General features: G+C 38.7%; 4 protein-coding genes across 7 annotated transcripts; 2 read left to right on the top strand and 2 right to left on the bottom strand.

The window, feature by feature from the left end:
- Positions 1-11889: 11889 nt before the first annotated feature.
- Positions 11890-12988, bottom strand: hamp (hepcidin antimicrobial peptide). Its single transcript, XM_084727025.1, has 3 exons — positions 12679-12988; positions 12501-12578; positions 11890-12334 (listed from the first exon to the last, which is right to left on the bottom strand). The coding sequence occupies exons 1-3, from the start codon at positions 12763-12765 to the stop codon at positions 12227-12229; spliced, it is 273 nt and encodes a 90-aa protein (XP_084583151.1). The 5' UTR covers positions 12766-12988; the 3' UTR covers positions 11890-12226.
- Positions 12989-24606: 11618 nt separating this feature from the next.
- usf2l (upstream transcription factor 2, c-fos interacting-like) lies at positions 24607-45353 on the bottom strand. 4 transcript variants are annotated; one of them, XM_084727035.1, is made up of 11 exons: positions 44851-45353; positions 43948-43987; positions 42764-42898; positions 41443-41562; positions 38944-39097; positions 33315-33402; positions 30530-30568; positions 27030-27088; positions 26566-26660; positions 26349-26477; positions 24607-25451 (listed from the first exon to the last, which is right to left on the bottom strand). In XM_084727035.1, the coding sequence occupies exons 1-11, from the start codon at positions 44883-44885 to the stop codon at positions 25362-25364; spliced, it is 984 nt and encodes a 327-aa protein (XP_084583161.1). In that variant the 5' UTR covers positions 44886-45353; the 3' UTR covers positions 24607-25361. The 4 variants fall into 4 exon arrangements, with proteins under 4 accessions (XP_084583161.1, XP_084583162.1, XP_084583163.1 ...); XM_084727036.1 differs by having other exon boundaries at positions 42764-42870; positions 43947-43987; positions 44851-45342; XM_084727037.1 differs by lacking the exon at positions 30530-30568 and having other exon boundaries at positions 44851-45345.
- Positions 45354-48505: 3152 nt separating this feature from the next.
- Positions 48506-57596, top strand: etfb (electron transfer flavoprotein subunit beta). The gene is made up of 7 exons (XM_084727024.1): positions 48506-48665; positions 50962-51120; positions 52670-52828; positions 52961-53023; positions 54186-54344; positions 54504-54719; positions 56918-57596. The coding sequence occupies exons 1-6, from the start codon at positions 48612-48614 to the stop codon at positions 54672-54674; spliced, it is 765 nt and encodes a 254-aa protein (XP_084583150.1). The 5' UTR covers positions 48506-48611; the 3' UTR covers positions 54675-54719; positions 56918-57596.
- Positions 57597-60619: 3023 nt separating this feature from the next.
- On the top strand, positions 60620-70669 carry vsig10l (V-set and immunoglobulin domain containing 10 like). The gene is made up of 12 exons (XM_084725731.1): positions 60620-60870; positions 62275-62604; positions 63954-64226; positions 64351-64617; positions 65535-65777; positions 65880-66158; positions 67949-68041; positions 68466-68690; positions 69637-69756; positions 70003-70043; positions 70236-70322; positions 70407-70669. Exons 1-12 carry the CDS (start codon positions 60798-60800, stop codon positions 70482-70484), a joined length of 2109 nt encoding a protein of 702 aa, XP_084581857.1. The 5' UTR covers positions 60620-60797; the 3' UTR covers positions 70485-70669.
- The last annotated feature ends 1053 nt before the right edge of the window (positions 70670-71722 follow it).

The following is a 71722-nucleotide window of genomic DNA, read 5'->3' as shown; positions in this document are numbered from 1 at the left end:
CAGGGAGTCACTGGACAGGGGCAAAAGAGCAGCATGAGGCTCCGGAGGTTCATGGTTGCAGACCCTTGAATAGGGGTTTCCAGTAGACTACTTTGATTTCAAACCACGGGAACTTTAAAGTTACCCCCACTCTGCTCCTTTACCTGTATCTGAACCTGCCTGTCTGTGATAAAACTCCACATTTGAAATAAATCATTGAACTGCCTGTCACGATCATCTGCATCCCTGTTCCCTGTATTCACTACTTTGTGACAACTTTGACTACAGTCACTGGGAGTTCAGATGATCTCTGACTTCAGACTGTTTTATTTTGTTTTTTTAACTTGTACCAGTACTTTTCTGCAAGTAAAGTTAGCATGTGTTGTGTGAATGTGTGTACACATGAGATCAGCAAAGTGAACAGCTGTGGGAAAATACTCTACTGTATTTAAAATATATTGAAATTTTTTTATGGCAATTAAATTGTGGGAAATGTGTTTTTGTTTTTGTCTGATTAATACCAGTGCAGACACAGAGTACAGATTTCACCTGAGAGTTTTCTGCCCACCAGAAAGCTGTTCTTGTGTCGACTCACTCACTGTGGTAGTACGTGCAGAGGCACAAAACTTTTCAGTAAAAATTCACATGTAGAAAAACAGACCACGTTGCTCACCTGCTGCATGTCTTACCGGACTGTCTTCCTACGAATTCACCGCTGCTCTATGACGATTTTCAGTGTGACTGAAATGAATGAATTTCTTTTAGATCCCTGTCACACAAAGGGTAAAGAGGTCACACTGGTCATGGGCCTTTCATGACATCCACGCACCCATGATGATGTCTGCGGCAATCTAATACAGCTGGTGTGATTCTGATGTTGATCTGGCCTGTTGTAAATATACAGAGCTGTAACCAGACTGTCATCAGTAATAAATGACTGCAGGCATGAAGGGTTTTTTAATGAGGATGTTTTTTTTTGTTTCAGCATCTTTGTTTGTAGACACTGTTGGAATTTTGTTGACTGACTCTTTTGTTATGGTGTTTGTCTAATTTATTCTCAAAACTCAGAAATCAAAATCTGAATGACGGAGGGAAAACTGCGGTAAAGTGGCAGCAGCTTTTACAGTTGGTTTTGACAGAAAAGAAGGCAAACACTGTTACTGTACGGCCTGAATTTAAAGAGGGACGCTGTTAACAGAGCAAATCAGAGAAATAAAACATTTATTATTTGACTGCTTCACGGTGGTTACATTCTAAAGAACAAATAAACATGCCCAGACATTTTGGCTTCGGGATTTTGAGTGAGTACATCTGAAGCAAACACTCCTCTGTCTCGTCTGCCTGTGTGTGTGTGTGTGTGTGTGTGTGTGTGTGTGTGTGTGTGTGTGTGTGTGTGTATCTCATATCCACCCTCGGACACACAAGACCATCAATGTGGATGAAGTAAAAGCCTGGCTTATTTTGATAAGTCTTTAGCCCACTCTTTTCTGTTTTCAGTTCAGTTCCACTGCAGGCTGTGGACCTCCTGCATCGGGTACATTTTTAAAACAAAATGTAAAAAGGATTTTTGCTTTTATATTATGAATAAAAATGTTTGTTTGTTTTTTTTTGTTGTTGTTGTTGTTTTGTCAAGCATACTAGAAATGCTGGTTGAGGCTGTGTTATTGCTGATCCATTATTGGTTATGTAGGAAAGTGTGTAAGAGAGTGTGTACGAGTAAGATTTTTTTCTGTGTAGTCTGCTGTGAAGAAAACATTAAACAGGATGCTTTGTGACTTGAACTGAATAGGACTTTTTATTTCTGTATTGACACACAACCCATACTGGTGTAATATGAAAAGGTGAAAAAGAGATTTATTGAAAAAAAAAGTATTTCACCATAGGTTTTTATGTGTGTGTATGTTAAAATGCAGGCACGTCCATTTAAAACCTGCACTACAGTATGAAAGAGTCTTAGATACAATTGGAGCAGCATGGCGGTGCAGCGGTTAACACTGTCCTCTCACATCGAGGTGGTTCTGGGTTTAAACCCGCCTGCCAGCTGAGGCCTCTCTATGTGAACTTTGCATATTCTCTCTGTGTCTGGGTGGTTTGTGCTCCGGCTTCCTCTCGCAGTCCAGATACATGCAGGTTAATTAGTAACTCTAGATCGCCTGTAGCTATGATTGTGAGCATGAAGGGTTGTTTGTCTGTATGTCAACGCCGTGATGAGCTGGCGACCCGGGCTCTACCTCGCATCTTGCCCAGTGTCGTCTGGGATCGGCTCTAACATCCAGAGTTACAGATAATGATTGGATGGACATTTAAATTGGAGAATGATACAGTGTCAGAGGATTTTACTGACATTTGGTGTTTACTAAATGTATAAGGATATCATGTAGGAAATTAAAATACTTGTACTTTTATTTTTATACATTGTGAGTGATGAATTAACGGACCAGTGTGAAGGATTTAGTTGGCATCTGAACCTACAGTGGTACTGAAAATCACTCAAAATGCAAAAGGCCATATCTAGATTGTGCTTCGTATGTTGGTTCTTGGCAGCTGAAACATGGAGGTGCAAAATGGCGGACTCTGTGGAGGAGGACCCGCACCCCAGATATAAACAGCTCATTCTAAAGTAACAGAAACACAATAATTCTTATTTTGAGGTGATTATACACTGTTGAATACATACTTATGAATATCATATTCCATATCTGCCATATTCTGCCAATAAATCTTTCACACTGAACCTTTAAAGGAGAAGCCTGGAAAGTGAGTAGAAAAACTGAATGGTTTAAGTATGGAAATTATATGAATCATCTGCTGTGGTTCTCACAGTAATCAGATCTCAGCACCTATGGGAAATTTTGGGCTAACATTTTAAGGTCACATTAGCTTTACATTCAATAAAGTTGCCCGGAATTCAGCTCCCCGAAAATGTCACAGCTCCGGTGTGGGTGAGAAGTAAATAAAGAGTAAATAAAGAGCAGAGTGATCACAAATAAAAGTGTTCACAGTCTGTGAGAGGAATGCTGCGGTTTGTAGTCTGGTAGTGTGATATTGGATTAAGATGGCACAGATGGCACACGCTGGAAAAACAACTTACCCATTTCCAAGCACAGTGCATCAGCGTCTCTGTTGGCTGTCCCTGCACATCGGCACAGTCAAAGTTAACCACTAACCTGTGAATCTGCCATTACAGGCTGGAGATCACACCGAAACAGGGAACGCATGATTCAATTTATCCCACATGTGGGCTTCAATTGAAGTAAATGGAAGACAGACTAAATATTGCTAGGACAGAACTGTAAAAAGTGTACAGTACAAGAGGCTTGAAGAATCTGGTCCAGGGCTGCTGTTCTGACGGTTGATAGTGGCACAACATCTTACTGAGATACTCTCTGTTCGTTTTTGCTTTAAGATGTCACCCATTTGTACCCAATTATAACAACCCTGTCGCCCAGAAATTAAGTTTCTATATTATTAAATGGTTTTCATAATTATGTTGTGGTGGCTACGTGTCTGCAGATGTTCAAAGTGCATGACCTTAAAGGGATGGTTCACCCCAAAATCAAATCTACATATATTTCCTCTGACCGGTAGTGTCATTTTGAGGTTTTTTGGTGTGAGTTGCTTAGTTTTGAAGATATCATCCATAGAGATGTCTGCCTTCTCTTGAATATAATGAAAGTTGATGCCATTCAGCTTGTGGTGCCCAAAGCACCAAAAAATACATTTGAAAAATTCAAAACCTGTATCTCTTTCCAAAAATCATGACACGGTTACTCAAAATAATGCACGGACCTTGTCGTGAGCAGTTTCATGTAGGAACTACTTTCTTTCTGCAGTAGAACATACAAAGACTAGACTAGAAGTGATTGGCTGAGGTTTGAGGGAAAAAATGACTTTGGCAACAAAAGCACTTTGGTTAGGCTTCGGGAAAGATCCTCATTTCAGTTAAATATTAATAGAAGAAATCTCGCAGACACTGATGACGTTTGAATAATGCTGTAGTCACTACGAGTAAACAGAAAACACGCAGCTGCCAGGTGCGTTAATTGACTAATTATTTCTTCATATGTTAATATAAGTGTATTTCAGTCAGCATTCTGTTCTGTAAAACTTATGAGTTGTTGCGAATGATTTGTAAATTATTATTATTAGTAGTAGTAGTAGTAGTAGTAGTAGTAGTAGTAGTAGTAGTAGTAGTAGTAGTAGTAGTAGTAGTATCAGATTATATTTGCTGGAAATTCTTCCTTTCTACCAGAAAGAAAATAGTTCCTACTGAAACTGCTCACAACAAAGTCTGGATTATCTTGACTGACCGGGTCATGCCCTCTGGAAAGAGACACTAATTTTGAATTTTTCACGTTTTTTGTTTTAGTGCTTTGAGCCCCACAAACCGAGTGGCTTTTTATTCCCATTGTATTGGAAAGGAGGCAGACATCTCTACAGCTGATATCTCCAGAACTCTGCAAGTCACACCAGAAGGATAAAGGGCAAAATGTGTATTTTTGATTTTGTCCTTCTGTTTTTGTGGATTATAAAGGTTTGATGGAGTGTTGAAAGCTGTTTCATTGTCGCAGCTCCACAGTGAGTGTTCTCACTCACTGTGTCTTGTTCTTGGTTTTTAACCCCTGACAGACACACACACACACACACACACACACACACACACACACACACACACACACACACAGACACAGACACAGACACAGACACAGACACAGACACACACACACATACACTACATGGAAAATTTCTTTGGCAATTGCAATAGCTGTAAGGAATGAATCAAAAAGGGACAAAAAGAAGAAAAGTGCCAACTTACAGAAGAACTCAGGCCATGCAGGCGTAACAGGATAGAAATGAAAGAAAAGCTCTTTTATTTTGTATTTCAAGTCGAAAGTCAAAATGTTGAGAATAAAGTCAGATTTACAGTATTAGTGCCAGGCATGAGAAAAATAGATCGGAGAAAAAATATATTTTTTTTTTTTGTATTTTGTGAATAAAGTCGAAATGTTGCCAAAAAATGTTGATATGCTGAAAATAAAGATGAAAAATCATTTTAAAGACAACTTTATCCAAAAACAACAAAAGAATATATTCCTCCTCCTCTTTAGTTTTTCTAATGCTGAATTTACTAACTAATACTGAAACTTTGATTTTATTCTCGACATTTCAACTTTACATTCTTGACATTTTCACTTTATCGTCAAAATCCAAATTAAAAAATGTACTATTTTTTTCCTGTGAAGCCTGACACTAATTCTCAGCTAGTTCTCTTTCAATTTTTATTGTGTGCATGATTTTTCTTTGAGTTTGAGTTTTTGTTTTTGTGTCTTCACACACACACACACACACACACACACACACACACACACACACACACACAGTACATTCTCTCTGTCTAATATACAAGGAATGACACTATGACAATAAGGAGTATCACTGTTAAATGTTTATTGGCAAAATAACTGTAATTTACTGGTAACAGTTATCCTGTAGTTGGTGTATTTTTTGAATGACATTTGTATGAACATGAATTAATCTTTATCACAAACAACTTGTCAAAAATACACAGAATCTACATTTACATTCTGCACTGTACAGTTTATACAGTAAGGAACTGTTGAAAATAAAATACAACATATAAAGACCCAACCAGACCAAAACGACATAAAAGACAACACAAGACGAAAATGATAAAACGAGACGTAACAAGAAAAAAATGATGTAACAAAACATAACAAGATGAAACTTACATAACAAGACAAAATCAGTGTAAAAGACGCAACAAGGCAAAAACAACATAAAACACCGAATGAGACGCAAATGACAAGATGAAAACAACATAAAAGACGTATCAAGACAGACTGTCGTAACAAGATGTAGAGGACATAGCAAGATGAAAACAATGTAAAAATGCTAACGACAAAAACAAAATAACAGACGTAACAGAACATAACAAGACATAACAAGACAAAATGACATAAAAGACGTAACAACACGTAAACAACGTAAAAGACATTACAAGATGAAAACAACGTAACAAGATGAAAACAAGAAAAAATGGCGTAACAGGATGTAACAAGATAAGAATGACTTTTAAAAAACAGCAAGATGACAAGAACGATGTGAAAGATTTAATGTGACAAAATAAATTCAGTTAACTCTGGACAGAAACAGCATGTAGAAATGTCCTTCAGAGGGCTACTTTTGACTTTTTACTAAGAGCCCGTACTTTTTTCACTTTTACTCGAGTGAAAAAGTTGAATCAGCGCTTCTTCTTTTTTTTACACAATTATCTGTACCTCTACTTGAGTACAGAATGTGTGGACTTTTGCCACCCGGTCTGAAATTCACTTATCAACAATATTTGGATGTAACAGTGTATCTTCATACACCAGCACGACAGTTTAAACTAGTTGTTGCCTTCAGCAGTTAGTTAATAAAAGCTCAATAGCAGGAATGTAACCCAAACAATAAGACACACACACAACCCATAATAATCTGCAACAAAAAAAAATATTGATTCACTGAGGATCACATCTTTGAAAAGGAAGGTTACATGCCAGTCATTCATGTGAGCAACCCTCTCGCTGTTAAATCTGACAGTCCGTGAATGAAATAATTTTCCATTGATAATCCAGAGAGGGAATTCAATCTTTGCCACCCGTTGCTTTGGTGAAAGCACCATGGGAACTCCTACAACACAATCATATTTCTTTTCTCTGGCTTTCAAATGATTTGCCAGGGTTCGCTGGTAGATATCACGCTCACTGAGGTGGAATAGTGAGGGCTACATCTCTGAGTTAACTGATTATTTTCTCACCAGCAGCAGCGGCTGCAATAACTGGCTGAGCAAGCAGAGGGCACACTGTCAATACTGGTGATCTGACCTGGAGTTTACACTCACATGTTTGACACAGATACTGTGTCTCTGGTCTTACAGATCAGACAAAAGCCATGGAAGTATGTTGCTTAACCTCCATTATTTTTGCTCTTCCCTTCGTGTGACGGTGCTGATACCAGAGGCCGTTGTAAAAAATAATGAAGTTAAGCTGATCACAATATGCTTTTTATGTAGGAAAATCATCATAGTCATGATAGTTGAACCCACTTGCATTGACAGAAAAAAGTGTCAACATAAGCAATTTTTCAGTTATTGTGACCGCACCTTAATTCCAGGAAAGATGAAATGAATCACTTCCTGTTAGCCAGAAGATGTTTCAAGATACTGAGAATAACACTCACAATATAATACTTGGATTCAAGACAGCCAAAAAACTGACGAGAATTATGTATTTTTATCTAACCTGGAAAAATTAGACAACATAGAGTAATCTCAATAAACAGATATCTACATATGAATGCAGAATCAGTAAAGGGACAAGATTTTGGTTATCGGAAGTGTTCCAACTCCTGTTTGTAAATTGAGTATTATTAACCAGTCTTATCTGTGTGGGTTACGATTGCATGCATGTAAATATTTCAATAGGGGGTCCATGACCCCCAGGGGGTTCTCAGAGTTACTTGATGCCAAATGATTGTTTGATCTTTTTGTGATCATCAGGACATCAAATACCAACATTCTGGGTTGGTGAAAAGACCTGAGCACAACAAAACAATGCATAGTTTTCTTTGGGAAAATATTGCAAATTATTCCTTTTAAGTTTTTTGTTTTTATTTCAGAAATTAAAATGTCTAAAAGTTGACATTAATATGAAGCCACCATATTATTAATCATATTATCTTACAAATCCTACTTGTAAAAAACAAATCAATAAAAAAATATCTAAAAAGGCCACCCTTAAATCCACAGGCAATCATGTGAGTTAGCTAACCCACTAAAACAATACGTAGCACCTAACCACAAATTAGTTTGCTGCCTATTATTTAAACATTTACCAATTAGGTGTGTGACTATCCCAAGTGTACAGACACTCTGTGAGAATGCAGAATCAGTAAAGGGACAAGATTTTGGTGTCAGAAGTGTTCCAACTCCTGCTTGTAAATTGAGTATTATTAACCAGTCATATCTGTGTGTGCTAGCATCACATGCATGTAAATATTTCAATAGGGGGTCCACGACCCCCAGGGGGTTCTCAGAGTTACTTGATGCCAAATGATTGTTTGATCTTTTTGTGATCATCAGGACATCAAATACCAACATTTTGGGTTGGTGAAAAAACCTGAGTACAACAAAACTATGAATGAGGGTCTTTGCAGATACCACCACATACTTCTAGTGGGTCATAAGTAATGATTATGTCACATAAGTCTATGCATAGTTTTCTTTGGGAAAATAATCCAAATTATACCTTTAAGTTTTTTGTTTTTATTTCAGAAATTAAAATGTCTAAAAGTAGACATTAATATGAAGCCACCATATTATTAATCATATTATCTTGCAAATCCTACTTGTAAAAAAACAAATCAATAAAAAAAATCTAAAAATAATAATAATGATAAACATTTGATTTATACAACAATGGCAAAAGGCCACCCTTAAATCCACAGGCAATCATGTGAGCTAACTAACCCACTAAAACAATATGTAGCACCTAACCACAAATTAGTTTGCTGCCTATTGTTTAAACATTTACCAATTAGGTGTGTGACTATCCCAAGTGTACAGACACTCTGTGAGAATGCAGTATATCATATTGTAACTTCATGAGCAAGAGATTTTGACAAACCCTTGACCTCAGAAACCACCAGAGAAACTGCAGAGGGTGAATCTAACACAGCTAACATCACCCAGGCTATTAGTGCTGCTAACTCAGCAGCTACTGGTGAGCTCAAACAAGACAAGACCCAAAAATATCCAGTGAAAGATGTAGTAGGGGGTTCCTGTGTGAAATGGTAAAAAAAAAAAGACTGTGATTACTTTGAGTGATATTGTGATCTGATTCACGATTAGTGGAAATGATCGTTTTTGCTGTTCTTATTTTCAGTGAAAAAAAAACAGACAAAATGATATGACATTTGTTGGAGTCTGTACCAAACAAACACGTTCTTACATTTGGAGAACAGGATTTGTAGGCCAGGACATCGCTGCAGCACGGCAGTATTTCATTATAATGCTGTTTGTCTCCCCATTCCTCTATTAAAAACTGGACCTTCTGGGATTTGGATATTGCATTCAGTCATATTCTGATTCTGATAACAATTCAATTAAATTTGCCGCCCTGGTTTATGCATATTGATTAAAAACTATGCATATTGATTGTTAGACACTTGATATGTATTGTGTCAACTATTACAAATTATATTAAATTTGACTGTGGTAATACATCTGAAGCAGGTTTGGACTGGGATAATAACACAGGCCACGAATCTAATACAACAGACCATGTTTAATGTAAACATGTATATACCAGTGAAATATCTTTACTTTTAGGTCAAAATAGTTGAACAATGGGTAAACATAGGATGAAAATGCAGAGCAACAAAACTCCAGCACACTGTCTTCAGCAGGTTATTTAAAGATCTCTGATAGTGACGACAGAAGGCAGTGTGCTAGACATTTGTTGCTCTGCATTTTCATCCTGTGGTCTTCTCCTACACATCTGTCAATCTACAACTGCGCAGAGGTTTTGCTCTTTGAGTTTAAAAATAGTTAAAAACAGTACAAAGTGTCTTCAGTTTCAATTGCACTTTCACAGTGAAAGTAGCAGAGACAAATATCACCATACTTGCCAACTGTGAGATGTCAAAAGTAAGAGTTTTGAAACCAAAGCAGTGATCAAATTTTTCCTCAGACTTTATTATCTGCATTCTGGAGACTTTTAAAGAATGAATATAACAAAGTAAGTGCACAGCGACAGCAGTTTTATGATAAATACTTTTAATTTTAATTTTGATTCTCAATTAAGAGTATGGAATAATTCACCCTCCAAGCATGAACATGTGTGAATCTCTGGCATAAACTAATATTAATCAGTTTTTATTCATGCATGCATTTTTGCCCCTTCCCCTCTGCATTCTCCTTTCCTTTGAAACTTTTTGTAAGAAATGGGAATTCTTATTTCAAGGGTGCAGCTCTCCTCTGCATCACATGCATGTCAGGAAACAACATTTAATGCAGCTGTATTGTTTTCCAGGTGGAAACAGTACAGCGTCAAAAACAGACAAATGGAAGTCTCCTGGTAAAAACAGGAGGGTTGGCAAGTATATCACTTATTCTAAAGATGTAAAAGTAGTGGTGGTTGCTGATGCTGTTGACGTTCCATTCACATCACTGAGCACATTTGGGTCTGGATCATCCTCCTCAGGATTTTCAGCCTCTCCTCTTCTCTCCCTAGTTTGCATACTATCATGTCTCCTCTCCCTCTGTGTGTTTGTCTGTCTCTGCTATCTGTGCGAATGCTGTGCTGCCTCCTCTGTGTGTGTGTGTGGCCTGTCCTCATTCCAGGTCTCCACGGTTGAGAGGAGGCCATGTGCCTCAGGTCTATCTGGTAACGCCTGAAGCTACATAGTGTCCTCCTGGATACACATTCTGTCTTCACTTTGTTTTACTATCTACATATATCTGTATTTTTGCCATCAAAATTTGTTGTGATTTTTTTCATTATCTAATCTGTAAATCATCCTTCTTCTGTTGCTTTTCCTGAGGTTTCTCTCCTTTTTTCTCCATAACGACAGAGGGTGTTGTATGTTGTACAGATTGTAAAGTGATTTGTGATTCTGAGCTGTATAAATAAAACTAACATGATTTGACCTGAGCACACGTAACTAGCCTACAGCAAGACCAAATCCAACCACTGTTTGACATGAGCTGTTTAATTCTCTTTTGTCACTTTATATACCAGAGGTGGGCATAAGGTGCACTAGTGCAAGTCACAAGCAAGTTACAGTGGTGAAAATCAAGCGAGACAAGTCATTGCTAGTAACTAGTAACAAGTCCACATAGTTTAACTGGGTATATGGTTCAGAATCAATCCCCCAATTGTCTTTTACAATCAAGAAAATGCATAATTGATTTGAAGCCACGTCCATCACCTTAAACTGCATCCCACTGTATTTGTTCCCAGGCTAAGACAGTTGCAGCCAGGCTTAGAAAGCTTTCACACTGGCACAATCCTGGCACATCCCAAAGTGGGCTAACCCCAACTTAAGCCTAAGGCTTGGTGGCCCTGCTTTGGAGTGGGGTTAGCCTCAGGTCTGTGGGGTTATCCCCTGAAAATTGACTAAACCCAGGACTAAAACTTGTCACTGTGAAAGGGGGGGGGGGATTAAAGCAGTAGTCAGAATATGTCCAAACTTCCAGTTGCAGCAACAATGAGCATTTAACCCACAGCTAGACGAAGTGTGGCGTGAGTGAGCTTTGCTTAACCCTGGGTTAACAATGTGTGTGTGAAAGAGAGCTAAGTTGTCCAAGGATAAACTCTTAGCCCAGGACTAAGGATAGCAGTAAGAATATGGTGTGGGTGGGTTTTGTAGTGACAGATGAAATTGGGTGTTGTAGTGGTCAGGTCAGTGATTGTTGAGCTGCATGCCTCTGCCGTCCTCTTTTACTGTTACCTGCAATATAATCTGTGTATCCAAAATTTATTATTTTTTGATGAACCCCCTCCATAATAGCTGCCTTGTGCAGTGGCCTTTGCTGGTCTGTAGTAATGTAACTTCTTTTGATATCTTGAAAAATGTAAACATTTAATCCAAAAAGTCAACTCCTTTTAACTCCTTTTTTTAGTCAAAGTCAAGTATTTTATCAATGTCTCAAGTCTTCAAATTAGCAACTTGAGCAAGTCAAATCATGTGCATCAAGTCCCCCACCTCTGACACACACTGCTGTACAGCAAGTATAATATTTAACATGTACCCAGATGATTGTGATGCTTACTGGTTATTCAGTTTAGACTGACTCAGCACAGGTCTGTTTCTATTAAATAGTTCCTTATTAATAACACCAAAACATTTTTGCAGTTGTTTGGAATGTTCATTATTTATTCAGCATGAAATATTAACTTATTAAACTTCATTTAGAAGAAGAAAAAGTCGCATCTGGATCATTTTCAGAAACAAATTTATACATCATTACAAAAAGACTGAAAGTATTAAAACATACAAAATAAATACCAAAAAAATTTCTAGTGCTCTTCCATGAATCATACCTCATAAAAATGATACAAAACAGTGTAGCACAAGCAATGCATTGGCGAGAGAAGTCAAAAAACAGGTCATTTGTTGGGGTAAGTAAGATAAAAAAAAGCGTAATAAATTAATATTGCTGCTGTCATTGTGGTGGGAATCCTCAGAATCTGCAGCAGTAGCCACAGGACTTCTGGTACTTGCAGCAGTTGCAGCAATAGCGGCACAAGGAGAGGTGGCTCTGACGCTTCTGCCTGATGCGACTCGGCATCTGTGCGGAAGACAAGAGACATGAGCTTGGTGGTGTTCATCTCCAGCGTTTCATTCTCTCCTTGTGTGGAGAGAGCACCGGGGGTACTCCACGGGGAAAACACATCCACTTAAATTTTAATTTGCTCACGGTAATTGGCTTAATTCATTCAGTCAATTGAACATACCATCCACGATTCCATTGACATTTCTTGATGTGCCGCAACTGGAGTGTCATTGCTCCCTGCCTCCTCCAGCTCCTGCACCTGTTAATGAATTATGCACATTTAGGAGCCACATCTTAGCATCCTGACAAAACATTTATAGTTAATAAGCAAATGAAGTGAGTTTAAGTCGAATTCTTACCCCAGTGAATGGGACGGCGGAGCTCTCCAGAATGCAAATAAAGGCGAGCACGAGTGTCACTGCAACTGCAATGCTGAATGCCTTCATTTTAGAGGGTTTAAACGGTTTAGTTATTAAATCCTGTGAAGATTAGACCTGATAGGTCTTTTTTCTCATGGGTGTCAGGCCACCGAAGAGCACCACAAGATCTTCAATTTATTCTTCAGCTCCAGTGATGGATGGTGATTGTCTAGGCAAGTGGATTTCTTCAGATCTTTCAGTGACCCTTGTCAGCTCTTTAGAGTCCTTCCGCTGTCTGATGGCTGAGTGTGCAGAGCGTTCTGGTATTTATACACACTTGTGCTCAGTGTTGCCTCATCGCTCCGGGGACGCCCAGCCCATTCCTGGCAGCAGTTACCTAACTCCAGTGGGGAAGTTTTGACCTCCTTGTTTCTCCTCTCTTCATGGTGCTGCAACACTGGAAAAATTGGAAATTCTCTGATCTATTTTTGATTGTGGGCCCTGCTGTCTTTTCAACAACATCAAATCAACTATGAACTTTTAAATTAAATTACTTTCCGCAGACAGAACATATAATTCCACACATGAACAAGCAGCTGCTGCTGCTGGAGAGACCATCATTTTTACAATAAATGAGAGCAATATGTTTTCTGTATTGAGGCAGTGCTTAAAGCCGCTGGAAACTCAAATTCACAGTCGCCTTCAAACCATGTAATTTAGGGTCTGTACATAATGGTAAACATATAAAAACTATTACAAATAAGTTTTTAATATGTAGCAATTTCCCGTCCAAAAATGAGTACAGCAGTCCACATACCAACTTGGAAATGGCATATTAAATAAGTTGAATATTATTTATATATATTTAAAATACAGTCTATTTTTGAAGCCACTTGTTTCCCCCCAAGCCTCCTCCCCAGATTCAAGGAAGCTCAGGCAGGTTGAAGTAGCACAGCAGGAGTGTAAGACGAGTGCGAGATTGTTTTTTGACATTGACATTCGACGATGAGTCTTACACTATAAGATGATTGACTGTTTATAACTGTCAGTTGTCATGGTCATTTTATGATTCAGTACAGATTTATCCTTGAATCCACATTCAAAATATTGTCAGTTAGGTTTTTGTGCACTTTCCTGGACATGACAAAAGTCACACAATAACACAAATAAACTAAACTACTGAGGCAGAACTTCTATGAGGTAAAAATTCTGTTTTTGTCAAAGGAGTCTGGATTGTGGCTTCAGTCACCTACTGGAAAACACTGTCTGATGGGAAAGTAAAGTTTTTGGTGGCTAAAATACATTTTGGTGCTGTCCCCATCTACAGTGACCCACACCAGTAGCTAAATTACTTTCTGTGGGAGATGTCAAACAAAACATGATCTAACACGTCCACACAGTCTTGGGAAATGGTCTAAACAGCAAACTGTGCTGTTTGTTTGTTTTTTTTTAACTAAGTTTAGTTCTGAATGTTTATTTAGACTCATATCTTTGTTGATGCTTAAACTTAAATATCATATATTATATGCATTTGTACTATTTGAAGCCACATTTCCAGAGACTTTAGTACTTGTAGAAATTTGTCTTCAAAAATGTGGCTTTTCCTGGAACAAACTTGAAGCTGGAGGTTCCCGCAGCAAAGGCCAAGACTGCACGGGTCAATCTATCGCACGGCTGACTGAGCCACACTTGCTTCGACCCAGGAAATCCTTCACTAAGGAGAGGGAGCCACTTTGGAATATCCATTGCTCAGTCTAAAGGATGTAATTACAACCTCTCAAATGGAATAATTAGCCCCTCATTTTCAACACATTCAGTTTTTGCATAATACACAGGAACCTGCAGTTGAACCAAATTAAATCCCTTTGAGAGCCGTGGAATAGTAGCCAGGATTAAAACCCTCCATTTGAGAGTCAAGGTGTTTCAATATGCATTAGATAAAGATGAATATAATGTAATCTGATGAGGTTTATTCTGTCTGGACAACCAAGAGTTGCATTGTTTTACACTGCGATAAAACAAATATACTGTATATCATTATATATCTTTAGATATATGTATGCCGTTTTTTATACCTTATATTTTCCATGTTAGGTTCCTCATTATGTAAGAATGGTATACTGAAAAACAGACAAAGGACAGCTGCTTATTTCATTAAAATGTTTTGCATGTTAATAGTTTTTGACAGGTTCATAAATGAAATTGCAGCCATGTGCATTTATAATAAAAATGGCATAATGATAATAATCCAGACTGTTTATAATTGCATAGAAAAACCACAAGTCTAAAATCTTAAGATTTTTTTTCCCCCTTATCACTGAAGCAGCTATAAACACCTTAAGATTAATTAACCTGTCAGTGTAAAAAAAAAACTATTCCAGACCAACATCAGGCTGTGAATAAACACAAAAATCAATAATGGTGGAAATGAAATAACAGAAAGGTAAAATAAAGGTACAAACTGATAAACGGTGGACTGAGCACGCTGATAAAATCAGGGGCCATTTGAATTCTCATTATACCTTCAAAGTCTTTCCAAATTGCCCGTGCTGACTCAATTAGTGAAACAACATGCGGCGGGACCCCTGCGTCAGTCTGTCTCGTTCACTGATAACCCCACCGGCCCGCCTGCTTGCTTTGGGTGACCACAACATCAGAGTCAACAAATACAGCCATGAATGGCTCCACATCTGCTGGAATCCACCCATACGCAGGAGCAAGAGTGGAGTCAACAAATCACAGCTACTCAGTTTTACTGTCATTAAGTCGTTTTTTGGGGTACTTGTACTTCTATGAGTAATTTTTCAAGTCTGTAATTTTACTGATACTGAAGTAGCGGAAACACAACGAATGTACACACTTGACCCACACTTCTTTATGCTTTGAGTTTCCAAAGTATTTCAAGCAGAAAATTAAACTAGAAAAACTGCTACTTTAGGTTATGTACTTCAAACTATTGAACAATGCAATACAATGAATGCTAGACAAAAATAGTAAAAAAAAAAATCACACTTTCTTACCAAAAATCGTTTTTGTTGTTGTTATTGTTCATAAAACCCACAGACAACTGACAGTGTCACAACTAACCTGGTGTTATTACACACTCCACTATCGCATTACACTATCTAATCTACTTAGTTACTTTTAAAGTTATAAATACAACAATTTGAATTAATATCTAAACCCTTTGTCTGCATTTTTGTAGCTAGAAGGCTCACCAATTTCAAATATGCGCCAATGAAAACCATGGTATGCGTAAATAAACAAGCAAAAAAAAATGTCTGCTATTGATGATGCATTAAACACAAAGTGATAACAAGTGATAAATTCTGCCATTAAGGGTCTCTTTTACATTAAAACAATAACAAAAGACGCAGTTTGATGATGTTTTCAAATAGTGTGGCATCATCAGAGTTGCCTTCTTCACTGTTAAGCAATCACCTGATGATGAAAATCTTTCTGGCATGACTCAGGCAGAAATCACGTTGACAGACGAGGTAAGATCAAGTTTTATTCATGTCAGGTTTGTCAAGTTTGCTGACTTTATTCCTGACCCTCTGACATATCCCATGTTCTCACAGAATTACTGTATAGCAACTAACATCCGGTTAGCAACAGCTACCAGGAAACACACCATTACTTTGAATGAATTATGAATTTCTCTACGTTTGAACATTGTTGGAAATATTAGATAGTCCCTCCAGGATTTTACGGGCTGCTTTTGGGATTGTTGCAGTCTGAAAGGCCTGATTTGAGCAGCTTTTCTAAAAAAAAATTTGATGCATGCTGCAATATTTTGGGCATTTTTTTGCAGTGAATTTGTGGGAACAAACAAAAGAAAGCCAGCCTTTTTTATATATTTCAATTTAAAATCAACATGCAACTTGTTCCAGTTAGAATAAAATCATGAAATACAAATAATAAAACACTGAGTCAGTTGTATGTACATATGATGTTTGTACAGGGATTGCAACAGTTAGTTGAACTCACAGGAAGCTACGATGATCGGTCAGATTTCCGGAAAAGTTTTGGTGACTGGACAAAATTGCCCGCCTGACCAGAATTTACGGAGACTGGTAGATTGGCTGAATTTGAGATAAATGTTGCAGTCACAACTTTGTAACTTCCTGGACTGACTGGAATAATGGGATGATGTACACAACTCAACAAAATATACACTATATGTCTGGCGTTTTTAGACATATTAATGCTTTAAGTATTCTCAACACTAGTAGTTTTATGTCTGTATCTCTGTATTTTGTGTGTGTGTGTGTGTGTGTGTGTTGGTGTGCATGTGTGTATGACTGAGGGACAGAAAGGGGCTTCTTGAACCAGCACATCATGTCCACTCACGATGAACACATGTCATGTTGTTTGTCATGTTTCACTAAGCATGACTCAGCTCAAGAGAAATCTGAATATGACACTGGTTGACTGAGCCAGGACAAAAGTGTGACACTGTGAGTGTGTGTGCATGTTAGAGAGGAAGAAAGAGACAAATGCACATAGAAAAAAGCTGAAAAAAAAGAAAAAGAAAAAGAAGAAGTTATAGATCTGGATTTTCCAAGCATGCGTGTTGTGGCTTGTGTTTCCTGAGCATGCGTGTCTCTTGACAGCCTCTGAGGCTATCAGTAGGAATCTTCTGGCCAAACAAAGGCAGGCACCAGCCCGGCGGACAGTTTCACCTCTGCAGGCGCCACTCTACCTTTTTCCCCTGGTCGAGGGCATTGCCCCTGTCTGTCACTATTTCATCATCGTCCTCTGTTCCTGTCCCTATCCGTTTCTCACCCCATTTTCACCTCCTCCCCTCTGTGCCTACCTGCTTTATATGGAGCTGCAAGACATTCCACATATTTATCCTCTGTCAGCTTGTCTGCTACCGAACCCACCACACGCCCCCCAAAAACACTGGCCCTCGACGCAGCCAGACTGTCGCCCCGACTGTTTACATCTTCCCTCAAAACTAGGGCACGGAAGAGCCGGTGTTGGTACATCATAAACAAATCAATTTGTAAATAAACACGAGAACATTTTATAGCGATGAACTCTGATCATGTACTGCTCCTGCCTGTGACAGTGTTGAACAAATGCATTGTCACATTTCAAACTCAAGGGGCAGTGTGGAGCTCAGGTCAGAGGGTTTGTGCACTCTGAGAGAGCGGTGAGGAATTCCCCATTTGTGTGGCTTTAGTGGCATGTCACAAAATATTACCGGAATTTCCAGTGTCAGTCTATAACATTTATGAATGAGCCAAATTGCCTTAAAAATTACAGGAAAAAGAGGATTACACCATATTTATATGGTATATTTAAAAAAAACATCTCAAAGAAGAGTTGTTGCAACACCAGAATTTTACTGGTATAAAAACTGAACAGGGGTATCAACCATTTAATGCACTGACCAGGCCTCAATCAACGAAATAAATGCATCGTCTGCATAATTCAAATGTGTCTAATGTAGCTGCTTGTGGTTAGGAAATCTTAAAAAAATATATAATAATGATTGGTAACAGTGACATCAGACACAGTGACATTTTCAATGTGTGTTTCCTGAAATGTTAAATAAACATTTTTCAGGCACTACCGCCGGTCCCCACTGTTTCTTCAGTTTCATCGGTGCTCATTATACTGTAAAATCTGAGGCCGTGGATCTTCCGGTCCAGTGATGCTCCTTTTGATTTCACCTGATTGAAATGAGGCTTTTATGGCTTTTATGGGTCTCTGCAGGTCCTTAAAAAGTCTGAAATCCAATAATCTGAATTATAGGCCTTAAATTTCTTAAAATGTCTTAAATACAATTTTGAGCTCTTTAAAATGGTTGAATTGTGTAGTTAAGTTGTTGTGAAGTTGGGTTTAACTTCTGCATTTAATGTGTTTTTGGGATAGAACTGCACTGATCACACTGCAACAGCTACAAAATGAAAAACCAAACTCTGTATGTGTTTTTTTTTGTTTGTTTGTTTTTTTTTTTTGCCAGGATGGACATGAAAAAGGTCTTAAATTGCATTCATAATGGTCTGCAGAAACCCTAAAATAAAGATTGCCACAACCCTTTTTTGATCATTGTTTAATGCTAATCTGGTTGTTGCATGAACCATTTAATGTACCGAACACCGAGAGACTTAAAAGAGTTGACATAAATAAATACGGATTTCAGAGAGCATAACTTTTGTTGTGGCATCCAACATCTGATTCTGACATCTAACGTACTGTTTGTGGTCAGAAGATCTAAAATGATGCACAATAATGATCAGAAACAGCGACATTGTTTGTGTCCGTCCTCTCCGATGTTATATCAAACATATTTTCTGTAACTACGCTCCCCACTGTTTTTGTCTTATTTGTGGAGACTAAAATGTCTTTCAACATATGCTAACAGAATTTGCCTGCCAGTTTGATCAAAATACTGTAGAATGCAAGACCATGGATGCTAAAGAAAAGAAAAAAAAAATCCGAGCTCATTCCAATCCCCGTCTCCTGACAGCAGCAGAATACATACCTTTGTGCTGATACTACTATTATGAGTGAGACAGGGGCTGTGTAGTTATTAATGTAGGCCCAAGAAAGATGAGAGTCAGTGTGGTATACAAGGTATGAGGAGCATTGTATGTCAGATGGAATAAGACTCTTTCTGTCAGCCATTTTCGACAAATAACAACCTCGGAGAGAGAGGGGATGTGAAACAGGCTGAGGCGGTGGACAATAGCTCCTGACAGTGTGCTCCTGTAGCTCAAAAAGCACAAAGGTAAGACTGGCCTGCAGGACATGAAACTGTGGCTTTCCAGCAGAATGCGTTGGCCAGCACGAGTTCAATGAAAATCAGTCAACCGTGCACTTTGGTAGACGTGCCTAAACACAAATTAAAAAAGGAGTTTTCCAATTCACATAAAGGATTTTACAGCAGGTGGCTTTGTCCTACCCTCCAGGCAAACGTGGAAACAGACATTTGTTCCGTACTGACCAGACATAAACCACTGTTTCAAATCCATTAAGTATAATTTCCGCAATAACAATTTATGGCTCAAAGCGGAGACACTTCCCTCTTCCAATTAATACGTCAATTAATTGTGAGTGAATTATCTGCACCGAGAGGTAACAGTGACATTGGCTGGTAAACGCTTCATATTGGATTTGCTACAGAAGAAATTCAAATGTCTATCTGTCGTCTCTTTTCCAAACTCACTTCATGTCAACTCTGCTCAGTTTTCTCCGGAGAACTTTCACACACTCTTAGAAAGAAGGGTTCCAAAAGGGTTCTTCCATAGGGGCTGAGGTTCTACATTTGCTCCTAAAGAAGCCTTTTCTGAGGAAAGGGTTTGTCAAGGGTTCTTTGTAAGACTAAGGGTTCCATTAAGAACCATTTTCATCCAAATAACCCTTTTTGGAAGAAAGAGTTGTTCCAGGAATGCTGAAATCTTTAGTCAGGGTTTCTTTGTGCCGTAAAATGAAAGGGTTCTTGGTAGACCCACTGAGTGGGTTCTAAATGAAACGATTGGAATATACAAAGGTTCTTGGCAGAACCTCCTCTTCAGGGAATATTCTAGATAGAACCCCCAGAGAGGGTTCTGCCTCTCACAGGGGGTTCTGAGTGAAACCTTTCACAGATGGTTCTAGTTATAATCCTGTATGTTGGGTTTAAGATAAAACTCCCTGAAAGTGGAACTTTTAAAAAAGGTTCTACCAGGAACCAAAGAGGGTTCTAATTAGCACAGTCTGCTTGGATGATTTTTAAATAAAACCCTTGGAATATAAAAGGGTTCCTGGTAGAACTTCCTGGGTGGGTTCTAGATAAGACCGTTGAAATATAAAAGGGTTCTTGTTCGCACCCTCGGAAAGTAGATTAGATTCTGTGTAGAACCCCCCGGAAAGTGTTCTGGATGGTTCTCCGTTGGAGCCTCTCATTGGGGGTTCTGGGTATAAACCTTTCTCTGAACTCTGAAGAGACAGACAGGCAGGCAGGCAGACAGACAGACAGGCAGACAGACAGGCAGAGTACGTATGTCCTAATCAGAGAGGTACGTAGGATCAGAGATCAACCACTTCAAACACAGACAGGGACACACAGACGCCTGCCTGGCGAGCTGCGTGTGCGCTTGAATGGCAGCTGACAAGCCTGGAGACACTGGAGGGGGGCGGCAAGACAAAACTGAGGCAAATTTAACATAGTGTCAGTCTAATGAACACTGATAGATAACGAGTCCGTAAGTTATAAATAGCCTTACTGTTTGGACGTGTGCAGCATCACGGTCTGCACTTAACATCATCCGAATCATGGCTGCTCGCTCTTTAAGAACAGCAGGATGATGTTTAAATGTGTTGACCTGCAGACTCAAACTCAATCTCACTGAGGGCTTAGCTGCGCCTTTTATCAACCATTGATCTTTCTCACCCAAGGTGCCCTCTGTGTGTTCCAGCTACTTACTGGTTTTAATTTTACCAGCATGCTGATCAATCAATAGTATGAACTAAAGAGAACACAGAGGGTGAAACACTTTCTTCAAGGTTATATAATCCTCCACATTAGTTGTTTTAATAACAGAGGTCTAAAAATGTTAAACCTACTACGAGGAATTGATCAGTTAAGAAAAAGGAGCATATTATATAAGGATATACAGTATAAACTGGAACTATATTAGTCCCCAGTATATGTTCTATCTTGTAAGGAGTCCCTGGCTTAGAAAAAAATGAGAACCTACCATGTTCAGGAATATTAGATCTTTATACAGTGGGGTGATTGTGCAAATTGTCAGAGGAGTCAGACTCGTGTGGCCATTTGAATTTATCGTGCTGCTGTAGAGCCATCTATAGGTGAAAACCCCTTAGATGCGTAAATCTAAATTTTAAGCATGGCAGGGATTTTGTCAGATTTTTTTTAGGCTCATCTTAAATGCCCTAAAACAAACACTAATTTCTTCAGTCAGTCCTACATAAAAACATTTTTTTTGGTTGTTTTGACAGATTTTTGTATGGTTTGAAAGGCTGCAGCTCCACTAGAAAAAGGTCATGTCCGATACTTCTGTGTACCAGTCAGGATCTGGTATTATTTTTAAAAAAACTTTTAAACTTTTGATTGTTGCACATTCAGTCACAAATATTAAAATTCAAACTATTGCAGGGTCTTCCTCCCAAACACTGCATAAACCCCTGAAAAAATAATCCCTCTCAATCTCAAGTCTACCAGTTGTGCGTTTAAGCAAAGAGCGATTGTTTTCCTTATTTTGTTTTAAAATTGGTGCACAGAAGTACCTGACATCACCCTTTTCCAATGGAGTAGGACCTTATCAAACCTCACGGAAATCTGCTAGAACAACCAAAATAGTGTTAACATTTGCAACAAAAGATTTTTTAAGAAATGTTGTGTTCACGTTTAGAATAAGCCTAAAACTTCAAATTTGATTGTTACAAATTCAGTCAGTGGAAATGGGTGAAGCCTGCTGAAAAATCTGATTGTTATATGAATTTTATACACCATAGTTCAGGAGTTGTGGGCAAAAACAGAGGCTCAAATTTCACTCATAAGTATTTTAGTTTTTAAGATGTGCTTCTGACTAACAGATGGACAAAAAACACAATTTGACAAAAGTAATGAAGTATGGATGTCCAGCATCTGCTGAAGGATGAGCCACAACCACAAAGTCCACAAAAGGTTATTAGCTAGTGAAAGTTTTATTTTCCACCATTTTACTTAGAAAAGATGTCTTACAATCTAACCTGAGAACAGTGAGGCTGCTACAGAGAGAAAAGGAGTCTTTTTTTCTTTCTTTTGCCATTTCAAAAAAGAAACGCGAGAAGAAAAAAAAAAGAATTAGCCACGAGTGACCTTTCATTTGTGAACATCCATCTTCCAAAGCATTATTCATGTCTTCACATTCACATTTTCTGCTCTCCCCTCACTGAGGTGTAAAAAAAATTCTACTGCAAAACATCTATCATTCAACTTTGGCTAGGAGCCGCGTTTGATAGATCAGACACTTGCACTATCAGGTTTGAATCTAGCAGTAGAAGCAGAATAGCACTTTCAAAGCACAAGCTGTTAACTTGCACAGTCTGAGATATTAAAATGTGATAGTCTGCCTGATTTTGCCAGGGGTCTGAGTGTTGGTTTTGCTTTGCTGGATCCTGAGCTGTTGACACAGGGAGAAGCAATCGTGCTCTAATAATTGGCTCCAAAGCTTGATATCTCTCTTCCACTTTCACTCACATCGCCCAAAGCGGAACAAAAATACATCATGTATATTCATTCACAAAATCATCAACAATGTTAATATTGGCTTCTGCTGTTTGTATAACCAATTACAGTTTACTTATTGTTCGCCTGAGTGGGTGGAGAAATGTGAGATAATTTCCAAGTTTCCCACTTTCCAACTATTCCGTCTTTTCAATGAGAACGCGTCGTGCTCGACTAAGAAGTGCAACACAGGATTTCTGTGTACTCCTTTTCCATAGTGAGCCGAGAGTCTTTGAGTGCCACTCTCCAGGGTGCCTCCCCCCCTTGTGCGTTGAGCTCCATTTGAAGTGTTGCAATACCAAAATAGAGCAAACAGCTTGAAATGAAACATGTGGGGATTATTCTTACACGTATTGAGACACCGGTAAATCACACATGAACAAAAGATGAAAATGAAACCCACAGTACCCAAATATAGTTTGGCAAAAGTTTGGAATTTGCACCGCTCTCCTCTGCAGTCCACAATCCAGCGTGGTGGGTTTGTCAATCATCCACATGTTCACCACTTTCACTTTGAAATTATGGGGACGGTTCACTCAAAAATCCAGAATACATATTTTTCCTATTACCTGTAGTGCTATTTATTAATGTAGATAGTTTTGGTGTGTTGAGTTTTGGAGATATTGGCCGTAGAGATGTCTGTCTTCTCACAAATATAATGGAACTAGACGACACTTGGCTTGTGGTGCCCAAACCAACCAAAAAAACCTAAGAAATTAATAAATCACAACCTGGTTATTCAAGATAATGTGGTGTTTCTGGAGGGAGGACATTGGGGGGGGGGACTGGCTACTACTGAAACCTGACTGGTCACCCCAACATCCACCCCATTATGCTTCAATGTGATTGGTTATCTGTCCAGTGAGAGGCAGAACAAGGGTAATTAGCTTAAATAATCAATCATATAAAAATCAATCAAGTATAAAAAATTGATTGGTGATTGGTAGAACTATTTATCTCTTATATTCAGTTTTTAACATAGAAAGATATTAGTAATTAAATATCAAACATCAGAAATGGTACATAATGTGGAGGTGCATGCGCCCGTGCATATGTGCATGAACGAATTTGTCTACGTGAATAGTTGCATCTGTATGCACATAATCCATGCCACCCCTTCATAAGTCAGTGCCCTCTTTGGGCCATCCCAGTCAAAAAAGTCTGGAAAAACCCCTAATCCACAGACCGTGTTGTGAGCAATTTCATGTAACTTTGAAATCTACTTTTCCAGCAGATTTCGCGGCAGGAAGAAAGGAGCTCCTACATGAAACTGCTCTCAACAAGGTCTGTAGATCATCTTGAGTAACCGGGTCATGATTTTTGAAAAGAGACTTTGCTGCTGAATTTTTCAAGTGCATTTTTTTGGCTCTCTGAGCACCGCAGGCCAAGTCCATTTAGTCACATTACATTGGAGAGAAGGCAGACATCTCTGCAGCTGATACCTCCAAAACTCTGCAACTCACACCAAAGCAATCCAGATGGATAAACAGCACTACAGTTAAGAGGAAAAACTTAACTGACTTGGGGTGCACTGTCTTTAAACATGCCTTTAAATAGCATTTGAACAGTTGGTTCTTAACAAGTGATTTTGTTGACTTTTGAGTTTTTTCCTGATTAAGCAAATGCCCAACAATTCAAGTATACCATTTTCAAATCAAGCTCCAAGATTGCACATGTCATGATGACAAAGAGCCAGCATATAGTTAATGAGTTATTGATTGTTTACTCCCAGAGATGATCTGATCTAACATTCTGTAACATCTGTATTAAAACATGATATTTACATAAATCAACCCAGAAGCACAGGCCAGCACAGCTTGTTGTTTGTCTTTGGGTCTAGGTAAGCTATGTGTGTCAAATTATTTCTGTTTGTGGAATCATAATATTTTGCGTACTTTGATGTTTTTCTCACTTAAAATTCAATGTGCTTCTCTGGGGTGCGTGAGCTTCAGTGTAACTGGTCTCCATCAAGGCTTCTGTCAGCAAGCGGACTAATAAATTAAAGCAGCTAAAAACAACATATTAATACCAAACTCAAAAACACAAACAGAATAAAAGCATGAACTAAGTCAAAATTAATAATTTGAGGGGAAAAACACTGACGGGGAACAAAATTAAATGACAAACATCATAGTCCATGAGTGAGGCTACATAAATACAAAACAAGGAAGGAGTTCAGAAAAGCTTCTCTTTCGTAGCTAGTGCTAGTGAAGCACTCTGATGGTGGTGATCTTTTCTTGGAGCACATTTCTACTGAGTTGTAACGGGTGGTTATCTCAATAGGATTGGAACAGTCAAGTACAGCTGCAATTGGCCAGTGAAGGGATCACGACCTGGGAGCCCAGGGGAGGATGCATTCACTAAAAAGAAAGTGATTCTTCACAAGTCCTTGTTTTTTCATCATCTTTTCCACCATGTCGTGGTTGTACGTCTGGGTGGGGTCGCCCCTCCCAGTTCACTGCGGTGGCGTCTCTCCGACCATCTCGATGCCGTGCTGTTGGAGTTGTGCTCGGAGCAAGGCATTCTCATTCTTCAGCTCTTCAATCTTTAAGAACAAAGAACAAGAAAAAAAAATCTCATTATCAACGTCTTCATCCCCGTGACAGCTTAATATAGCTCTACGTTTACACACCAAACTTTTTCGTTTGAAGACTGAGAGCGCTGGCTGTGTGTAATGTACACACAGGCCCATTCAATCCCTGGGATTAAAGAGTAGTATGTGCAGCCCTTTTCAAAGACACCCCTGTACACAACCAACTGGATTATCAAATCTTGAGGTATGTCATCTCCGCTACATTTCCCTCGGGTGAATCCCCAATTCCCTGCCTCCCCACTGAGGGACCTGGAAGAGGATATTGAGCTTTGAGCATCAGAATGAGAATATATTGCAGAGTGCCTCGCAGGCCCGGGATTCAATGGGGAGATGTGGCAGCTTCAGAGCTGCAGGATTTCACAATACTTTTGAGTGCATTAGCATGCAGTTAGCTCTCACATAACCCCTGTGTATATTATTCCCACAGTCTCTCAAAGCGCTGATTTCAGGTAACACTTTTCATTATGAGTACAAACTCTTTGATCCTCTTCGTCAGGCTGTGGTGATCAGCCATACAGGCTGAAGTCTCCGGGGTGGTTTTGTTTTTGAGAAATGAAGATGCATATGGACGTAGGTGGATTTCATGCTTCTGAGACTTAAGTGAAAGGATGTTGCAATGCACTCCAAAGCAAACTAATCTATTCAACATAGTGGCAATCTTCACAGACACATATGCAGCCCACGGTGGTCGCCTTATTATACACAACTTCATTTATCTGCAACACCCAAACGCCTCAAAGGAAGATTTTGACATTATCATTCATAGACCTTCTTAGCCCATTATTCAAGCCCTTCAGACTTCACTAGAGGCCAATATTTGTAGGCTGGAGCACTGACTGATATTCATACCTGCTGCCTGCACAACTCATTGTCCACTTGTATCCTCTCCACCTCCTTCAGGCTCTCCTGCAGTCGCTGGTTGCTTTGCCTCAGCTCTCGGATGTAGTCGCAAGCTTTAGACAGGATGCCTCCTTTGCTCTAGAGGGACAGAAACACTGTCACTGAGTTGAACAGCGATCATTTAAAATAGAAACATCAGTAAAAAGTTAAGAGTGAGCCTGCTTACTGCTCCTGTCTTGGTGCTGTCCATACTGCAGTCTGGGATGATCTTGGAAAGCGTGACAATCCAGTTGTTGATCTTGTCTCTCCGCCGCCTCTCGACTGATAGAATGTGTAATTTGAAACAGGTTATAAAAATGTAAAATATATTTAAATACAAGCAGCATTTCCTGATTTGTTTATCTCTTGTGATATAGCGAGTGAGTGAGCTATAATTTTCGTTTACAGATACTAGTTTTCATTTCCTAGATCTTGTCATTTCAGTGGTTACACCATACTGTCCGACTATGACAGCTCAACAGCCACCTCTAGTGGCCAGTCCATAAACATGTTGTCATCTGTTTTTAATGGAATATTTTGACAGTGCTTTGGTGATTTTAGTTCAACAAAAATGCTCCATTTAGACACCACACTGCATTGTGTGGTGCTGCCAGATGAAATCAAAAGCCACAATCATAGCTAATTATCCACCTTCATTATGTTGCGCTCTTCTCCTTTCATCTCTTGGCGTTCGCGGTCCATCCATTTTCCTGCAGACAGACAGGAAATAAAAGACTTTTCATTCACGACAATATCTCCCATCTCTGACTACCATACAATCAGGCACAAATCCAAACCAACTCCTCAAATTCACCTAATCCTGTGCCTATTAAAAACTATTCTTCACTCTTATCTTTAAATTCAAGTCTTTTGTAATCACAGCCCTTGCCTTTACCTGTGTGCTATCTAAAAGTGAAAAGTTTTGTAGTGCCTTTGGCAGGAATGCTGAAAGACACACAGCTATATGAGGCTGCATATGCAGTCCTGACGCCCTCAGAAGCCTGAAGCTGAGCCGCTTTGACTGGAATACTGAGACCCTTCCAACCTTCTTATTCACATTGGCTATCCTCTTCCCAGGTGTGGCCCGAGGGGAGCTCTTTGCTTTATTATGCTGTAAAATTACAACACTGTAGAAACCAGATGCTGTCTGTTGGACTCTGGGCGTACGGCTAATGACACAACTGTCTCTTGTCTTTGTGTCTTCCCTGAGGTATTCTGTTAATTAAGTCCCTGAGACGTGACAGGGAGACTTATCCAACCACCCACCATGACATGAACAGGCCAATAACACATTCACATATAATTATATATGTGGCTCTCTGAATATTTCAACCAAGTTTGTGTCTCACTAATGGAGCAGACAATTAATACTTCACTCACCCGTTTTCAAAAGAATTAACCAAGTAAAGGAACAGAACAATAATTTCTTTGCTTAAGAATATTTTTTGCAATTTTTTACTGGATGCATTTCTGCTTACTCGTTGCACGAAGTTAATAATGTCCTGTAAGGTCACTCTTGTTCCTTGTCTGTGCCTCCACGACACATCTTTATTCTACAGCAGTAAATTTGTGACCCATCAACACAACTCGACTGCTGATATCTCTGTTTGAGATAGTCAGCCAAGCCAAACTGCAGTCTTTCTTGTATCTCAACGCATCTTAATGGGATTTCAGCTGTATAATGGATTCAGCCCAACAGTGCTCTTCGGCAGAGTGTAAAAAAAAAAAAATTGTGGATGACTGTATGAATAACTAAATGTACAGGCCTAGAGGAATGTCTTTTTTTCCCTCCCTTAACAACTTAGAGGCACACCTCATCTAAGCGCTCCTGAGACTTATTGTCACCAGAGACATCCAGAAAATTAGCACGACACAACTGCTGCTCAAGTGCTTTATTCATATCATTTGAAGCATGGATGTAGAGGAGGACTAAGTTTTTGTAGTCTTGTATTGATCCTCGAAAGAGAAATGCAATTGTCACTCCTTCTGCCCTCCCCTATCATTAAGCTACAGTATTACGCCAAGCCAGGGCCTGGACAATGACTCAGTTAAAGGGTAACTTCAGTACTTTTCAACCTGGACCAATTTTCCCATGTTTATGTGTCTAAGTGACTAATGGGAGGGAAAAAAATATCTTTACATTGGTTCAGTACAAAGCAAGAGCACTGCAGCCAGCAGAAGTGAGTCTAAGCTACAGTGTAATCCCTCCAGGCAACCGTACACTGTTAAAGTTAGTCCACTAAACATGCTCATTTCAGCCACTGACAGGACCAGGTTATTATTCAGTGTCTGACAACATTTATGGAAAAGATCGCTACAGGGAGAGACTTTTGTTAAACCAGAAACAGATGATTAATTCCTCTTACCAAACTAGCTTGACAGAAACAAAATAAAACTCCCAAAAACACATTTTAGCTCACCTTTCCACTGCTCCAATAATCACCAACTCTGATTGTTCAGCCGAAATAAACCCATTATTCACCAACATCCTGAAGATGTAAAATTACTTTGGCTGTAAATGCTTTTTCTCCCCTCTGCTCCCCTGATGTATCTCACTCCTCTCCCTGATATTTTCCACACCTAACTCTGTGAATAAAGGGTTTGACCGAACCAGAATTGGTGTCGTTGGAACAGTGTAGGGCTTGAAATTAACTTTTTTCCTCACTGTCCAGCAACTGTCCCAGGCCCAAGAACTATTGTCCCAAATGTAAGTTTTTCTCTGTTTGTTTCACTCTAAAATTGCTGCTCATTAAACCTTTCCAAGTACACAAGTAGAACAGGTTGTACACAATTGCATAACAGCAGTGTTGTGCATGAATACACTACAAGAGTTAATGTTAGCTTACATGCTACACAGACGTTTTGTGGGGCCAGTGAAAATTGCATTGAGTCATATGTTTAGCTATACAGGTTCCTGGGCACATGTCAAAACAGTTCACCTACATGAGTGACTGACCATGACTGAGTGAATGTGCAAGCAGCCATTTAGATTTGCTGCTGGACTGTTAATGTGTCACTACATTAACTTTTAAGATTTTTTCAGGCATGAAATAGCCATTTAGATTCCCAATATGTGGTCACTTTATCCAAATAACACCATTTGGAAATTTACTCAATATTACAGTAATGATAAGTTTTTCTACTATCCCATTTTGTGGGGTTTTATTTTGCTTCTGTCGAGTCTGAATAAAGATGACGATGTTAAAATTACAGTTTTTGCAAAGGGAGCCTTGTAAGTTTGGCGAGAGCAATAAAACGACTGTTCACGGCTAAACAAAATTTATCTCACTCTTTAAAAAATGTTGCCAGACACTTCACAACACTCTGAGTGTGCCAGTGGCAAAAACAACACATTTATAGTGGACTTACTTTGAGGGGGGCTTTGTTGTAACTCAGTTTAGCTTCTGAGAGCTGCCGCGTTCTCCCTCAATACTGGACCAGTTTCAAAAATTGTTGTCCCCATTACTCACTTCGAAACAAAAACATGGAAAACAAGGTCCAAGTTGGAAAATGCTAAAGTTATCCTTTAAGTGTACATTGAGATACAAGTGACTGTAGCTTGGGCTTTATACTCTCTCAAAGGCCAGAGCCTTTGTGACCACTAACCCGCTTCTGTGCAAATAATTACATGGAGGAGATTTGGTGAGACTGACAACACATGGTTTTCATTAGCTTCATTTCTCCTAATATTAATGCCAGTATATAAACACCTAAAATACTGTCCAATTAGTTTTTAAAGCTAACTTTTTCAAAACTAGGCTAAAAAAAACTCACACAACAAACGACAGAGGACACTTTAAAAATGATACTAAAAAAAAGTGTGGAGCAAGCCATTTGTTTCCAGATGGAGAACAATGACCTAATTTCTGAGTCCTAATGGAGAAATACATTTGCCACAAGCACAACTAACAACAATGGATCAGGGTCAGCACTGAAGAAACGCTACATCTGTGTCTCACACATCAAGAGCTAGGGAGAATCACCAGGGACTTATGATAGGGGAGGGGGGTGGAGAGGAGAAGAGAGGAGGGCAGGGGTTTGCGTGCTTCTTCTCTCTTCTTGTGATCTAATTTGATTAGTTCATTTGCTGTAAAAAGAAATATATAAATAAAAAACAAGGAGTGTGGGATAAATGTGGAAACTGTCCTCACCAGTTTAAACCTTCATGCTGCAGCAGCTCGTTTTCATCTCTGCGAACGGCAGATAGGGCGGTGAAGTTTTCATTCATTTTACTCACATGTCAATGATCATGTCACTGTTCATTAGTGTATACTTGTGTATGACTCTGAGGCTTGTGTCAAAAGTCATAAATTATTCATGCGAGAGGAAATAAATAGAAACAAACATATTGCAGATAGGCATTCTGAGAGATGAGAAAACAATTCACTTTCAACACATGGCAATGCAGACGCACACTGCAACAAAGGTTGTTCTTCACTCTTGACTGGAAAGCAGTCTGTTGTACGCTGTGAATATCAAGCTACATCAAAAAAGGCAGAGCTGCTGCCAAATTTAGGGCAGATTGAAGAATTCCCCGTAATGCTGCCCACAACAAAGGAGCTTAAATCTTTGAGAAATCCGAAGTTCTTGAAAATCAAAGAAGCAGTCACCATCCTTGTTGTCACTCCATATATTTGTATGTATATACCTGCACTGACAAATGAAAGGCAGAGTCAGTTAATAGTATGGTTTCTGTCTCCTGCACGTTTCGTAATGAAGAGGTAAACAGGAGCTTATGTGCTACTTAGAACAACCAGTTTGTGTGTGTCTGTCTGTGTGTTGGTGTTGTGTCCTGTCAAGCTTCACGAGTTCAAGGGTAAATATAGACCTGGTGGAAATTGGAGGAATAGTTACTGTGGTCTGTGCTAATTCAATTTGATTATGGGTCATGTGTTAATTTTGGGGGACCAAGCAAGTCAATTGCTCTACTTTGGCTTTTACCAAACAAAAAAAAACATAGTTAGATGACCTCAAAGAAAACTGCCTGGCGAAGCACTATGGCTTGTTTATTAACTCTGAATCTGACATAAAGCAGGTTGGAATTCCTTTTATCCATAGTAGGCCAGAGTCAGGCTGCTATCATGCAATTAAGATGACATCTCAGTTTGTCTTTGCTCAGGTGAGCCCGCTGATTATCTTAATAACAGCAATCACCAGCATGTGGCTAACAGTTGGAGAGAGTCTGAGATGGATTCCTTTTTTGATGCATGATTATAATGATGCATGTTGTGAATTTTAGAGATAAATAACATAAAAGGATTTCAGAGGAGAGGCAGAAAACAGGCCAGCCAGGATGGGCTATAATCAGTGTGTTGCCTACAGTAGATGCCGGTCAGCGCATCCACAGTTTGGAGAGACAGGGAGGACCACCATCAATATCAGTTTAAGTAAACGCTACATTTAGAATAATTTCACCACTTTACCTTGCTGTCAGATGGCCTTTTTGATGGGAAACTGCCTTCGTATAAGCCCACTCTGTCCTCACCAACCAAACTCCATGGTTGAAATCAGCAATTTTACCTCAAAGAACACAAGAGCTGTTGGTCTACCACAAACTCTGTGTTAGTTTGTTTGTGTTATTGTGTGACTTTGGTGTTATAAAATGACCGTTCAGATTCTCCAAAGTCACACAATAACATAAAAAAATAACAAATCTAGGCAGCAGTAGACCTGCAACTCCCATGTTCTGTAAGGTAAAATTACTGATTTCACCCATGAAGTCTGGTTGGCTTGGAGAGAGTGATGTTTGGGTTATATAACAGTGGCATCCTGTCAGGAAAGGCTGTTTGACAATGAAATAAAGCTGTGAAAATATTCTAAATACAGCATACACTCAATGCTTAGTCTCCATGCTAGTACTTCTCTCTGCTTCTCCAAACTGGGGGCAAGCCAACCAGCGTCTACTGTAGCTAATACACTGACTATGGAAAAGTACCTCACACAATCCCACTTCAAATAATCCTAAAAGAATCCTATTCCTTTAAAGACAAGAACAACTGCAGCAGAGGAACCGCTGCTAATGGAGCCTTGTGATAGTTTAAATAGGCAAGGAGGTTGAATATTGTATGGTCATCTGGCTATAAAATAATCATCAATCGACATAATTGATCTTAAACAACTTGGTGGGCCATATAAACAGGCTTTCGTGATCTCTTCCTCTGTATACATGTCTGCTAAACACTGCATCCCTGCCCCATTTCCCTGCCTCCTCCTGCATTAGCATTTAGATTTAGGTGAATTCAGCATGCTTTGTTCACTCAATATGTGTTGATGTTCATTTACATGTTGTGTAGATCCTGCCATTCTGGGTGGAGTTTCCTGAACTGAAAGCAATCTGTGTCAAGTCTGTGCTGATTTTGGGAGTCTTGGTAGACAATGGTAGCAGCGCATACAGCAACGTCGCTGGTTTGATTCCAGACAGCGACCTGTGTTGCATGTCATACCTCAAAATTTCCTGTCTTCCTCTTCATTCTTGTACTATCCAACAAAAAGGCAAAAGTGCCCCAAAAAATATGGAAAAAGAAAAACAACTAAACTTGTGAATTGTGTTAACTGACCACACTGCCAAACTCAAACGTGTGTTATTTAAATGATTAAAGCCTTGACAAAATGTCCTGAATTAAATGAATTAAAATGAATTAATACCTGCTTTTTAATGATTAGTGTTCAGGTCATTCACAATCTGCCCCACTTTTAGACTCTAAACAAACTTCACCCTCCAATTTTAAGTGAAGTCTTAACTGAACTCTTCACAACTTTGTCTACTAAAATCTCCAAATGGCCTTTTTTCCAAGAAGCATTTACATGGAGGTTAACAACAGTGTTTTACAAGACGTAACTCGTGGTAAGTTTGTTTTCAGAGACAGCTGCGTCTCAGACTGCAAAATCTATTATGTCTCCTTTTCCCGAACAGCAGCTGATAGAGCTGATACTCACGCAGGGTAGGGCTGTGTGCGTGGAGCGATGGTTCGTTGCGTGCCTGTCTGAATGACATCAGGAGGGGTCATCATCACATAAAACTGACCTGTGGAAGGCATGAGAGTCGCCAGTTAGCAACGAGGAAAAAAGACAGAAGGGAAACAATATGGCATGAAAGACTGGCTCTTGTTGCTCAGATGAAATGTCTCACAACAAATAAGAGTGTATTCTTCATTATAAAAAAAAAAAAACAACAAAACTCATCAAATCCAAATTCTCATGGGAACACAAAACAAATGAGACAGAAGAACTGCCAAGACTCCCTTCTTCCAGAAACATTCACAAAACCTAAAATATAAAATTGAGAGAAAAACGCACACACTTCACTGTAAGCCATGAAGAAACTGTGGCTTTCAGTTCTGCTACAAGGACTGTGCGACACAAACTCATCTTGTTCCTGTGGGTCACTAACACAAATAACGGCTATTTGCAATAAATCAGCCCCCAAAATGAAGGTCCCTTCACACAAAAACACCACATGTAGCACCAGATGGCAGGACATGAAACTCCTTGACACAGACATAACACTTGAAAGGGACACGCTGATTCAAGCTCTCCAAACAGCGTGTAATTTATCCCTACAAAAAAACCAAAAATAAAATCTTTGGCATCGTGTTGACACAATGCAATACCTAAAAAAAAAATAGCAAAATGCAGTATCATTTTCAATACCTCTGAACACTGAAATGTTAGATTTTTTTAAAAGGCAAATATAACAAGGCTAAGTCATGACAACAGATGTAGCAAATGAGATAAGTGATGAGACGAAGACAGCGGTGAGTAAGTGAGAAGAGGCGTGACTGTGGCCACTTAAGCAGTGTGTCGGCTCGCTATCGAAGAGAACAGGGAGTGGAAAAGTGCAGCTGGTAGCTTTGGAAGCGTTTCGGATATTCAGGATCGATATTTATCGATATATAGATATTTTCGACAACACCCTTTTGGCATTTTCTCTCCACTTTGCGCTTCAATCTCAATAATCTCATTTTGTGACGACTGAGTTTACAGTTTCTTCTTGCAGCTAGAAACATTAACTTCTGGAAATCAGTTTTAACTGAACTGCTCTGTCTAAGAAGAGGGTATTTTTGGTGGAAAAATACTGTTGGAAAAACTTACAACTAGGGACGAACAATATGGATTTTTTTTGGGCTGATACTGATAACTGATAACTACCTGTTTCTACTGGGCAAAGCAGGTAAGATAACTGATAAAATAACGTTTTCTATTTTTAAAACTACGTTCACATAACCTGTACACCTGAGGGTAAGAAAGGCTATGATGGAAGAGCAAAGATGGATGTTTTAATATTCCATAGCCTGATTTCAACCTACTTGCTCGGTCAGGTCAGAAAAGTAGGTCAGAAAAGTCCATTTTTACTTGCCCCTGTACAAACTGTTACATTTATTAGTGGTTATCGAATAACAACAAAGGCTAAAGTTAATTTTCATGTTTACTCTAGGATCGTAGCATCTGTAAAATGTCAGAAAATGTATATTCCTGTTCTGTTAAAATTAACTGTTAAAATACGAAGAGAAAAAGAGGGAGAGAATGAGAGACAAATGCAACACATTTAATATGTGAGCAGAAAACACTGTGGCATTATTTTCCAGACATGGCAACATGCTCCCCTGACAGTGATTTGTGGCAGGCTTAGTAAATCATCCCCTTAGTCTTTTGTCCTAGAACCCTAATTTCAGGTGGCAAAGAAAAACAACAATGACTGAATTCTATTCCATATTTTGTCTTTTACCATAGTATTGGATTAAGTATCAAGAATTGTGGAAAATAGTGTTGGTATCAACTACTAAATTTCTGGTATCATGATGTCCCTATTCCATAGAGTGGTCAAGTACTTGCCACCCCTGGCTCCAGTCTTGCCAGAATGCAGTTCACTGCCAGAGCCCAGCACACTAACCTCCACCATCCCTCACCTCATAGGAGCTGACAGCTTGTAAAGCACTCTCCACCTACGCCCTACAGTGCACTCCTCAGCCAGTATGTCATGCCTGCTTAAACTGCCCCAGGCCCAGACCATGAAGACAGCAACCCACTTCCTCCCGCAAGGCCCTGGCTTCAGCTGTTACCCACAGGGGAGAAACCTCATGGTCTTCTTCCCCTTCTGTGGCATCAGCAGGCAGCCTCACAACACATGGGAGGGAAAAAAAGAAGGAAAAAGAAAAAAAACACAACAAGAACAAGCAAACAGAGCTGTTTTTGTAGTTTTCTGCTGTTGCATGAGTGTATCATACAAGTTCTAATTAAGGTGCACCAATCGACACTGCTCAGATGCCTGAAGGGTCGGACTTATCCAAGTGTGTGTCATGTGATGCAAGTACAACACACAATGCTCGGCAAGAGAGACAGAGAGAGGCTAGCTGACAAGCTAAAGCTCAGTAATGGATAAGAAAAAAAGTTGCTAAAGGGGAGCTTACCAAAAAACCCAAAGATTTCAGGGACGGTTCCCTCACTGAAGGATCACAATGACCTTGTCTGACCCACCTGTGTATTGATCTTTTCAGTTCATGACTGAACTGTAATGTTCAGCAGGGAAAGATGCTCTGGGTTTATGAGCCAGGTTCATCTTGCTAAAACCTGAAGACATGAGCTTAATAACAAGCAGGCAGGGCAGATGGTATATTACTATGAAATACTGCAATGCCATGTGCTGGTACTTGGATGAAATTTGTGTAGCGTTACTGCCACAAACATGTGAGAATCATTGTTTATTGGCTATTACGAGCTACATTTATTTTGTGATCAGCTCTGCTTTACCATTTGTATGCCTCATATAGGGCTGCAATGACACGGCTGACATTAATCCTTTTTTTCACTTGCCCAAGTCAATTTTTACTCGTCCCTGTACGAAATGTTTTATTCATTAGCAGCTATCTAATAAGACTAAAGTTAATTGGTGTGTTTAATCTAGTGCTGCAATGTCTATAAAATATCAGATAATACTGAAAAATGCCCACTCCAGTTTTTCAAAGTCCACAGTGATTTTAGTTTTTTAAATTGTTAGTTTTCTTTATTTTTTCCTTTATTTTTAAATACCACAATAAAAATTTTGAGGTTTTGATTTTGAATCCAATTGATCTTGAAAATAAAACATCAGGTGCAGCCTTAGCCTCTTATACATATATTTATTTATGCCACAAGCATCTATCTCTCTTTCAAATGAATAACTAAAGACAGATCAGGCTGGATTAGAACTGACTGCCAAGATACAGGTACAAGTGTCATTTGAGTTTGGTTTTCATGTCTGTGCAGAGCCTGTAGCCAGGGCCAACAGTTCAGGAGAAAGCATAGACACAAGCAGAAACAGTGAGTGATGAATTACAAGTTCCTCCTGTAACCACTGTCCAGGCACTACGCTCTCCCTCTAAATCCATCAGAGAACACTGACAATCCACTCCTTAAACTGCCAGCCAGTGCTCTGGCAACAGAAAGCAGGAACAAGCAGATGCTGGTTTTGTATAACAGAGCCAGCAGAATACATTCTACTTTCCAGGTCGACCAAGCCCCGACCAGCCGCACTGACAGGCCTATAGAGTCCTCTGGCTCACAACCATGTAACCACAGGGACAGTTAGCACAGCCAGAGGACGACATATGGCAGTAAAGAGGAAGAGAAGCAGAGTGGGTGGACATGTGACACGAAGCGAACAGTAAATATGATCAGCGTGACTAAGTTCATTTCAGCCTCAGATAATATTTGACTTTACGAAGTGGTAGAGGAAGCATATCTTAACCATGGCCAAAATCCTTCTGACATATCACTGAGCAAGGAGTTTTATATTGGACAAAAAATGCAGCTGGATGTGTTTGACAGAAAATCTTTCATTATTCAGAAGCGAGCAAAAACTTCAAAAGTGTACGAAAATGCTGAGGTTAGAAGAAATTCTGTCCACCTGTTTCACAAATCATATTTCAATTACAGTACCCAGCCAAAAAGAAAAGACAACATAATGTATCATCTGCAGTGCTGGTCCTACTATCTTTTATTTGTATGCATATATTTATACATTTCTTATTTATAAATTGTTGTATGTTATAATAAAAGGTACATATTTTCACATACATATTATTTAAATTTTCCCATAACTTCCCGATGCTTACATATACTTCTATTCTTGAATGGGAGCAACTGCAATGCAACCTTATTTCTCCCCAGGGATCAATAAAGTATTTCTGATTCATATTCTGATCCGCCAACACTCATTTAAAGCTACTGGAAAAAGGATGTTGTTCTCTCAATATAGGTCATGTAAACAGCATATTCTGTTTGGACATTCTGAATTAAGCCTTATTCTGAATTTAGCTTCCTTGGATTAAGATATGTGGGATACGCCAGTATTATTCAGGTTTTAGGAGCATTCTTTTGACATGTATACAGCGAATTTTGAATATGCATCTCAATTGGGGTTTTTACTGCTATTTGCCAGGCTGGAGTAGAGAGGACGCACAAAAGAAAAGCCCATATTTCTGGTACGGAGGAGAAAGACACCTACTTTTAAATGTTACGAAAGACTTGGATATCCACAGGTTTGTGGACATGCACAAATATCACAACGCCAACTTTTTCAAGAAAATAGTTGAGCAAATGAAAGAGGGAAAGAAAGTTTTTTTGAATTTTTTTTTTTAAGCCATTTGAATCAAAATGGCTCAAGCAGCTCTAGCACTTTTCCATAATCAGAGTCTGGACTGCTGGATGTAAACAGGAATACTGGTAGAATATTTATTTTCATTAGTCATGTAAACAGCTTAGTAGGAATATTGGGCCTCATGTAAGAACATTTTCGTATTCTTATCTTAAATTTCTCTTTAAGGGCTCATGAACGTGCCACATCAGATGCTTGTAACTTCAGATAACTGTGCAAATGATCTGCCTGTGCGTATTTGAGTGTGTGTCGAGTGCTCATGTCAGGAAGTGTTCGTTCATAAAAATGGCATCAAAGACTAAAAAGAAAAACTTTGAGTTTAGTGATTGAAGCCATGCTTTCAGAGACCCATTAAAGAAAGTCTGTATTTTAACAGCATCAGCAATGGAATTAAGGGTCCTGCTAAAGCCAAAGAACAGGAAAAATGAGTGCTATTAATGCTGAGTTACCTCAGGGTCGTACTGTCCATGAAATAATGAAGAAATGGCTTGATATGAAAATTGCTTCATGAAAAAAAAACCACATTGCCACAGCAAGGCAATCGATGAAACACAGAGATGGACGGCCTGACAGTAGGTAATCAGCAATTTATATTAATGAGGATATCGGTAGGCTATATGGATAAGTTCAGAATTAATATTGTAATTCAAAATGCAGTCAAACGCCACAATGTTAATGTAATTATGTAGTGCAAATTCAGATTTTCAATATAAAAGTTGCTTTAAAGTGATGAAATAAGCAATCATCAGCAAAAACTTCTGTTTGAATAAAAGCAGACTAACTGCACATGACTCCTGAATATTTTGTGCACATAAACATAGTCATTATGGGACTCCACAATACACTCCCGTTTGTCACTCAAAATAAAGGCTAAATTAGCCTGGTAGCACTGTGTTAATCTTCAAGCCAAACTAAGTGTGAGGACTGACTCACCCCCTGCCTGTGTGAGTGTGGGGTCCGTGGCGGCCTGCACAGACACAGTCCCGTCGCTCACCGCAGTTGCGGGGAAGTAAGCGAAGCGCGTCTCCCCTCCCACCGCCTCCCCTGCTGGGCTTCCTCCATTACTGAAGGGGTTCTGGATCACAGCCTGTGACAGATAAGAGAGACAGAGGAGAGCCTGAACAAGTAGCAATGGAGCAGTCACAGCAGGTAAACGCACACCTCAGTCTCTGTCAGACTCAATACTGGTATCCCCTCTGGACCCCCAAGCAAGACACAGTGGCGTTTGACAGCTGGGATAAAGGGAGGAAAAAGAAGCAGTGGTGATCTTGTTAGCAAAGAACAGCAAGATCAGTAAAGCTATCAGTATACTACAAATGAAAACAGATTTGGACTGTTCTTGCAGGGAAAACAGCGCATTTTTGATTAAAAACATTCTGAATTTGTCCAATGAACACTGCCATTGTAACTTATTCTAAAACAATTCAGCGACTGCTCAATTCTGCATCTCAATGAGCAGCTCTGTCTTCTTGCAGACGTCATGCTCAGGAGCATGCTTCATTGTTTATACTGCTTTGCTAGTTTCATGAGGAATCATCTACACTTGCAGCTTTAATCACATCATAAGAACATATCAGCTAGCAATGCTATGTCTCTTTCACAGGTTATTAATCCTGTTGGGACAGCACCGGAGAGACATTAGTTGTTAAAGGGATGAATATGTGGGAATAATAAAAGCTGAAATACTGCCAGCCTTATCCTTTAAGGCAATGGCTTTACTTTCAGACTGAAACACACAGTTAGTCTTTTAAAATTCCATATTGCTAGTAGGTTGTATTTGAACCAGAGGTGGCAAAAGTACACACATTCTTTACTCAAGTAGAAGTACAGATACTGGTATAAAAGAGTCTCTGGTTAAAATAAAAGTACTGATTCAACTTCTTTACTCAAATAAAAGTGAACAAGCACAGACCCTCTGAAGGACTTTTCTATCAACTGTTTCTGTACAAAGCTAATTGATCCTCACATTTTCTCTGCGGTATAGTCATCTCGTTAAATCTGTCTTTCCTGACATGCACTAATAGATACCCCAAGGAATTGTCTTGTCAGTATGTTATTGTCTCATCCATTTAGGTTGTGATAGGTCTTGATGTTGGAAAGGCGGCACAAAATGATAATTGATAATTACCTGTAAATGCATTGAAAATAAAGTAACAAGCACTTTTTCAAAATGTAAGGAGTAGAAAGTGGAGATATTTGTGTTACAAAGCAGGGAGCACAAGAAAAAAAGCTGTAAGAAAAATAAATACTCAAGTATAGATGCTTGAAAACTCTTAAATTCAGTAAGGCTGGCTTCACACTGTGAAACTTTCATGCAACTTTGTAATTGTGCTGTATGGTGTGAAGCCCTCTGCAACGCACTTGAAACTGGATTGAAATGGAGCTTGAACAGTTGCAAAAGTCAATGCCATGTGAAACTAGCCAATCAAAACACTGATAACAAGTCAAAATGAATCAAACTATGATGTGGTAACTTTCCAACTGATTTTAACTGTCAATGGCTTATCACCAAAATGAACGAACAATAAAGCAGAGGATTGTCTTCTGGATGCTTCACAAGGAGATAATCCTTATAGACTTCATGTGAGGTTGGAAACGCTGTCTACAAACAAACATGAGCGAGGCAAAGTTTGCATATACTGTAGTTAGCAGGTGACTAACATTACCACTGGCTTACTTATAGATATGCTGTAATATTATCCGTTGATGAGAAATAGAGCTGTTATAAAAAAAAAATACAATCATATCTTAAGCCACAATTTCATACTAATGCATTAAAGCACCCATAGCTCTCTTCCTACTCTCCATTATGAAACAAAGTAGGCAACCAGTGCCAGAAGAAAAAGTGATACAACACGTCCAAACTGATATTATTCAATGAGAAAATGATGCGAAATAAGATACAAAAATACAAATGTGATTACAACGACACTTCCCACTTAATATTATCTAGTGAGAAAACAACAAAACGAATTTAAGTGAAATAAACTATGAACTTGTCTTGCATGTGACTTGAATTACTTTATGTAACTGTTACATTGCATGGACATTGTTTCATGCAATTTGCAACCTGCAACTAGTTGACAAACGATTATTTTCATTGTCATTTAATTTGTTGAGTATTTTTTTAGTTAATTGATTAGTTGTTTGGTCCATAAAATGTCAGAATGTGGTGGAAATATTGATCTCCAGTTCCCAAGATGACATCCTAAAATGCCTTGTTTTGTTCACAACCCACATATATTCAATTTACTGTCAAAAAGGAGTCAAGAAACAAGAAAATATTGACATTTTGACATTTTTTTCCTTAAAAAAATTACTCAAACCAATTAATCGATTATGTAAAAAGAGGTAGTAATAAGTAGCAAGTATTGCCTCTTTGTTACTTTCCAATCTTGCATTGAACAATAAAAAAGCGGGAGATTTTGGTACCTGAGCCACGGCCTGGGGAGCCCCAGTGAAGGCGGCTGTGGAGACGACGCTCACTGCTCCTCCCCCATCATCTCTTCCCTCAAGGGTCTGGTCAGTCACCTGAACAACACGATACGTCACCTGCAAGGCAGAGAGAGAAACACATGTAACAGAGAGAATTAGAGGTGAGCCAACCACTTGTTATTTACTATAATCCCTATGACAAGTACACTGTGCCCAGATTCAAATCTTACCCGACTTGTGGATTTGTTTATCATATCTATTGCTCCAGTTCAGATGAGCCAAGTATCTGACGCTATAGTCCTAATCTCAGGAGTGTGTTGATCTCACTTCAGGCACATTCTGAAGCGCAAGCAAATAGTATGGGATGTAATATGCTTATGCTTCAGAATGTGCTTGATTCAATTTGAAAACAAGTCCAGAAAATGAGCTTGTTTGTTCCAAGAATCAGTATTTGTATTCCTCCGTCATGTGACTCTCCTCCTGACTGACATGTGACAGCAGCCCCATGCCAATCCCAGACCAGACTGGAATCACATGATCGCTCTCACACTAGTCCTGTTTACACCAAATGAGCCACATGGATCACTGACTTAATTCTCTCCAGTGTAAATCATCCAAATAAGGATAAACCAACGTGAATGTCACACTACTTTTTCCAATTTATTTGCATCACTGTCCCATTGTCCATCACTGACCACCGATGGTGTGAATGCCACATTAGTGGACTGCAAGGAGACACTCTTTTTGACAAAGGTCACCAGACTAGAAAAAGAAAACCACACATTCAGACCTTCAGGCGGTTTAGAGCCCGCTGTCCTCCTGACTTGTTTTGGAGTAGGGAAGAATCCAGAAAAACACACAATAACATAAAAAGAAAATAAGAACCTTACCTCACTGGGAGGTAACAGCTCTGACAAAACACTCAGTATGAAAAAGCCTAAAGAGTACTCTAAATAATGATTACATTCATGTGGAGTTAAATGTTGTTTACTAATCATTATCTCCCACTGTCTCGATGCTCTATGTATGCCACTAAATCCTTTCAGCCACATTTATCAATACATAATGTGAAGCTCTGTCAGTTTCTAATTATGTCTCTGCACAAACACCCCTTGGACATTTATTCAACCTGACATCTAAAGTAATTCTGGGGTTTTGTGTTTTCTGTTGGGAGTGCTGAACAGATGCAGCCTTACCCTAAAACTCTAAGCCCATATGCCATTAGGAGCACTTAGAGTCTTTCTGGGGAAAAAAAAACAGTAAAAAAAAAAAACAAAGCATCATAAGTAATGTACAATTCCATCCATTAGTTACTTACCTGGCCACCCTCAGTGCGGAACTGATACTGTATGTTATGGTCACCAAACGCTGCAGCCTGCTGAACACTGGCTATTGTGACAGCTGTCTGCTCTTCTCCTGTTCCGTCTCCGGGGGAAAAGAGGACGGAAAAGCCAGTTTTGAGAATGGAGAATAAGAAAAACAAATAAAGACAGCTACCAAGCCCTGGGTTATTGCAGAAAACAATATGCAACTTACTACTGTATGCTGTGGTTTACCAAGGAAAGGAAATGCATGCTATATTTTGTTACACACAAGGGGTGTCTTGAAAGACCAGTATTGACAATAACCGTGACATTTAAAAAATGAAATATTGCTGTTATGTTAATATCGTAAATAACCTAGTACCTCTTAAACACACTGTATGCTTTTGAATCGTTTCTGATTCTTTTGTTTATCAGGTCATTTGGTTGCCTTTTCACTGTTCATTAAGAGTAATTACACTTATTGTATGCTTTTGTACAGTTATGATTATAGACTCTCTCTCCACCTTCTATCACTTGCATTTTGAACTTAATTCCATTTGCCAAAAAGATACAAAATGTACAATAAACAAAGTTAAAGATGAATTTGAATTTGTTTCTCTTGTGAAGCACTTTGAGCTGCATTCTATGTTATACAAATAAAGTTTATTATTATAATGTTGCAGTTTAACAGGAAAAGGCAATTAAAGCTGCAACGATTAATCAATTATGAATCAATTATTGAATTAATCATCAACGATTTTGATAATTAATTAATCAGTTTGAGTATTTTTTAATAAAAGTCAAAATTCTCTGATTCTAGTTTCTTAAATATGAATATTTTCTGGTTTCTTTACTCCTCTGTCACTGTAAACTGAATATCTTTGGGCTGTAGGTAAAGCAAGACATTTGAGGACTTCACCTTGGCTTTGGGTAACAGTGATCAACACTTTTCACCATTTTCTGATATTTTACAGATCAAACAACTCATTGATTAACTGAAAAAATAACAGACATATCAATGAAGCCCTACAAGAAATTTGTGCTGTATTTTGGTATATGCCTTATTTATTATCTTATCAGTAAAGCCATGTGTGTTGAGTTAAAACATTTTAAACTTTTGGATATTATACAAAATATACACATGACTACTGTACAAGGTGCCAGACGTCAATGACAGTTTAGTAAATAAGTTCTTACCTTCAGATGTCTGGACAACCTCTTCTTCTTGCTTGTCTTGGCTGCAAATCAGATACACAAATAACTGTTTAAAATAGGACTGTACAATTAATTGCAATTGCAATAAAATCATAATATAGCCAAGTGCAATATCCAAATAGCAGAACCCAATTGCATTTTTTGGGGGAAAAATGGAGAAATGTATGAGAACAGCATTATAATGAGGTACTGCAGTGTTATACAGATTATCTGCTCTCCAGATCAAAGAAAACAAGTTTGTTTGGTACAGATCTCAATAAATATAACATCATCTCAATTTTCATAGTTTTTTCAGTGCACATGAAAACTGTAATGCAAAACTGATCGTTTCCACTAATCGTACAATATCGCAATTTCAGTCAAAATAATCGCAATATGATTTTTTTTTTTTGCCAAATCGATCAGCCCTAGTTTAAAACCAGCTAACGTCCGTGAATATTCAGGATAAAATAAATATTCCTTACTAGTGAAGATTAACTTTTCCTTAGCTGAAGACAAACTTGTACAAGAAGCAAGTCAACGAACAGTACGACTGTAATGTCAAATACAACTTTGCTCCTGTCCTCAGGTTACCTGCAATGTCTGACAACACAACTGTTAGTATTTTAATAGCTAGCTTAAGCTATCTTAGCTGTTATGCTGTCATTAGCTAATTATAATCATATTTTTCAGGGCTGTACACTGGTCTTTTAACATACAACCAGTCAGCTATCCAGCTTGCAAAGTCTCCCACTTCTCTCGCTAACTAAACTCTGGTCTTTAGATTGAATTGGTTTTGACAACAGTTTTTAGGTCAGGCCTTAGTTAGCGTCGTAAACTAGCTATCTGAAATAGCATGTAGTAGCTAGCTTGTGTCAGTTAGCCATTTTGGCCGAGTGTCCGTTACCTTGCGTTGTCCAGACTCTGTTCGAGCATATCCATCAGTGTTGGAATAAAAAGTGATATTCGGTGTCACAGACGGAGATGGAAGTGCTGATCACGGGAACAAACACTCGGGTCATGTGAGAGAGACAGCCCAGGACACGTGAGGTATGGCTCGGTGTCGGAGTTAAGATGGAGGCCGCCGCTACTGCTGCTGCTGCTGCTGCTGCCGCCGCTGGGTGAACCGAGGTGACTCCATCAGCTGTGGCGCCGGAGGATTTCAAGCTCTCTGGGGAGACACCACATCTAACTGACTAACTAGCGTTTGCGCGGTCAAAACAACTTTTAATACCGCCTGCTGGGACCACAATACCAGCTGAATCCATATCTGCCATGTGGGTCAGCTGAGGAGGAAGAAGGAAGCAGAGTTATTAAAGTTTTGTTGTTGTTGTTTTTGTTGTTATTATGTCGTTATTAGTTTTTATTTCGGTTCAGTTTAGTTTCCAAAGTGGGTTGGCTCGTGTCAATTTAGTTTTTATTTCTGAAATATATAAGTTTTTTGTTTGTTTGTTCTTTGGGGGGGTTATTATTATATAGCAAATTAGGTGATAAATTGACACAAATGAGTCCAAACAAATTAGTTTTTGGTGACCTGCCTCATTAACACCATAATACACCTTGTATCTTATCATTGGTATAATTAGTCCCATGTGTTGATCACAGTAGTGATTAAAGGTTTGGGTGATTGTCAGATTGTCATTCTTAAATTTAGTTATAATAAATTTCTGTAATTTTTACAGCATTAGTTCTGTAAAATGAAGAAATGCTTACTGTATAATATGTAAACAGTAATTTCTGTAGTTTTTACAGAATGAGTACAGTAAAATAAAGATATGCTTATTATATAATATGTATACAGTAAGTTGCTGTATACTTTTAATTGGTGGAAGAATTTTACAGTAAATGTGTTATTACTGTAAATCTCAATACAGTCATTTTTATCAGGATTATTTCTCCAGCAGTCACATAATAGTCTGCATTTGCTGTTAGCACATTTTGCATTATTTAAGACATAAATTGTTTCTAATTTTGTTATCAAGAAGGCAGAAGAGGACCTGAATTTCCTCCAGTCCAATTTAAGCGTCACACATGATGGGAATATGTTGTTTTGTGTTGTTGGTCACCTGTTTTTCACCGCGTGTGTGCTTGCTTGTATGTATGTGTGCTGGTGGTGTGTAATAATATATCTATGTGTGTGACTCATTTTTTCTCTTGCTAGCAGCTGCAAGGCCAGGTGACCAAGTGCAGAGGTAGGTAACGTCGCCACAGACCCCCAGAAAAGGTAAGACAATACAAGCTTTCACATAAATGGTGGAATTTCACTGAGCGATACTGTGGCTTTTATTTTTTCAGACCAAGGTTGATTTTTAGGGGGGAACTCCAGTCCTGTGAACTTTAAAGGGGTAGTTCACCCAAAACTGAAAATTCAGTCATTAGCTAGACCCCCTCAAGTAAAAAAAAAAAAACAGACGCATCTGGCTTCTGTAGTGCCTGTTGGTCTTTATTTAGATCAGCTCTACCCAAAGTGGGGCGCTCGGACCAAAGTTGGCCCACCATAATGTTTGATTTGGCCCACCAGATGTTTCTGGTTTTAATCAAAATAACGAACAATAAAAAAAAAGATATAAATTGTTATTTATGCTGTTTTATTTTTGTTTGTCATCTCCTTTGTCTCTCTCACCTTCACCTACCTTCACCTGTCTTGTCCAATAGAGGCAAAAGCTCCCCCAAAATAATCTAAAAAAAAACTCTTTAAATGGGATCCCTAATTATTAAATGTTTTTCATAATTTGAGCAGACAGGTAGAGTGACTCTTGCGCAGGCCAAATTTTTAGAAACTGAACTGAGTTCTTTATTCTGTTTATTGCTGAAGCCCTTAAACATGGTGTTTTTCTGTTGAACTCTTAAAGAGTTTTGGGGAATATTTATTTTGGACTTTCCTGAAAATGACTATTTCTCTGGTTAAATGTGGCTTTTCATTGTCCCATCAATACACTGATTTATACTGAAGTGACTTGTGCTGCATTGCCACCCTCATTATTTGCTGTGATTCTTTGTCTGCTGTTGGTCTGGTGGTTCATTTTTATGAAAAGTGGGTTTATGACAGAGTGTATTCATGCACATTTGGGGGACAGACAAAAGGTGTTTGTTTCCTGTCCTGGCAGTAGAGGTGCCCTGAGAGTAGAGCCTGCTAACTTTTACTATATCATTACATACATCATTGTAACTGCTTTGTATTATTGGATGTATGTCCATTTTATCTGCCTTTTTATTCCATTTTGTTACTTAACCCTTCTCAGAAATAAAGAGTTTTTAAAAAGTTGTTTCATTGTCTTCATAATGGTAATTCTGCTTTTATTAAAGAAGAAGATAGATATATGGACATAAGGATATAAGGACATTTACAAGCATATAGTGGCTAGGGTAACATCGTGAATAGAAGATGTTGATATTGAATATTCAAGATGTTACTCTAGGCACTGTTGGCCATATTATTGTAATATATGCTTAAAGACAAATTAATTTTGTCCATATATTCCTTGGAATCATGTAGTTTTATACTGTGTTTTGTATAGTTTGGTATATATACATTTGTGATCACATGATCTCTGGGGTGACTACCATTGACTGTTTATATGGAGGTGTGTCTTCTCATCTTGTTCATGTCTGATGAAGGGCTGGTGCCCGAAATATTACATGTGGTGATACTATTAAAAAAGTCCTAAGGAGCGGTTTGCTCCCTAACCATGATTTTAAATTATATTATTGTAAGTGGAAGAAAACTGTGGGCTTGCCGTTAATATTTTGCAAAAGCAAAATGGCATATACACTGGTGCAATGTGACAATTTTAGGTTGAAGTGGCCACATAGGTGGTGAAAAAAGCAACTGTGAGATGATCCCACACATCTCCAGATAGAATTAATTTATCGGTCTCTCTCCATCTGAGTAAATCAAAATATAAAAATCAAATGCAAACAAGAGAGGAAACAAGAATCAATTTAAAGATAAGAAAATGGGCACAAGATATGATCAAATTATGCAGAGAGAAAAATAAAAACGAAACAAAGGAAGGCAAAAACAAATATATTTTAACCTTGTCCATTTAAACAATATATCAATGTGCCATTAATCAGTATGCCATTTAAAAAATATTTATACCTGTCTTTATAAACTGTGATCACAGGGTTTTAAGTCATGCTTATGTGTAACCTGACATGTCATTTGAGGCTCAAGTGACTTTTCCCTCATTATGTCACTCCACCGTTTGAACTTTGTCCCACATAAAGCGGAACGTTTCTTCGCCGGGCTGTGTTTACGACACATATTTAAGGAGCACCACATTATTCGCAGGTGATTTGTCGGAAACCCCGCAGTTTGAGCACTTTAAATAATCAGACAGGTGACAGTGTAGACTAAAATTGAGTTACGATGCTTTTGTAAAAATCCTAAATAAGTTTAAACTGTCGCTCGCTCATTGACATCAAGGCACCGAATGACTTTATGTTGAATTTTACAACGGCTGCAAACGCATATCAGCCAATCGGCGTAGAGAGCGTTGTATTTTGCCAGCCTCTCATTGGCTGGAATGGTAGGCGGTCCCCTCAGCACCCTCCTCTGGAATCACCCTAAAATAATTCCGACCTCTCCTCCTTGGGTGAAGGTTCATTACGGTGACTCTTCCACATTAGCTGTCTACTACTGTGTAGTTTAACGTCTCAGTCACAATGTCTGGCCGTGTTCTCGTCGGAGTTAAGCGTGTCATTGACTACGCTGTAAAGGTAACGTCTTTCTACTGTTTCAATAGGCTTATTTACGTTTTAAAATCATTTTTCCTGTCCTCACTTACTTGACTTTCTGTGTTCTGCTAGCTATCGTTAGCCTGCTGACGCCAGCTGGCACTGCCACACGAGCTAAGGAACAAAACTGTTAACAAATATTTGACAGATAACCTGTCAGTCTGCAGCTATGGTCACTTTACAGGATGTAGCATGTTGGATCATTTATATAATTGTCGGCAAGGCTGCAATGTGTGCAGTACTACCTGACTAGTTTGGTGTTCTCAAGTTGTGTAATCTAATGTCTGTCTCACCTTTACCATCTTAAAAGAGTCTGTAAAACAATGGTCTACGGTGCAATCACTCAGTTAGTCTAACCTCAATATTCTGTCAGCCTGTTCTGTCTCCTGAAGATGAAAAACAACACCATAATCAATATCTGTTTGCAGCTGTTTCGTGTAACAGCAACAGTCCTGCTCCAGCTGCCCACAGCAGGATCTGTACGGTTTGCTGCAGTCACAGTGCTCAACACGGTCACATCTATAGCTTTCTATAGCTTTTTTTGGTGTTTATTTACATGCTGTTATTGTTATTAATCTGTGGCTCTTTGGGCTGTACAAGTACTTGGAATATAATTGGAATTGCAGTGTAGCCAAGTGCAAAATCTAAATCACAGAAGCTGTATATTTTTTGATAAAGTAAAAACTGTGACAAAACAGCGTTATAGTGAAGTTCTGTAATGTTGCAGAGATGGCCTGTCTACAAATCTTGTTCTTCAAATGTCAGAAAATAATGCTTGTTTGGTACAAACTCCAGCAAAGGTCACATCATCACAAGTTTATTTTTTTTCAGTGAAATTAAAAATTGTAATACAAAAATTATTATTCCCACTAGAAAAGTTTTTTTTTTTTTTTTTTTTAGACCTATCACACAACCGTAACAACTGTTCTGCAAATGTAAAGTTATATGATACATGATATTGCCAGAAATATTTAGGTATCCCTGTCCATATCGTTTTGTGATGTCTGTGATTGTTTTGGGATTTTTTTATGTTTTTTGGCAAGATTCCTCAGAGTCATTTCTAAATAAGAACCCTAGATTTGTGGAGCTCTCACAAGATTTAAGATGAGCTCCGCTAAGGTTTAGGGACCAAAAACACTTGCTAAGGGTTAGTGAAAAATCATGGTTTGGGTTAAAATGATAATTCTAATGAAGTCTCTCGTGGATCTGTGGTTCCCACCTAGACACGATCATCCCTAAGTTCTGTTTCAGGGAAATCTTAAAGCTATATATTACAATGCTAATAGACAGACAGATAGCATGTTTCCAACTTTGTGGCAACAGTTTGGGATGACCCACTTCTGGTTCATCATGACAGTTTCCCCATGCCTAAAGAAATTGTTTTTCCAGTTTGGTGTGGAAGAAATTGACTCGACCTCAAACACATTCAATGCCTTTGGTATCAAAGGAACGTTAGCTGTGAGCCAGGTCTTATCTCCAGAGGTTAAATTGAGCCAGAGCTGTCCAGGCTTCAGCCCTGGCACATAGGCCTGCCTTCTCAATGTCATCATTGAATGCTTAACTTTGCACATCTTTGGTAGCTAACTGGGACATTAACCTCGAAGCAGAGGTTTGTCTCACCTTGTCATACTACTTGTTGTCAAATTATATCAACCAGATTTTGTAGTCTATGTGTCTACAAGTGCACCCACGATAACCCTGAAACCACAGAGCCCCCCACAAAACAAATCCCAGTTTAATCTCTGCTTATTGCCCAGCATGAGCACCAGCACAAAACCTCGCTGTTACTCTGAATGGGATCAAATCCCAGTCGCCAGGTTGTGAAATCTTTTTTATAGCCTTCCCACAAGAGAGGATGCTGTTACAGCAGCACATCAATCCCTGGATTTTTAATGTAATATGCGCATACTTTGTTTGGGTGTCCACATACTTTTGCCATGCAGTGTGTCATTATGCATCTTAACACCTTCTTACCTGACATGTTCAATACCCTCAGGGGAAATTCTTCTCTACCATTTTCCAGTAGTAAAACAAAGCAGAGCAATAAAAGTGTCGAGAGCTCATCCAAAAATGAAGACAGTTTGCCAGCCACAGGGCTCTGGTTCAAACACACATCACTAGATGTCTTGCTTTACACCTTAAGCATCTTGCTGGCTCGATTCCTATGTGAGTCTCTGTCATTGTGTCTGACAGTTTGCCCTAGAATCCTAGCTGTCTCGGTTGTTTGTCATCTGGCCTCCCTGTAGTGACTCTGTCCTGCCATCTTCTTCCTCCTCAGATTCGCGTGAAGCCGGACAACAGTAGCGTGGTGACGGATGGTGTTAAGCACTCAATGAACCCCTTCTGTGAGATCGCTGTGGAGGAGGCGGTCAAACTGAAGGAGAAGAAGCTTATTAAGGAGGTTGTTGCTGTCAGCTGCGGGCCACAGCAAGCACAGGTAGGTGAGATGGAGCCAGACTCTGCATCCCTGCTTTGTTAACCGATGAGAAATACAGTGTGGTGTGGCAGGTGGCCTAATTTTGGAGGGATTCTTTCTTGTGATTTCAGTCTTTTATATCTGGGCCTCAGCTTAATCTCTAATAATATTTTAGTGAAATCATGCTGTAATTAAAGGTTTACTCGGGTATTTTTCGACGTGGACCCTGTTTTCCCATGTTTTTGTGTCTTAGTGAATATTGGGTGGAGGGAGAATAATTATTAAGAAACACATTATGCCTGCACATTTACTCCATGCCACAAAAGTTTAACAGACCACGCTTCAATCCAATTTTGGTCTTTGTCACTTCGGTATGTTAAAACAGTTGGAACCCCACCCATATTTATACATCATGGACCTTAATGGGCTGACAAGCTGTACAACAGCTGGTGTGGTTTAAGTGAGGGTAAATGAGTATGAGGGAGAGCGCTGCAGTCGTCAGAAGCAAAACTAGGCTACAGTGTAATCCCTCCAGGTAACCAAAGTCCACTGACAGTCTCAGATTTTTATTGAGTCTGACAACATTATTGAAAGGATCACTACAGAAGAGAGACCTTTTTAAAGATACCTTTTGTTAAACCAGAAGCAACTGTTTTATTGTTTTCGCTAAACTAACCAGACTCCCCTTGCAAAACTGCAGTTTTAACATTGTCATCGTCATCTTCATTCAAACTTGATAGACAACAAATAAAACTCCAAAAAATGGCTCATCTTTCCAACAATCACCAGCTCTGGTTTGGTTTTAGTAAAAACATTATTCACCGAAGTAGATGTGAAAATATTCTGGCTGTACAGGGCATTTGTCTGACCTCACTCTCACTTCTCTCCTGATATTGTCACACTGTGAATAAAGGGTTTATTTCAACCAAACCAGAGTTGGTGATTGTTGGAACAGTGGACAGATGAGTCAGGATGGATTTTGGTGAAGATGACAATGTTAAAATGACTGTTTTGCAGTCTGGTTAGTTTGGCAACAACAAGAATAACAATCTGAGCCTGTCAATGGTAAAAATAAGCACTTACACTGACACTACAATACTGAATCAATTTGAAAAAATTGTTGTCCCATAGTTCGTACACACAAAAACATGGAAAATAGGGTTACCCTTTAAGTGATGATGTAATGTCAAACTGATTTTAAATGTAAATGATGGAGAGTAATAATCGTGAATCATCATATCATATCTTGCATAATCACCCAGTAAAAGGATAAAAATCACTTTGCTGACATCATCATCAAAATCATTTCTGAATATTTATCTTCAGTAACCAAACTATAACCAGAATTTCTGAACCAGACTGCTAAATTACTCATACTGTAATTTATGTTCAGAAGTGAGCCAACATGAGAAAGAAAAGTATTAGTCACTGCTGTGTTAATAAAGTAGTTATTACCACATTGTGTTTTCAGGGTTTAGTAAGACATTTTAATTGGAGACCAGCACCACCCACTTTATTCTAATTCCCCCTATTATAAGTTCTTTCATCCGTCTTTTTTCTCCTCACTTAGGAGACCATCCGTACTGCCCTCGCCATGGGAGCAGACCGTGGTATTCATGTGGAAGTGAGTGGGAAAGACTATAACAACCTGGGACCTCTGCAAGTCTCTAAGATCATGGCTGCTTTGGCCAAGAAGGAGGACGCTCAACTCATCATCCTTGGCAAACAGGTAAAAAAAAAATGGTTTAAATTCTCCCTACTCATTTAAAATCAGATCACACGTCCTGCTCTCATACTGTGATTAATACCCAGGTCTTACATTACTATTACCTTCATTTAATGGCTTGCGTTGCTTTCACAGGCCATTGATGATGACTGCAACCAAACAGGACAGATGACAGCAGCCTTACTGGATTGGCCTCAGGTCAGTTCAAGACGACTTGTCCCATATATTTTTTATTTTTTTTTTACCAAAAAAGGATTAAGACTGTTAATGTTTTTTCCCATTTGTCTTAACAAGTGTCTGATGTGTGACGTAGCGGTCTCTGCAGGCCCTGTCCAGACTGTCTTATCAAAGTTAGTGGAGACTAGTTTGAGTCAGGAAAAGCTGCAGTGATCCTGCACAGTTCAGCAAATCAGGTCAAAGGCTGCTGGGACAGTTGAGATGAAGTTCCCCTGTCTGGCCAATAGATGGAGAACTTTGTTTCAAATGTTTTCTCACAGTGTCTCACACCAGTCTGAGGCGCAGATTATAATATAAAGTGGGACATTTTAACTAGGTAATTTCCAAAGTTAGCACCGTATCTGTTTCGCCATTTTCATATCATTCTTACCCACATATAATTACTGTTAACTGCCTGACCTTTTATAGTCAATCAGTAGATGGAACACACTGACTCTTTCATGACCTCAAGTAACTTCACACAAGTTTTGTTCAGTCTGTATATGGCAGGGTTAGAAATTATGATGTGCAAAAATGTTTCCCTGTTTTCTAGATGTGCAGTTTTAACAGTAACCCTCATTGTTTGTGTATTTATAGATTTATGTGGATCTATTGGCAGAATATGACAGAAATGGAATATAATATTCATGAGTCTTAAATCAGATGAGAAAAAATGTTTTTGTTACCTCAGGATGAACTGTTTGTATCTACTGAGGGCACAGGTCCTCCTTCATAGAGGCCATAGTGTTGCACTGCCATGTTTCTACAGAGCCCAGAATAGACAAACCAAACACTTGAACAAGGTTATTCAATATATTTTAGTTTGGCCCTTCCTATGATTTTAATAACCCTTCAGCACAAGGAGGGTGAGGTTAGGTTTGTTGCAGTCTACAACCTCACTGCTAGATGCCAGTAAATCGTACACAGTGGTCCTGTAAGACACATTTACATTAGTTGCACAGTCCAACCAGCAGTTTGGACACATTGACTCATGAACTCTAGTAACCTCACAGAATTTTTGTTCTGTTCTTACATCACAGCTTTAATGATGACGTACAAAAAATGTTTCCGAGTTTTCAGATGGAAAGCTCTTAATGTCTGTATATTTAATTTTATGAAATCGTACTGTATCTTTATTTTGCAGGGTACCTTTGCATCAGAAGTGTCAATGGAAGGAGATAAGATTAAAGTGGTGAGAGAAATTGATGGTGGCCTGGAAACTATAAAGATCAACACACCGGCAGTGGTTACCGCAGACCTTCGACTCAACACCCCCAGATATGCCACCCTGCCTAATATCATGGTAGGTTGCAGGGAAAAATGACCTGAAATGCAAGAAGCAAAAAGAAGGCATGATATACTGTTGTTTTCAGGCATTAACTAAACGAAAAAAGGCATAGTGCTTCAAACAGACTATTAGTGACACTATTAAGTAGTAAACATGTATGTTTTCTACTTTCAGAAAGCCAAGAAGAAGAAGATCGCTAACATGAAGCCTGCAGACTTGGGGGTGGACCTCACATCACGGTTGGAGGTGTTGAGAGTGGATGAGCCCCCACAGAGACAGGCGGGGATGAAGGTGGAGACGGTGGACGACCTGGTGGGCAAACTCAAGGAGACAGGGAGGGTATAGAGGCTGTAAGAGCATCAGCAAAGGAGCGCAGAACTTAGCAGAAGGGTGAGTATCACTGTATCTGCCAAGCCTGACCGAAATTAGATTATTAAAACTAATTATATATATCAATACACATCTCTATGATCTGTGAATTATTTTTTCAGTTAAAACTTTAGTCTACAGATTGTCAGAAAAAAAGTTCCAATTTAATGTCTTCAGAACAGTTCAAAAGACACAGATATACAATCTACAGTTATATAGAACTGAAAAAAGCAGCAAAAACCTCACATGAGAGAAGCTGCAACTAGAGAATGTTTGGTGTTTTAGCTTAAAAAAAAGTCCCAGTAGAGAAAAGTCAGGAAATGGGGAAGAGAGATCTAACAAAGGTTTACAGTCGGTTGAAAAACTTGAACTGTTGCAGTTCATGATTGGTGTTTTAAGCTCCAAGCCATGGGGTGTTCAGTTATCAAAACTGATACAGATTAATTTTCAGTCAATTGATTAATCAACTACTTATTACGGCTCTAGTGTCAAGTGATGATACTAGATAATATATTAGCTCTCTACTATGTTTTTCACTTTCTTCTGTTTAGTATCAACATATAAATTCCATTACTTGGAATAGCTTGAGGGAAAAAAATATTTTTTATGTATCATGACAGGGTAACATTACTATTTTTCAACCTGGACCCTATTTTCAAACGAAATAAACCCTCACTTCACCACACTAGCCATGAAAATATTATTGCTGAACATGCTGTTTGTGTCTGCAGTGATGTCTGACCCTCCTCTTGCTCCTCTCTGGATAATTTAACTTCCAACTCTGTGACTTGAGGGTTTAGTTTGACCAAAACAGAATTAATGGTTGTTGAAAAAGTGGTAAAAACAAACCAAGACACGAGTTTTATGAGTTTTGTCTTGTTTCTGTCAGGTTTGAATGATGTGTGTGTTACTCTGTTAAAATTACTCTTTTCTGTAAATGGAGTCTGGTGAGAGTGATAAATTGTCTGTTTCTGGTTAAACAAAAGGATCTCACTGTTTCACAACATTATGGAGAGAATCTCTACAGATATAGACCTTTTTTGTTTGACACGTAGAAAAACAATCTTGAGTCTGTCAGTGGCAAAACAAGCAATTTTACTGGATGTACGTTGACAGTCCACAGTTGCTCATAAGCATTAAATTACAGTCATTTTCACTGCTTGGATACAAAACAAGGGTCCAGGTTGAAAATCCTGAAGTTAGCCTTTACAAATTCATAATATTTAGGTGTTTTTTGGTATGCAATAGGCCAGATTTTATTTTAGGTGTTTCAAGGAACGGGGCAGTGAATCGTTACAAAACAGAGTTAAGAAGATTGCATTGTGTTGATTGCAGATCTCTGCTAGGTGTGTCTGGGTGCATGTGGGTGGGGAACAGGAAGTGCAGGGCAGACTGTGTCCAGCATATATGCATGAGAGTATGCAGACAATGTGCAAGTAGCATTATCTTGAAAAATCCAGCAACAGATTCCATCAAGTGAAGCAGCTGCTGATCATGAAAGCAGATAATCTAACCTCCCTTTCTTCTTTTTTGGTTTCATGATATATTATGATATGTCCTTGGATCCAGAGAGTACCTGTTTTTGAAACCTGCATTTGTGAATAGCTCTCCTCAGCCAATCTGCTGGCATTGGCTTTCTCTACAGATGTTGGTTTTCCGTGGCCTCTACACGCTGATTAAGAGGAGTGAGTCAGAAGTCAATTGAGATATAAAGCAGAGCGGTCAACAAAATAGTTACTTTCAAAAATTGTGAATCGCCACAACCACAAGAGGTCAGTGAGCAAACAATCATAAATGTGCTCAAAAATATTAAGTTGATGAGTTCAGTAATGTGTGAGATCGGCTGCAGGCAGATACAGACATGCACACACTCCAAAAAATACATGATCTCCTCCATGGTTACAGCTTATTTGTAGGAAAACAGTGTATGCCAAAAAATCGTTATTCCTTACAAACTGATATCTGCCTTTTGATAATGGCTTGATACATTTTGTATGCGCACAGCAGACTTACCCCCTGTGATGAATGATAGAATTGTTTGCTTGGAATATGAACGTTACATCTTTTATATCAACATCTCTTCATTGTAGAAATACTAATTAATTGCTTTGACAAAGAGTATTATGTGTCTTGTGATGACGGAAGCAAAACTAATTAAAGATTTTAATTGCAACTCTTGTCTTGGAATCACATATCTACATTCTCCTCTCTCCTTGCAGGACTCTGTAATGAATAACTGGAGTGCATTACATAAACACACCCGGAGGACTAGCTTATGCATCGACCTAATCCCTCTGTTTGAGACTGTGACTCCTGAGGATATGCACGGAGGTACTGACAGGAGAGGAGGAGTACTGAGAAACACTGTCCTGTAGCAGACTCACACAACCCCAAAAGGAGCATTACATCTTTTATGCACATTTTAACTTAGATTAATCTGTATCAAAGGTGACTAATCTGTCTTTAGACAAGATAACCATCATGCAGTGATATTACAACCCAGAAACTTCATGTAATTCATGCTGCTATTGGTACTGCACTATACATTAATTAACTCTACCAGTGCAATGCATTTTACCAAATGTAGCCTGGCTCAGCTGTTTAATCTTGTATATCTGTAGTCATACATGTGAAGAGGTGCAGTTTTTGTAAATGATATATGTAAATATGGACCCAAACATGTTGATGATTATGTCCTTCAAGATTAGTGTCAAGTCTACTGGTAATTTGTATAGTTTGTGTAAGCCTAACAGGATTTCAGGACTGCCCACACAGTGTCTCTCAGTATGAGCGAGGGAAGATGATCAGAATTTTACCGCAAGCGCCTCAATTTACTGTTTATTGTACAGAACATTACCATGACAATAAAGCAGCCAGTCTTTTTCATATCTAAACACACCTGCGGCTGTTCCTTTGCCAGTTCTTTTGGTTTGAACTTACAGTAACAATTCAAAACACTGAAGTTTTCCACAAAATGTGGCTTACAATGTAGTGACATCGGTAATTTGTGTAAATGGGTAACAAATTGTAGCGGGAAAAGTGGGATATTGTTTGTATGTTCAAGGATCGTAAGGTGGCTGAAAATCCTTGAAAACACTTGAATTTTAATGTGGTGTTGTTGTCTAACTTTTAAAAGTGCTTAGACTTTGGATAAAGTGCTAGAAACTGCATGAAATGGTAATGTGCAGCTTTTCACCATGGGAGAGTCAGAACTTTTGAGCCATGTTAAGCGTAGCTATATTAGGGAAATTCAGATTTTGTTAACATTACACTCAGAACCATCTTTAGATTACAGTAAAGCAGTGAATAATTATTTGAAAATGATTGTAATTTAATGTGATGAAGAAGTGAAAATCATTTTGAATATGTATGTATGTAAATATTTAATTTATGGTGCTGGAAAAAGTTGAAGAAGCACTTCAAAAATGCTTAAAAACTGCTTTCATATGACTTTGGAAAAGATGTGGGAACACTGTGGATCAAGTGTTTCATCCTGGTGGTGGATTTATTACTGCTGCTTGACTGTGTTACACCATGTCTTATTAAATTTGGACAGTTTCTGCACCATGTTATGTTGAATCAAGCAGCAATACTTAAAATGCTTCTCACAATCACTCCGTTGCCAGTTTTTCAGGGACACCTAGTTAAACCTGTTTCAGTCGAATACAAAAATCCCACAGTAAGTCCTTCCTTCATGAAGGTCATATCGTTTAGTTTTTGTTGAAACAGTTTTTGAGAGGTGTTGTTTCGACTGTATGACAATTCTGGAGGCTGCTCTTGAATCGTGTTGCACTATCCTGAGGGAGAGGTGTTTAATATTTAGCCTGATATGAACTGGGTGGTCAGAATAACCTCCAGCCTCCAAAATGAGCATAAAGTTGAAAAAAAAAAAAACATTTACAAAATAGATTCAACAAAAACTAAGTGTTGTAGCTTTTATGGAAAGAGAAAACCAAAGTGTTCAACATTAAATAGAATCACCACATTGTGAAATAATCCAATACATGTTTAAAACTCATTATTGTGAAATGTTTTGCCTTTTTTCAGCAAGCAAATTTTATGAAAAGATATTTTTTTATTTCGTTCAAGCAATTTTTGTTTAATCTGTCTTGCCAATTCAGGCCAGCAAGCAGCAACTACCTCCCAGTTTTTTCATTTTTTTAAATCACAGGGGGAGATTTCATCATGAAGTAAAAAGGGACTGCGTGGTTTTGGATCATTTTCAAATGAAAGCAGCCAGAATTAAGTGTTATTATGAAAAGAAGCACGATTTCATTTCAAATTAATGAGCTGAATTTTAAACATTAACCGGATTGTTTTACAACCCCGATTTCAAAAAAGTTGGGACACTGTAACACATCAATAAATACATTCATTCATTCATTTTCTGTAACCACTTAGTCCGTAAGGGTTGCGGGGCTGCTGGAGCCTATCCCAGCTGACATTGGGCGAGAGGCAGGGTACACCCTGGACAAGTCGCCAGTTCATCGCAGGGCTGACACATAGACAGACAACCACTCACACTCACATTCATACCTACGGGCAATTTAGAGTCACCAATTAACCTAGTATGCATGTCTTTGGACTGTGGGAGGAAGCCGGAGAACCCGGAGAGAACCCACGCAGACACGGGGAGAACATGCAAACTCCACACAGAAAGGCCCCGCCCCAGCCGGGGAGCTGGGGGATCGAACTCAGGACCTTCTTGCTGTGAGGCTCAATAAATACAGATTACAATCATTTTCAAATCCTTTTTACCCTATATTCAGTTGAATACAGTGCAATACAAGATATTCAGTGTTCAAACTTATAAACTGTTTTTTGTAAAAAAACAAAAAAAACGAATACAATACAAAAAAAAAAATAATACACTCATTCTCAGTTTGATTTGAAGTTGGCACAGAGGTAACAAAAGGAAAAGTTGTTGAATTCTCAAGAACACCTGTTGGACTGTTCAATAGGTAAACAAGTTAATTGGTAACAGGCGATCAGTATCATGACTGAGAGTAAAAGGCTCAATCATTTACAATTAAGGATGAAGCTAAGTTCACCACTTTGTGAAAAACTGCACTGGCAAATAGTCAAAAAGTTTAAGAACAATGTTTCTCAACACAAAACTGCAAGGAATTGAGTGATTTCACCATCAACAATCATTAAAAACATCATTAAAAGAGAATCCAGAGAAATCTCTGCATGTAAGGAGCAAGACTGAAAACCAGTATTGAATGCCTGTGACCTTTGACCTCAACGCACACACGACTTCTCAGGGGCCTGAGCTCATCTGAGATGGACTGATGCAAAGCAGAAGAGTGTACTGTGGCCTGATGAGTCCGCATTTCAAACTGTTTTTGGAAATCATGGACGTCGTGTCCTCCAGGCTGAAGAGGAAAAGGACCGTCCAGGTTTTTACCAACCCCACAATTAAAAAGCCAGCATCACGGCATCGTGGCTAACTGTCACATCTGTGAAGGCCCCTTTAATGCTGAAAGGTACATACAGGATTTGGAGCAACATATGATTCTATTCAGAGACGTCCCTGCTTATTTCAATGAGACGATGCCAAGACACATTCTGCACGTGTTACAACAGTGTGGCTTCATAGTAAAACGAGTTCAGGTACTAGACTGACCTGCCTGCAGTCCAGACCTGCATCCCATTGAAAATGTGTGGTGCATTATGAAGTAAAAAATACAACAACACAGACCCTGGACTGTTGATGCCTGAAGCTGTATAAACATTACTAAATTTAAAAAAAATGAAAAAACACCCCAGACACATATCGTTTGCCCTATTCCGAGGATACACTTAAATAAATTTAAATGATACTGGCTTCTTATCAAAACAGAATTAAAGCGGGTACTGTTAAGTCAGATAAAGGGGCGTGGTCTAGCCTTTCAATCAGCGCAGGTGAGCTGCTCACGCGCCCACCCAGGTCGAGCTCGAGGACACACAGGAGGATCAAGTGTAGACGCTGGGGACGTTTCTGCATGAGTTTTTATGTAGTGGGAATATAACTTAAAATTCAGCTGACTTTACTTTGCCAGACGTTTTCGGTTATTCTTGATCTCATGAGGCACTCTGTCGTCCTGGTCTAATAAAATGAAGGAGCTGGAAGTATTTAGGAGATTAAACGCAGTTTTTCTGGCCGTTTTACTTCGCTTTACTTTTCAAGGTAAGACTGCAGCTGAGCTCCAGTTTGCCAGCTTGACGCTTTGCTTTGCTTTAATTGTTTCCCAGAGTGTTTATATTATTATTTATGGGGGTTTCTTCAAGGTGCACTTTTGTCCTTGTGAACTTTTAGAAACGACCCGTTATATACCCGCTTAAATGAACAAATATCTTCTCCACCACCAACTAGTATGAAAGTGTAACGACTAGTTTTGCCACTTGATAGGTTTTTACAATCATTAAACATTTCTAAATTAAATTAACTGCCGCAAGGACCAAACGGCTTGACGTTCATCCACAGTCTGAAATGTAGTGTTGGCTTGAGTGTTTTGAAATACATAAATTATATTATGGCATTAAGTTAAGGTGAGCTTACAAACTGTGGATAGGTGCAGAAATGACATTAATGAACACTGATGTAGAAAAAGTATTTGAAACATTTTTGCTGAGTTGCAATTCATGGAAAAGGTTGGGGTTAGGCTTACAGTGTAAAAAAAATAGAAAAAAGAAATACATCAGAAAACTTTCCATCAAATAATTGTGGGAGCTGAACATTTTTAAAATTTAATTGTAATTTCAATACATCTGATTTGTATACTTGTTGTTATCATAGGCAAACCAGTCAAATATTGCCCAATATAGGCCTGCATTATCCATTTTTGTATAGAATTGACTTTGAACCATAGTCTGTGATAGAAAGTAACTACATACATTTACTCAAGTAGTGTACTTAATTTCAGTTTTGAGATACTTGTATTTTACTTAATTGTTTGATTCTTATGTTGCTTCAGATATTCTACTTTTTACTCACCTACATTTATTTGATAGCTACTTTTTACACTAAAAACATGTTTATATGAGATGAAGTAGCCAATGACTAATCTACTCAGCAGTATAAAAAAAAGTCTCAAAAGTTGGATCAAGCTCAACAAACCAAAAAGTTAAAATGCTCATACATGTATTTTTTAGTAGTGAAAACAGAATTATGTATATTCTAGAATAATATGATACTTTGGAATCACTCTGCATAATGAGAACTTTAATTTTTGATATTTTAGACTAGGGCTTATTGGTTATCACAATATAAAATGTCAGGAAATGGTGAAAAACGTTGTTCAGAGTTTCCCAAAGCCCATGAAGTCGTCCTCAAATGTCTTGTTTTTCTCATAATCCAAAGATATTCACTTAACTTCCATAAAGGAGCAATGAAACCTGAAAATATTCACATTCACAAGAAACTTTTTGTCCTAAAAAATTACACATTTCACACTTGCTGCATATCCGCATTTATTGCGTAAACTATTTTTCAAAAATGATATCAGTATGCTCACAGCCTCATCAATGATTTAGAGAATGAAGAGATGAATATTTCCTCTCTAAACTTCATGACTTGGCTCCACACTGACAGGTGCACACTGTGAGCTGCTGGTTTCCCCTGTTGGTCCTACTCGGGTGATTGCTGTTGCTGGCAGCACCGTGACTCTGACTGTGTCCTTCAGTGGTGCCCCTGACCCAGCTGTTACCTGGTTCATGAGAGATTTACCTGTCGTCACATGGACTATTGACTCGTCTGTTCCCCCAGACATAGCCAAAAACAGGGCGGAGGTGCTGAGGATTGAAAAAAATGGATCTCTCACCTTCGTAAATGTGTCGCGTGATTATACCAGTAACTACACCGTTGAAATGACAAAGTCTGGGCTGGGGAAATCTTTGACTTCTTTCACTCTGACAGTATTTGGTGAGTACCTGACTGAACTGTTTTTGGAGATGTGTTGTTGTTTTTGCTGGCCAGGACAACTCTGCAGTATGACAATATTTTACTTAAAATGGTACTTTGACATATACTTTGCCTTTGATAAATACTGAAACTTCTGTAAATCAAAAGTTGCAGTGGCCCATATTTTAATTTTGATAAAATTCTGATTAATTGTTAATTGTTCAGCCCTATTCCAGTGTCATTGGCTGTGTTTACAAAACCTCCCAAATTTCCTCAAGTGAAGGTGGACTGCTCTGAAAAAAATATGCATATCTTTGATTCCACCCACACATGTGCTGCAACATTTTCAATTTCTTACTTTAAAGCTTGACTATTCAGCTCTGGGGCTGCTAATAATGTGGCTGCCTCTGCACTGTGTAATGTGGTCAAGGACAGCAAAGCACATGTACTGTTTAAATCTTTCAGGCATCCAGAAAGTTTTGCAATTTATTCTTTCAAACTGAAGTATCAATGTAATCGAATTATCAAGGTAATTTATTTTCATCATAAAACACAGGGTTGCATAATGAAATGAGGGTTGTTGTTCCTTCAAGCTACACACATGCAATACAGATAATTGGGTTAATTCAGAATAGAATAAGATAAAAAATATAAAGCAATATATGCAGTTATTTACGTATATACGTGCGCATGTGCAACCAGGACATAATTCTGTAGTGCATGTTTGAAAATTTGCATGAGGTTGAATGCAAACAGCAGCACAAGATGGTGATGATAACATGGTTGACATCTTCACATCAAAACTTAAACATCCGGTTGTGCACAAAGCATCATCGAGTTCCCCTCCCCTTAACTTGCCAGAGTCTTGCATGTTGATTCTGTCAACTTGTAATTGGTCCACTCATCAAGTGCAGCAGCTTGATCCTGTGGTGGAGCAGATCTCTGTACAGCAGTCTCTGATTTTGGCCCATTTTGTCTGATTAATTTTCCCGGCCGGACATTAGCCGGAACCAGCCTTGTGGCTCATGTCCTCAATCTCCTCCACTCCTCCTGGAGTGCTCCGCAACGATGCATTCAGCTGATCTGGCTGGGTTTTAAAAGATGCCATGAGCATGCTGTCGATCATCTCAAGGGCTGCTGCTTTTTAATCAAAACCTCACGCTTTTCCAAGGCCCTACAAGTGTATTTCTGTCATAGGTGATTCATGTTGCAGCAATAAAACTAAAAAAAATAGATTAAAGGAGAAAAGTAGCAAAATCAGTCGAGGTTAGTGTAATTTTGGTGCATTTGAAAGGAAAACAGGAATATTAGTCATATGACTTAAGTACTTCATCCACTTGTTCAGCATTTCTTCACCTTTTCATTCACAGAAAACATCCAGAATGTGACTCTGAGCACACAGCCTGGTTTTGCTTTTGAGGGAACTGACCAGTTCACTCTGCATTATAGCATGTTGAAAGGAGTAGTTGAGCAACAGATGTGGTTCTTCAATGGCAAAGAGATAAATACCAACTCGCACTACACAGTGGAGGAGCAGAGCCTCGTGATCCTCAGGCCAACCCGAAAAGACTCAGGACAGTACACGGTGTTACTGAAGAACCCCTTCAGCAGTGTGACGACTCATGTGAATGTCACTGTGCTGTGTAAGATTAACAATTTATTCTTCACTACGTCCATTCTGACTGGGAAATATCTTTTTGAACCTCTGTCTCTTTATCCCCTCCTTATCTTTTAACTTTCATTTCTATTCTTTATGACCTGTTATAGATGGACCAGATGAGCCCGCACTTGAGGCCCGTCCAGCTCAGGCTTTCTACGTGTCAGGAGACTCCCTGAGCCTCTCCTGCCGTGCGGACGGGCTCCCACAGCCGATTGCCATGTGGTCATTTGGAAGTCAGAACTTTTCTGATTCCCATGGAGAAGTCCTAAATCTAACAAATGTAAAGACCAGTCAAGGAGGCGTTTATACGTGCACGCTGCTCAATAATCAGACTAAAGAACAGCGCCAAAAGAGCATCATTATAAACATCTATGGTATGTGAAAAAAATGAGTTTTATCTCTTTGTTGCCTGTGTGATATGATTCAATATTTTGCAGAATTCACCATAACTTGTCTTAAATTATCCTCAATATGTTTTAAAAGTGAAGATGAGATGCAAACTCACTGTTCGATGACACAAACTTATACACTGGTCCTTTAAAGAATATTATGATTTAGTTACACCAGGAAATGTTAGTTTAAGCTATTTTAATGTTTTCAATAGAGATTCTGGATTGCAGTCTTCTATCCATCTTTGCATTGATAAAGACTCTTTCTATAAACCTACTGAATAAAAGGAAAATACTAAAATTAGGACATTTTAGCCCAGCTTTTTAAAAGTTGAAATTTTGCAAATGCATGTTTCTCCTGCAACATGTTTTTCTAAATAATATATATTATATACACCATGGACTAGGGATGGGCATTGAGAACTCCAATTCCAAATGACAATCAATTCCTAAGGAATCGTTAATTATTGATTCCTACACAGTTTTCACTTGCTCTTTGTGAATAACACAAATTGTCCTCAAATCACCTCAATTTAGCAAATGCTATGCTACATAACACTTAACAAGGATGGGATGCTCTGTATTGTTACATTAAAATAGCCTCAGTAAACCACACAATATTCAGGAAACCAGAAGAGACCCCAACGTCATTATGGTTATCTAGCTCACGTTAGCTTAGCTCAGTGTTTCCGCCAGTAATGTTCATCTGTGGTAGTTAGCATTTCACACAACTCTGCTTTGAAGGATGCAGGACACTCAGAGAATCAGAACAGAGAACCAAAATGAATGAGCAGAATCAAAATTATGTAATCTAAATGGTACTCAACCATATCATGAATTTGAGTGAGTTATGCAGACTGTTTGGTTCATTTTTAATTATGTCTGATATTCTCTTTGGACAGAGAGGCCATCAGGCAACCCGATGTGCTCTGTGCAGTCAGTGAATAACGTCGACCTGCAGTACCATTGTCAATGGTTGGGGGGAACCCCACTGGCTCAGCTTACTTTCCCAGCACTAAGTAACACCAGCAGTGGAGCAGGAAACTTCAGCCCGACTCTCGCTGCCTCAAATAACCTTGATGGGAAAACTGTCACGTGTATGGCCAACCACCCGATTGAACAGAATAAGTGCAACATTACTACAAGTAAGTGTTAGATGCTCAACAATCTGTCATTCAAAAAATAAAACTTCTGCATCATGTGCATGAGTGACTATAGCAGCTGAACGAGGACCTTATCTTCCCCAGGTAGTCCAGTGGAGTTCCTGCCAGCTGTGAGAACCACAGTCAACTCTGAGGGCAAAATAGTGGTGACTATCCACTGTGTCAGTGAGGCCTCGCCTAGGACTGTGGTGTCATGGTCCAAAGGCAGCGAGGCTGTCGCCTCTGGGACAACATACCAGATCAGCAGTGACACCACACAGCTCAAGATTCGTGACTACAACGTCAGCAACTTTCTCCTCCAGAACTACTCCTGCAACTGCAGCAACCCACTGGGCAGCCAGAGGAGGGAAATTCAGTTAAGAGGTATAGAACTGCCATTCTTGGTTTGTTGGCTGCCTGTCACAATTAAGCTCAGGTGGAAAGTACCCAGACACTTACTCTGGTACTCGGGTACTGAACTTAATACTACTATTTATTTTGGATAATTTAAATTTTGTGCAACTTCTACTCTACTACACACATAGAAGAACTATACTTCTTATTCCACTACAGGCTTAGGCTACAATAATTATCATGAATTCATATGTGACTTAATGCATGTAAAGGTATGAATTGATTCATTTAGTACTCCAGGAGGTATCAGGACTGTACAGTAATTTACAGCCTCTCATGCGTGACTGATTACAATAACAATATGCTAATTAATTTAGGTATTTTAGTCATCATGATTTCTGAGTTATTAATGCTGCCTGCATCTCCTTCATAGCTAATTGTGCAATCAAAAGTGACATGACAAAAACCTGACCAGTCACAACAGAGCAGTGCACATGTATTCTCTTGAACTGTGTTGTAAGAAAGTGTTGCAATCATGATTAAGAAAGCAGAACTTCTTCATTTATTTATTATGTTTGTGGACATGATGTGGTGACCAGCTCCACATTTAACACTGACGAATAGCACGAATTTAATGGTGGCATAATTGTGAAATCACACGTAATAACCCTTTGTTGCTTATACATACATGATGCATACACAGTTTCTTTATCCTAACTAAATCACTGATAATTGTAATGGAGCCCAAAATTATGATCTAATTCAAATACATAATGCCTTGATATACAGAAGGTCTGACTTTATTTGAAGGGCTGTAAACATGATGAAGTCATGTTGAAATAATGATTAGTTTTTCATTATTACAACACTTGGAATTCATTGGAATGCATGAGCACTGCTGTAACCAGTTAGTTTTTTGCCCTGTTCCTGTCCCTTTTTGCCCTACAGACTTGGCTATGAAAAAGACATGGACATCATTAACTAATTAACTAACCAGAAGTCTTGTAGTTATGTGTGAATTCATGATAATTCATGTGCTCTTCCCATAAAGTGCTGCTAGTTAATTTATGGTAAAGGTAAAGATTTTATATGTGTAATGTATAAGCTCATTTAATGTGACAGATTGTTATACTGTGGTTAAATTTATCCCCAAATGAACCAGCTAAAACATTAAAATGTGGTTTATTAATGAATGAATCAGTAAGTTGACACTGAAACTATTCAAATAATCTGTATAATCAATTATAGATACACAAAAAAAAAAATCATTTGTTTCCGCTTCTGGCAGTTGGTCAGATGAAACCAACATTTTGAAGATGCCACTTCAGACATTAGGAAATTGTGATGGGCATCCTTCATTTCTTTCAAACATTTTGTGGACCGACTTCATTTTCTCAATTAATTGATTCAATCATCAGGCTACCAGACAATAAATTAAGTGTGAAATGCAGCCCTGCTTTTACTTTTTGTAATTAACTCACACTTTTCTCCTTTTACTTTCATGTTTTACCAAAAATGCTGAAAGACCTTTATTGTCAAAGCATATTTTGACACTTTCATTGATGTTTAAATACAAGCTCTTCTTCCACCAGAGCCAAGCAGTACAGTATAGTGATTATTTGTGCCATTTTTAAACACTGTAGGGACTCTGTTGCCTTCAGCTTCTAATTTTGAGTACTGCTAGCATTACCAGAGTAAAAGGGAACAATGGGCCCTCAGACAGGAGCTAAGTAATACCTGTGGTTGCTCTTTCCCTTTAAACAAAGCTCTCCAGTCTTGGTAAACCCACTCCCCCCCTCTCACAATCCCTCTCTTTCCAGGTCCGTCGATCTCAGATTCCAGTTTGTTCCCTAATCAAGATGGAACCATCATCACATTGACCTGGGAGGTCCCGCCTACCTCTATTGTTACAGGTGACACAGTCATTAACTCTGGGAACTTCCAGCTTGGTTTATTTTCCACAAGAATATCTTTTAAACTTCACGTGTGAACCCAGCCCTCTTTGTTTTGAATTTATATGACTCAGCAGAAGTCCTCATACACACCATGGTGAAAACAGAAACTCAACACAGCAGATAGGGGTGTAAATATTGTGTAATGTGTGAATCCTCTGGCTGAGCAGCGCTGTGTTTTGGGAAGAAACATTTTAAGGACAAAAGTACTGCGAAAAGCAAATGTCAGTTTCTGTTATGTGTCCTTTTCTCATACCAGTCAGATTTTCCTATCAAACAGGCCTGTCACACTGATCAGTGAAATCATTATCTGTTACCACTTTATGGTTTGATCAGCCTTGATGTTGGTATCAAACGAAACAGAGCTGCATGTGCTTTATCAAAGGCTTTGACATCCAGATGAAAGGACCAGACCTCTTGAGTAAAAATCGGAATGCCACCAAAACTAGAGGCAGCTCAAACCGATTTCGCACCATCCAGCAGAAACCCGGCTCTGCCAGGAGTGCAGACATCTTCGTCCTCGATCCTGACTTGACGTACCGGTTTCGGATCATTCCCAAAGCTCGTATGACTGAAGGAGAGCCCTCAGAGGTCCACAGGATTGGTCCAGGTATGTCAAAATGTTAGATCAGTCAAAAGTTTTCAGATTAATATATTATCCTCCTCAGTCCCGAGCTGTCAGTTTGTATGCATTATTAATTTTTTCTAGCTATTTTGGATCAGTAGGGCCTGATGAATATAAAACTATAGCATTATGTTTGAACAGGAGGTAGTTTTTGAAAAAAAAAAAACATACGGTGTCCTTATATGGAGACAATGTGTTTATTACACAGTAAGGTCACCAGTGTGTGAAAAAGTAACAGTAACTGCAGTTTTGTTTTTGCAGAAGCTGTCTACTGTCATTGGAATAACCAAACAATGCTACACATCTACAGCTTTGTGATTTTGTCCATTTTGTTTCTTCCTTGGTCCGTACTCTGAACCTATTATTACTCCTATTATTATTGCAATTTAGAAATATTTCTGTTGAGAGAAATGCCATGAAAGTGTATTACATAAAAAATAAAATTAATGTCAATGAATCAATGACTAATTAGTACCACCTGCAAGAACTCTTCTCTTTGGTTTATTCCCAAATCAGTTTCCTTACTTTTACTCCTTCACTTTGCATGAACAATTAACATTATAAAGTCTCAATGTTGTCAAACGAGGACTTCCTAACTAGCTGCATCCTAACTTGTTACTATTACTATTGTGTCAAATTTGTTTGCCACATCAAACTACAAATGGGAATGGTGCAAATACTGTTATTATATATTTAATATATTTCTAATGCATTTATCTTGGGTTGTTCTTTCACATAACTAAATAAAATTATTCCAAGGGACATACATGAGGGGATCCCCAGTATATATTTTTTGTAAGTGGTCCTTGGCTGAGAAAAAAATTGAGACCCTCTGTGTGAGGTGATGTGTGCATTGAGTTTCTTATCTCAGGGTCAGTGATGGTGCTACAGTGGTGAAATCATTGCTCACTGTCTGTCCTGGTGATACTAGGTGAAGGGCTGAGTGGCCCTGCCATCGCTGGTATCGCAGCTGGAATCCCCTGCAGTCTTCTCTTCCTGATCCTTCTGGGTGCCTTCATCTACCTCTGTGTCGACTGCCACAAGGACAAAAGTAGGAAAACTATGCATTTTTTTGCAAAAAATCTGAATCAAGTTGTTAAACATGATGACATACTGTATTTTCTAGAGATGAAACAATCATGAAATGTGAAATACTGATGCCTCTATATGACCCACATAATAAAACAATGTCAATTAATGTACTGCACTGTTTGCAAAAATCAATGCACCAGTCAGCAGTAGGCCTTTTAATAACAAAATAAATAACTGCAACATGGTGGCTTTCTGTGTTTTGCAGGTTGGCCGACAACATATCCAGGGCCCAGAGCAGTTGAGAAGGTTAGAATCACTGAACTGGCAAACTTAACCAATTCAGTGCCAACAGATTTGTTCATGAGCAACTTGTAGAGGGTAAAATTAAGAAAAAATAAAAATAACTCCACTTGCATCATACAGTATTTCATCAACATGTTGCACAATGAATTCTGTAATTTTGGTTGCTTGTTTTAGCTTCTTTCTTGTCACTCACAGGTAATAAAAACCCAAATAGATTCAACTCCTCATAACCTGCTGACAGGAGGGCTGAAGTCTTCCCCTGATTACAACAGATTACACCAGGTAGCCTTTCTAATCAAACAGATCTGTGTCAGATTGCTGCTTTTGTTGATTTTACAGTAAATAAACTGTCTTGTTTTCTTTCAGACTCCCTCTGAAAGATCAGTGGCTCTCCCCTCCTTTGTCCCTCCACCACCGCCTGTCAGAGTTGCAACAACTGTCTAAACTTCAAAATTTGCCTTGATGTGGATAATCTAGTATTTGTATTTTCTGTTTTATTTTAATTAATGAGATTTTTCTATATTTTTATCATCATTTTAACCAAAATACAGTTTGTGTCCTTTCTTTCAGTGGAGATGGATGTTTGTATCACTTTCCTGTGTAATCTGCATTTCATGATAAATCAAAGTGTAACTCATGCTGGTAAGTTTATTCAGATAATTATGAAAGAAAGCCTTTTTTTTACTCACTTTAACTTTCATAATATTTTCTCTTAAAGGACCAGTGTGTAGGATTTAGTGGCATCTAGCAGTGAGATTGTATATTGTAACCAACTGAATTGAAAATGAACCACTTGTCCGTCTACAGTGGTTGCAAGACTCTCAAAAAAACATCGAGGGCTCGCTCTCATGAGCCAGTGTTCAGTTCAGTCTTGGCTGAAAGTTGTCTTGCAGCAAAACCAGACAGTGTTCTGTGACTTTTTATCAAATCTGTGTGCAGATTGTTAATAATAAAATAAATAAAAGACTCATTGCCTTGGTATTGAAAGAAGTATTAAGTATCTTCTTTAATATTGTTTAGCTAAATTTCAATATACTTGTCTAAATAAATTCATACTTATCCCTACATGCCTTTTTATGCATGATTTTGCAGAGATGTTTGGTTTGCATATACTGAGTACTCACTCAGTTTCATGCTGTGTAAGACAAAGTGACAGGATTGGTGAGACAACAAATAAAAATGGTGACAGTGCAGAAATAATTAGATCAAATATAGATAGGTCATCTAATTTGTATGATGGTATAGTATTAAATCCAAATACAACAGAATCTGAAAAATATGGAAAACGTCCACTAAAAATACATAATGATAGGTTTAGAATAATTACAGATTATGTTTATTATCAGTGTTAGTATATTGTCCTCAAGGAACACGTCCCTGTCACTCAAAGTTTTCTCTCCTGGCAATATACTTAATTGAAAACATTCACTATTTTTAAGCTTTGCTTTACATACTTTGTGGCAGTGATCTGTTGCTGTGTTTGGGTTCAGCTCAGGCCATGTGTGGGTGGATAACGAGATAAAGCATTAGTAAGGATGTCAGATCTGTTTTGTTTCCTCTAGGTGCATGTGCTGTTGTGCTTATCATAATCCTCATACTGTGTGTCTCACCATAACATCCCCTCATTCTCTTTCATTTGCTTGCTCTTTGATCAGCTTCTTTTCTGTTTCCACTGACGTGTC

The sequence above is a fragment of the Lutjanus erythropterus genome, chromosome 9 (assembly GCF_056507025.1).
Source record: "Lutjanus erythropterus isolate fLutEry1 chromosome 9, fLutEry1.hap2, whole genome shotgun sequence".
In the NCBI taxonomy this organism is placed as follows: domain Eukaryota; kingdom Metazoa; phylum Chordata; class Actinopteri; order Lutjaniformes; family Lutjanidae; genus Lutjanus; species Lutjanus erythropterus.
Note: the sequence above shows the minus strand (reverse complement) of the source record. Positions and strands in the feature narration are given on the sequence as shown.

What these genes read in the sequence shown, in the direction of transcription:
- hamp (XM_084727025.1), bottom strand. Translation starts at nt 12,765, where the DNA reads ATGAAGGCATTCAGCATTGCAGTTGCAGTGACACTCGTGCTCGCCTTT. An exon ending in CCGCCGTCCCATTCACTGGG is followed by an intron (nt 12,579 to 12,678) that starts GTAAGAATTCGA and finishes ATTCATTAACAG; the next exon opens with GTGCAGGAGCTGGAGGAGGC. An exon ending in TGTCAATGGAATCGTGGATG is followed by an intron (nt 12,335 to 12,500) that starts GTATGTTCAATT and finishes TCTTCCGCACAG; the next exon opens with ATGCCGAGTCGCATCAGGCA.
- usf2l (XM_084727035.1), bottom strand. Translation starts at nt 44,885, where the DNA reads ATGGATATGCTCGAACAGAGTCTGGACAACGCAAG. An exon ending in TCCGCACTGAGGGTGGCCAG is followed by an intron (nt 41,563 to 42,763) that starts GTAAGTAACTAA and finishes TCTGCCTTGCAG; the next exon opens with GTGACGTATCGTGTTGTTCA. An exon ending in ACAGCACCAAGACAGGAGCA is followed by an intron (nt 26,478 to 26,565) that starts GTAAGCAGGCTC and finishes CTGTCCCTCTAG; the next exon opens with AGCAAAGGAGGCATCCTGTC.
- etfb (XM_084727024.1), top strand. Translation starts at nt 48,612, where the DNA reads ATGTCTGGCCGTGTTCTCGTCGGAGTTAAGCGTGTCATTGACTACGCT. An exon ending in TCATTGACTACGCTGTAAAG is followed by an intron (nt 48,666 to 50,961) that starts GTAACGTCTTTC and finishes CTTCCTCCTCAG; the next exon opens with ATTCGCGTGAAGCCGGACAA. An exon ending in CCACCCTGCCTAATATCATG is followed by an intron (nt 54,345 to 54,503) that starts GTAGGTTGCAGG and finishes TTCTACTTTCAG; the next exon opens with AAAGCCAAGAAGAAGAAGAT.
- vsig10l (XM_084725731.1), top strand. Translation starts at nt 60,798, where the DNA reads ATGAAGGAGCTGGAAGTATTTAGGAGATTAAACGCAGTTTTTCTGGCC. An exon ending in GGTCCACAGGATTGGTCCAG is followed by an intron (nt 68,691 to 69,636) that starts GTATGTCAAAAT and finishes TGGTGATACTAG; the next exon opens with GTGAAGGGCTGAGTGGCCCT. An exon ending in CGACTGCCACAAGGACAAAA is followed by an intron (nt 69,757 to 70,002) that starts GTAGGAAAACTA and finishes TGTGTTTTGCAG; the next exon opens with GTTGGCCGACAACATATCCA.